We start from the raw sequence: 54,973 nt of genomic DNA, 5'->3' as shown, positions 1-54,973 counted from the left end.
TTTACTGGCAAAATCACTATTTAGTGCATCATGAAACACAGCTTGTTTAATCAACCCATGAATGCCTCTGTTAGCTACACAGAGTTGCTCAGAGTGCTTGTGTTACACTAGCTAATCTACTCAGTCACTTTAACAGAACTATTAACATTCACATCTCACAGAACTGATTTGATTGGAGCATTACAACACGTTTGCACAGAGCATAGGAGCGCACTGACTCTGCTTCACGAGCGCTCCACCTAACGAGCGGGCTCGCGGTGCGGTCGCGCGGGACACTCCTCTGGTTTTCTCCCGTGTTTACATATAAATAACTTTGGCGGACCGCCTTAACTCTCCCATTCACATTAACCTGGGTAACCATGGTGACAATAAACAACATTTTCGGTGCGAGCACCGTGTACCGACCTGTAAAAGCAGGTGAAGAGCAGAGTAAGGAAGACACGATGCGTCTCTGCTTTCCTCCAGAACGTGTCTGAGGAAGCAGCGGAAGGTGGGCTCCACTTACTGCTCCCCGAAACCCCGGAGCAAGCACCAAAGTTCCGCCCTCACTGCTTTCTAACATAAAATGAATCCCTGTTACATGGATTTTCTATCCTCTTAAAGAAACTGAAAATAAATACATATAGCAATGAAAAATGTCCCGTTACATGAGTGTTTTACACAAAATAATATTCATGTGGTCATTCCCTCACAGGGGTGCCACAACTACACTGCTGTTTTGACAGAGACACAGTGTGTTTATCTAACTTGGCTGAAGCCAAAGTTCTCCAGACAAATTCAGTCTGTTTCTGCCAAGTGTGAACTCACTGGATGAGCGCCAGATACACAGAATCAAAAAGGGATAAATTACTTTTCTTATGTCATGTTCCCGTCACAAACTGGCTCAAGGAGAGGGGAAGCAGGAGTCCACAGATGAAATGTTCCTATATGTAACAAGTGTCACCTGGCAGTTTGTTGCTCTCTGCCAGGTGATTGGCTGAAGAGCTGTGAAAAGGTAGTGGGTGTGTGGGGTGAAGTCAGCGCTCTTCTGTGGAAAAAACCAGAGGCAATTAATTCACTCAGGTGCGAGTGGGTATACTGTCGTGTGACCACGAATTTTAATAGAAGAATTGATCAAGCCCTAGATCGACTGCGCGCAGGGAAACTGATCAATATTCTGTGCTGTCTCTGCTGTCCTTTTTTTGTTCTTTTGATTGATTTGTAATTTTGTTTTGGTTAGTCCGTCCAGCCGTAGAGGCGGTTATTGATTGAGAGTAAGTTTTGTAAGGGCGGACTAACCTCTCTTTTGTTTTTTTTATTTTAATTGTTTGTGCCACTTCCCTTTATCTCTCAGATCACAGGCCATACATAGCACTGATGCCCAGCTGCGCTGAGACCCGAATTGTTTGCAGTGTGTGCCACGATTGCAGTGTCACTAAGCGGGGTGTGACGGGTTGTAGTGTTATTTCGCACAGTTTGTGTGGTAAGTCTCATGTGCAGCTGGGATATCAGCAGGATGTGTTGTAAGTCCTGTCTGGAAACGACTGGGAATTTGTATGTTTAACTTATGTAATAAATAAATGATCAATTATTTCTTTGCCCCGTTTACTCATCCCTTGTCCTCGGTTACATTTTGGCGTTGTCGACAGGGTTCAAGGGAGTGGCCATTTTGTTTTGTTATTTTGTAAGGACAGCAGGGACAGGTTTGTAAGATTGGAGAGAAGGAGCAGCCAGGTCTCGATCGCCATCATGGAGGGAAGCGAGCAACAAACAATGGCCCAACGTATACAGGAGTTGGAGAATGAACTTAGAGACTTGAAAACAGCATCTGTGGGTACAGAAAGGCCCTCTACATCAACAGGAGCTACAGGAAGTGAATCAGAGACTGTGAGACCCAATCCTGTGGTATACGTACAACAGGATAGAAAGTTGCCAACATTTTCAGGGAAGTTGGACAATATGGGCTCACTGACTCTAGATGAGTGGATTGAGCAAATGAGAGACTTTGTGCGCACGAGAGGCAGAACAGAAAAAGAGCAAGCTCAAATCATTTTTAACCATTTAGAGGGTACTGCACGCACTGAGATAAAGTTTTTGCCAAAGGAACAGAAAGAAAATGTTGAGAAAATTTTTGATACACTGAAAGAAATGTACAGTTGCTTAGATTCCCACATTTCTTTGCAACGCAGATTTTTCAATCGTAAACAATTAGAAGGCGAGTCCTTAATTGACTTTTCTCATTCCCTGATGGCCTTAATGGACCAGATTATTAAAACGGATGAGGAAGCCGCAAGAAAAGCTTCAAAAGATCTGCGTGATCAATTTTGTGATGGTGTTAGAGATCTGACATTGAGGATCAGGCTGAGAGATTTGATTAATGCCAACCCACAGTGGACGATTCGTGAGGCGAGAGCCGAAGCGACCAGGTGGATGGCACAGTATGAGAATCAGCCTTTTAGGTCTAGATATAATCAGTCTGTTTCAGTCTCTGCAGATATGCAAGCTTCTTGTGAAAGTGTCGATTCTAGAACATCAGAATATGCTGAGTTGGTGTCCCTTTTTAAAGCCCAACAGACACAATTAGAGTTGGTCATTAAGGCATTAAACCCACAGGAGGTGGCTGCTTCTAGCAATCACACTTCTCGACGTAGAAGGACGGTGAATGGTAAACCCATTTGTTTTAGGTGTGAGCAAATTGGACATATTGCCCGATTTTGCCCGACATTACCCAATTCTGATGGAAATCAGCATGAAAGAGCAGCTAGGGCTGATGGCCAAACTACTGGGGCGGCGGAAAACTAGTACCCACCAGTGCACAGAGCCACACACTGGTGGGAGGGTTGCAAGGCTCCAGTAATGTAGAACTCGGTCATCTAGTTGGTGAATGCTTGGAAGGGGAGGTTGATTTGGGTGGGGTTATTATTTCATGTTTGCTGGACACAGGGTCCATGGTCACAACAATCACAGAAAGCTCTTTTAAAAATAACTTTTCTCATCTCAGTGATAAAAAGCTTAAAGACTGTGGTTGGTTGGGACTTAAAGCAGCTAATGGCCTACAAATTCCTTATTCTGGGTATATTGAGTTGGATGTTACAATCCTGGGAATTCACCTACCTCGTCGAGGGGTGTTGATTGTGGGAGATCCAACAGATAGCCACATGGCACAGAAAAAGATATCTGTACCTGGTGTGTTAGGAATGAATGTATTGAACCCCCTTTACTCTGAATTGTGTAAACAATATGGTTCCGACCTCTGGGAAGCTCCAGTTTTGAAGACTGCGCCACGTGGTTGGAGAAGAGCGTTGAGATACTGCCAAATGATGGAGGCCATGGCAAATTCTCCTGAACCCCATCGTGTTAGAGTACAGGGTAAGAAGTCTTTCTGTGTTCCAGCTGGAACGCAAAGTTATGTTCCTGTTACCTGTCCAAAGATGCCTGTGAATACACCTATTGACCTCTTGATTGAACCCCTCGGGCCTGATGATGGTTTTCTCCCGGAAGGCCTATTGGTGTCTCCTTCATTGGTAAAGGGAGAAGGAGGGGAGGCTTTTGTTCCAGTGACTAATGTTGGTAAAACTGATGTCTATTTGACACCTCGTCGGGTGATTGCTACAGTTCAACTGGCCAGTGTGCTAGCAGAGGGTAACTCTGAAATACAGGTCTCTGTAAATTCACAGTGTTGTACAGCTTATATTTCCAGTCATACAATGGCAGACAATGCAGCGGAATTGGATCTGCCTGAATTTGAAAGTCTTGAGGAGAGTGAGAAACGGCAAGCAAAAGTTTTATTGCAGAAGTATAGCGGCGTGTTTGCCAAGAATGAGTTGGATGTTGGTTGTAGTAAATTGATCACTCATGAAATTCCTTTGATAGATGAAACACCAGTGCGACAACCATACAGGCGAATCCCTCCGTCTCAGTATGAACTGGCAAGGGATGATATCAAACAGCTGCTGCAAGCTCGCATCATCAGAGAAAGTAGTAGTCCGTACTCATCCCCAATAGTTCTTGTTCAAAAGAAGGATGGAAGTCTACGCATGTGTGTCGATTATAGACAGTTAAACGCCAAGACCAGAAAGGATGCATTTCCTCTGCCAAGGATTGAAGAATCCTTGGATGCTTTGACTGGTGCTCAGTGGTTTTCCACTTTGGACCTGGCTAGTGGTTATAATCAGGTGGAAATGGCTGAGAAGGATAAGATTAAAACTGCATTTTGTACCCCATTTGGTTTGTTTGAGTTCAACCGCATGCCGTTTGGTTTGTGTAATGCACCCAGTACATTTCAGCGCCTGATGGAGCGTTTGTTTGGAGATTGCAGACATCAGTCGGTGCTTTTGTATTTGGATGATGTGATTGTTTTTTCATCCTCCGTGCAACAGCATTTGGAGCGGTTGGAAGAAATCTTCTCTCGTCTGGATAAAGAGGGGCTTAAAGTGAAACTCTCCAAGTGCCAGTTTTTCCAGAGGCAAGTGAAATATTTGGGGCATGTGGTGTCTGCCGAAGGAGTTTCTACTGATCCAGATAAAATAGCTGCAGTGCGGGATTGGAAAACGCCCAGCAATCTAGCAGAACTGCGTTCCTTTTTAGGATTTGCTAGTTATTATAGGAGATTCATAGCTGGTTTTTCACGCATGGCTGCTCCCTTGCATAGATTGGTCTCTGCACTCCTCCCTCCAGGTAGAAAAGGTAGGACCCCCCCAAAACCGTTATTGGATTTTTGGGATTTGGAGTGTGAACAAAGTTTTCATCAGCTCAAGGCTGCTCTGGTTTCTGCACCAGTGCTTGCTTTTGCTGATTTTCAGAAGCCATTTACATTGGAAGTAGATGCAAGCTATGGGGGTCTAGGGGCAGTGCTTTCCCAGGAGTATGAGGGTAAATTGCGGCCAATAGCTTTTGCCAGTCGGAGCTTAAAGCCTACAGAGAGGAATATGAGAAATTATAGTTCCATGAAGCTTGAGCTTGTAGCTCTCAAGTGGGCCGTCACTGAAAAGTTTAGGGAGTATCTTTTGGGTCATCGTTGCACTGTATTTACAGATAATAACCCACTAAGCCATCTGTCCACGGCAAAGCTAGGTGCCACAGAACAGAGGTGGGCATCAGAGCTGGCCGCTTTTGATTTGACCATAAAATACCGGCCTGGGGCTCAGAATGCTAATGCAGACGCATTGTCCCGCCTACATGGAACTGTAATGGAATTGGATGGTCCATTATCTAATGATATTGGAGTGCAGTGTGAGATGATTCCCAGTGTTCAGGCAGAGATAAGTGTTTTACCTGGTTGTTCTTTCTCTGATCTCTGTACGTTACAGAAACAAGACCCTGTGATTGGTCCCTTCTTAAAGTATTGGGAGGTGGCCAGGTTGCCAGATTCAAAGGAAAGAGATGGTCTTGGTAAGGGTTCGAGGGAATTGGTCCGTCAATGGGGGCGGATGAAACAAAGGGAGTCTGTGTTGTATCGCTGCACTCATACTCCTGATGGAGTGAGGGAGGTTGACCAGCTGGTGCTGCCACAGTGTTTACAGGGCCGCGTCCTTCGTTTACTCCACGATGAGCATGGTCATCAAGGGGTTGAGCGTACACTGCAGTTGGTGCGCTCGCGATATTATTGGCCGCACATGTATGCAGATATTGAGAGATGGTGCAGAGATTGTGAAAGGTGTGTTCTTTCTAAGGCTGTTGTGCCAAAGATTAAAACCTTTATGGGTAGTATTTCTGCATCTCGGCCTCATGAAATTTTGGCAATTGATTTTACAGTACTTGAACCCTCAACTGATGGTAAAGAGAATATTTTGGTAATGACTGACATCTTTTCTAAATATACTCAGACTGTCCCTACAAAAGATCAGCGAGCCAGTACAGTGGCAGAGGCTTTAGTGAAGCATTGGTTTCATTTATTTGGGCCTCCAAGCCGTATACATTCTGATCAGGGGCGAAATTTTGAAAGCGTTTTGGTGCAACAGCTGTGTAAAATTTATAAGATAGAGAAGAGTCGGACGACACCCTATCATCCACAAGGTAATGGTCAATGTGAACGATTTAATCGTACACTTCATGACTTGCTGCGTGCCCTGCCTCCTGAACAAAAGCGCCGGTGGCCGCGGCATCTCTCCCAAGTCACATATGCGTATAACACCACAGTACATCAGTCAACTGGTATGACTCCATATTATTTGATGTTCGGGCGAGAGCCACGGTTGCCAGTGGATTTTTGGTTGGGTGCTGGCAGTGAAGTTGATGAGGACGTCACTCTTGAAGAGTGGGTACAGGAACACCAAAAGTCCTTGGCTGCTGCATATGATGTTGTGCAGCAACGGTTAGAAAGGAGAAGGGTTCAGAGAGATTTGAATTCCTCTAAATGTGCTAGTCCTGATTTGGAGCAGGGCGATTTGGTGTATATGAGAAACCACTCTGTAAGAGGTCGCAATAAGATTCAAGATTTTTGGGATCCCACGCCCTTTCAAGTAGTGCGACCTCCTCCTGGTCATGGCGTAGTATATTCAGTCGCTCCTGCTGGGCACACTGGTCCACTTCGACAAGTACATCGAACTGAGTTGAGAAACATTCCAATCAGGGAATTGGATGGAGACCAAGATAGTGGCCTACAAATGTCAAAACAGGATGATCTAACCGGAATGTTGGCCACAAATAACAGTATGGTTGATGAAGTGGAACAGATGTTTACAGAACAGGGAGATGGAGGCGATTCTGCAGTGTTGGAGGAAGGGACGTTGAGTCCCACACATGTGGGGGTGCCCCATTTGGATTGTTCTGGGGACCTAGAACCTGGGGAGGAAGATGTTGCCAGCTTGACGCAAGGGTCTCGTAGGTCAATGAGGAAGACTGCTGGACAGCACTCAAACCCATTTAAATTGCCACAATCCATTATAAAATGAGCAAAATTTTAAGTGTGCTCTCTTTTCAGCTCATCGTCGGGTCGCCGATGCCCTTTGAAGGGGAGGGTTGTAACAAGTGTCACCTGGCAGTTTGTTGCTCTCTGCCAGGTGATTGGCTGAAGAGCTGTGAAAAGGTAGTGGGTGTGTGGGGTGAAGTCAGCGCTCTTCTGTGGAAAAAACCAGAGGCAATTAATTCACTCAGGTGCGAGTGGGTATACTGTCGTGTGACCACGAATTTTAATAGAAGAATTGATCAAGCCCTAGATCGACTGCGCGCAGGGAAACTGATCAATATTCTGTGCTGTCTCTGCTGTCCTTTTTTTGTTCTTTTGATTGATTTGTAATTTTGTTTTGGTTAGTCCGTCCAGCCGTAGAGGCGGTTATTGATTGAGAGTAAGTTTTGTAAGGGCGGACTAACCTCTCTTTTGTTTTTTTTATTTTAATTGTTTGTGCCACTTCCCTTTATCTCTCAGATCACAGGCCATACATAGCACTGATGCCCAGCTGCGCTGAGACCCGAATTGTTTGCAGTGTGTGCCACGATTGCAGTGTCACTAAGCGGGGTGTGACGGGTTGTAGTGTTATTTCGCACAGTTTGTGTGGTAAGTCTCATGTGCAGCTGGGATATCAGCAGGATGTGTTGTAAGTCCTGTCTGGAAACGACTGGGAATTTGTATGTTTAACTTATGTAATAAATAAATGATCAATTATTTCTTTGCCCCGTTTACTCATCCCTTGTCCTCGGTTACATATAAATAAAGTGGAATTTATTCAAACTTTACCAAAACTTCAACACATCAAATACAAGCAGTTCAGCAGGGAGTGGATGTGTGTTGCATGTGCCAGGTGGATGCAGAGAGAGGCCAGGGCCACGTTCAAACCTGAACACGCTGCACAGTGTTTTCTTCCATTTGTTAGGGATGAATGAAATGCTTCCTTGAAAGGATGTGTGCAGTCACCAGTGGGCGTGGAAGCATGTGCGCCCTCATTTGGTGGGTGTGCAAGAAAAGTCATCCTGTCACACAGCAATGCCTACATAAATCACACCACTCTGCTTAAAATAATAATGTTTAGTGAAGCAGGTGAAGCAAAGGGCTGCTTTTAATAGGCTGGGAGACCCAGGTGTGCTGCTTTAGCTGCTGAGCCTCTTATGACAGAACAGCGGAGAGTGGTAAGAAGGGAGGAGGGGGTCTGGCTGTGTTTGTGAACGATAGATGGTGTAACTCTGGGCATTTCTCTATCAAAGAGACGCTATGCTGTAAGGACATTGAGCTGCTAGCGGTTAGCATGAGACCGTACTATCTACCACGAGAGTTTACACACGTGATTATGATAGCTGTGTATGTCCCGCCCTCTGCTAACGCTGCAGCAGCCTGTGAGGTCCTGCACACTGTAACCAGCAGACTCCAAACACAGCACCCTCAGGCCCTTTTCCTGATCTCTGGGGACTTTAAAGATGATGTAACCATTTAATTATGGTTACATAATTAATTATGTAATTAATTATGCAAAATGCAAAACGCTCAGCTGTGTCTCCAATCAAAGCTCTGTAACTTCAGAGGTGATGTTCATATGTTGACTAATGGTTTTCTTTCATTTTTGATGTACTGCAGAATATTTGTATAAAATCCAGGCCAGGAAAATCTCCTTCATGTGTTTCTGTGTTTTGTCTTCAGCTACGTTGACACAAAGGCCTCTGCTGTGACGCTCACACCTTTGATAAAGTCTGGAGAGTGTCAGCTTCCTGTTTATAGATACAAAAATATGTAATGTTGTGAACTCTGGCCGCAGCGGCGCAAGAAAAAGGAGAATTACGGGAAGCACTCACAACAGGTAAAATCAAAATAACAAAGTAAAGTACGATAAAATAAAAAACAACAAAAGAACAACACAATATACTTCCCCGTACTGTTACTGCTAACCTCTGTTAACCTAGTAACTCTTACCTTCTAACTGACAGCTGGTCAATAAACGAGCTCCATAAACGCTCCATATTCACCTTTACATGGAATATAAAGGGAAAAGAAGAAACACAGTGCTGTGTCAGCGTTAGACATATAGATATATCCTTGCTTTTAATACATTTGAAGGTGGGTGGGAGAGGTGCTTCTCCGCGTAGTCTATGGTCTCTTTGGGATCGGTAAAGCTTTTCCTCACATCACCATGGGTCACTAACAGCTTTGCAGGGTATAGCAGTCTGTACCTGACGCCGGTCATCCCACGTAGTCTTCCTCTCATATTTGCAAATGCGGCTCTGCGTTTCCAACAGAGGGAGGGAAATCTGGGAGGATGTTTATTTTAAAAACCCTTATACATCAGGTTCTTGTTCTCTGCAGCTTTCAGCAGAATTTCCTCACCAATGTGGTAGTAGTGCAATCTCAAGATGATGGGCCGAGGAAGATGACTTTGTTTGGGACGCTGGCGATTCACTCTATGTGCTCGATCGATGAGTGGCTTCTCCTCGAGAGATAGCGCCTCCGCCAACAGGTGTGAACCAACTCAGTCATCTTGGGTCCCTCTGTGCCTTCTGGTATTCCTGCAGTTCTTAAATGTTTCTGCCATTACATGGCCTGTATTTGTAGAGCGCTTTACTCGTCCCTAAGGACCCCAAAGTGCTTTTTTGCCCAAGGACACAACGACCGAGACTGTCCAAGCCGGGGCTCGAACCGGCAACCTTCCGATTACAAGACGAGCTGCCAACTCTTGAGCCACGATCGCCCCACATATTGTTGTCTTTTGTTGCAGACACCAAGTGTTGAGATCCTGTCTCAACCTCCTACATTCTTCCAGCAGGTTACACATTATTTTTTGTATTTGGAATCAAATATATGTGTCAGTTGGGCCTAGTGCAGGGGTCAGCAACCTTTAACACCCAAAGAGCCTTTTGGACCCGGTTTCCACGCAAAGGGTCAGGGTTTGGGAAAACACTGGGAGCCGCAAATACTTTGTGACATCTAAAATGAAGATAACACTGTGTATATTGTTTTTACCTTTATGCTTTGTGTGAACAACTACAGTGTGTTGCTTATGAAATCCATGAAGTGCTACAGAGAAAATTACATTTGATTTATGTAATGAACACATTTTGAGCTCTTAAAGAAATATAACAAAGGAAAGCTGAACTACAATGATCCATGTAGCAAACACAAACTGTTATATCGCCTTTGGGCTTTTGGAGCCTTGACCTGACTTTTAAAAAAAGCGCGTTCATGCAAACATCGTCGGGTCTGCCGTGATATGTTTACAACGGGACTTCTGCTCCTGAACCTCTGCGCACAGCGTCTGCAGGTAAGGTAACTTTATTTATACCCAAAGGCAAGGTAAATTTGCTTTACAGGAAAATGACAGCATTTGACATCCCTTTAAAAACACACATACCTAGTAAATATATAAAACTCACTGTGACACATACTTTAATATTTCGAATCAAAAACAGTTCTTATTTAATTCAGTGACAGCAAAGCTATTTTTATAACGCTTTGTCCTGCATCTCGGAAATAGAAACCTCCGTCCTGAGGGAAGAAGCTGAAATTCACCCCTTAGAGGATGGGAACCATTTTTAAGGATTGATAAAGCCATCCTCTGTACCTGCTCAGAGTACAGGGAGGCTAAACAAGACTGTGGCTCAGCTATCAGACGACTGGACCATCTCACTATCTGATTCAGAGAGTTTTTCTCTGTGACAGAGGTCTGACCGAACCATGCCACCAAACAAAAGGATAAAACAGACTCAATAAAAGAACGATAAAACAAAGTTAACATTTTTTGGTCAATGTGGAAATGAACAAGTTTCCTAAGGCAATAAAGGTGCTGGTGACCCTTTTTACAAACTGATTTGCAATTTTGATCAAAGTTCAGTTTTTCATTGATTATGGTCCCAAGATATTTATATGATTGTACTTGCTCTATTTTCTGACCTTTAATTAAAGTGACTCCGTGCCCATTTTGTTGTTTCCTAAAATCAACAACCATGTCTTTTGTTTTAGATATGTTCAGCTGGAGATAAGACTCCTCCCACCACTGAACAAAGTCATCAATGACTGGGCCGTGGTTAGTTTCACCCTCTTTCAGTAAGCTGACAGTAACAGAGTCATCTGCATATTTAATAATGACCCTGTTTTCATGTCTGCCCTGACACATGTTTGTATAGAGAGTGAATAATAAGGGCGATAGGACGCAGCCTTGAGGAGAACCTGTGGAGGAGAACACTGGGTCAGACAGAACCCCATTTATTCTCACTCTTTGTGACCTGTCAGTTAGAAAATCTAAAATCCAGCCCAGCAGGTTTTTCCTGATTTCAAACTGTTCTAAAAGTCTTTTAATTAAAATATGGGGCTGTGTTGTATTAAAAGCCGAAGAAAAATCAATGAAAAGAAGTCTTGCAAAAGTCCCTTTACTCTCTACATGTTTAAGAATCAGATTTAGTAAAGTCAAAAGTGCGTCCTCCACTCCTCTGTTGGGCCTGTATGCAAACTGCATTGGATCCAGCTGACCTTCAGTCTCTTCATAATCACATTTCTGATGATTTTTTCAAAGACTTTCATGACAACTGAAGTGAGGCAACAGGCCTGAAGTCGTTTAGATTTAGGGACAGGAACCACGACTGCTTCTTTGCAAAGAGAGGGCACATGTTGTGTTTGCAAGGATTTGTTAAAAATAACCTGAAATATAGGACTGAGTTCATCAGCACAAGATTTAATTAGGCGGCCACTAATATTATCAGGACCTGGCTCTTGTTCACATTGACTGTATGAAAGGCCTTTTTAACATCGCTGAGTTCAATGATAAAGTGCTGAGTATCTCTCAGTTTCTGTTTCAGTTCCCAAATATCCTCGCTGAAATCAGAAGAACTAAAACGAGCAGAAAACATGTTTAAAGCATTTGAAAATCTCTGTCTGAATTAAAACATCTAAAATGACCTGACTGCTGCTCTGGGGGTTTTGAAACCCTGCTATGGTTTTCATACAAGTCCAGGCAGACCCAAAAGTTTTTGCAGCAAATTTGCTTTCAAGAAGGTTTTTGTCTGTTTTGCTTTCAAGATCTCGATTTTCATTTCCTTGGTAGCTGTCTGAAAATCGGTAACAGCCCCTCTTTAAAGGCCCGTCTCTTTTTCCTTAAACAGGATTTGACACTTTTAGTGACCCATGGCTTATTGTTAGCGTAAATTTTAACGCGCTTACGGGGTATAATCATGTCTTTACAAAATACTGCACAGGAGCTAGTAACATCCACCAAAGCGTCGAGATCATCTCCACAAGACTGAAGACGGGGCTGTACGAAGTCACTTTATCTCTACAGGACTGTAAGCTGTCGTCTGTGAGGCGTGAGCGTGTTTGTTTGAACACAGTTCACGGTGGAGAACAGCTGCTGACATAATGTGGATCCCAAGATCCATAACTGGCCTACCTGGGGCTGAAAGTCTCCATAAATGCAGGCGTTTCGGCGGCTACACCGGCTTCCGCGAGTGTGACGCTTACTTTGAGAAAATAATAGAATATAAATGTATTTTTATATTTCAATATCACAATAATCTTCCAATGTAGAACTACAAGTTAAAAAAGAAGTAACATAAATCAAATCCACTTCAGCTAAATACTTCTCATTTATTTCCATCTTACATGCTGTGACTGCAGCCATTCCCACATCTCTGTGAATGGGACTCATGGACATGGATCAGTGGTTGTTGATCAATGGTCCTGAGAATCTACATAATTAAGATGAAGGAACGGAGCTCCCAGCCCATCGTTCCTGCAGCTGCTTTCAGTCTTTATGCAAATGTCCTGTTTGTAAGACTGAAACCTGCAGCTGAGACTGAAGACGTCACCTGATGATGACGACACGTTTCTCCCACAAAACGCTGCGTCCAGATGAACAGAAGCAACAGACTCACTTTCCTGGATGATTGAGATGCATCAAGACTTCATTGTGTGTTACTTCTCATTCAGCACAGACACATTATTCCTGTTAGGTCATGTCAGCTGTCACTCAGTACAAGCACAACTGTGAACAACACAAACTTCTCTTCAATGTGTCACAGAAACACTAAGTGTGAGAGCCTGTATGACACACAGGACAGACTGTAAGCTCTGCTGGCTGCACAGCACTTTGTAGCAGTTTTCCAACATGTCCTCCACCCGTGATGTCAGTGGTGGGACCCCAGTCACAGCACTCAGCACCACCTCCTTTAAATGGATTTTATAGCAGTTCCTCCCGTTACTCGGTGCAACGCTTCTTAAATGTGTTTTTGCAGGATAAAACACAGCAGGTGGTGTAGAGAGGACGTCAGCTGACGGAGCAGAGGGAGGCAGACTGTGGATAAATGACAGAGTGAGAGGAGAGCAACCATGACAGAAGCACAGGTGTGGCAGATAGAAGTGGCTTTATAGACACTTATTGTCAGTCCTCGTGCATGCTGTGGAAATAAGTGTCTGTGTCATGAGGTGACATGTGAGCTTATCTTTGGTCAATAAAGCTGAACGACCAGTTTTCACTTTGCTTGTTACGCTTGTTTAGTGACGTCTGGGTTTCTGTGGAGCCCGAATTTTGATGAGTTCTGGTGAAATCATCTGAGATCATCTGAGCATCGGTGAAGAGTCAGCAGAGAAAGTGTGGGACAGAAGTTTGCTTTGGACACATGGACTGAAATCAAAAAGTAACAAACAGGATTTCCAATGGACAGTATGGAGAAGTGAAAGTACACAAAGGCTGTGCTGGAACACGTGTGTTACACTTTTTGACAGCTGAGAACAAAACACAATATTTTGCATCATCTCTGCAGTGTCTCTTCTTTCCTCTGCTGTTGTGCTTTTAGCTCCAAACTGTTTCAAATGGTTTGTCAGCAAGCTGACCTCTGACCTCTGCAGTACTAACTCCTGACCCGTACAAAGAGCGGGCGTTTCTGACCTTTGACCTGCAGCTGTATGTCTCTCAGTCTCAGTTCTTCTCTCCGTCACTGATGGAGCAGGTGTAGTTGCTGCTGACAGTCAGTCGTTTGTTTTCTCAGAGTGAGGCTGAAGTCTGAACTGTTCAGAGCATCAGGTCTCATCAACGTGCGCTGCTGTAACGCCGCTTTGTCCTCTGAGATCACCAGGTATGAAACCTGAGTGCTGACAGAGCAGCATGTTCCCCCTCATTCACCTCCACCACCACAGCCAAGGCATGCTGGGAAACTGAGGACACACAGACGGAGAACTGAAGTGTCTGCTGTGTGTTCATCTCAGAGTCCTCACAGGTGACACATTAGCTCCAGAACACCAAGCCAGGTGTTTGAAGCCTGACAGGGATTCTTCCCATCCAGAGGGAGGATTTAGCTGCACAACAATGAACATTAGTGTGTAGTTTAGAAACACAGACTGTGCCTGCACTGCATCTAGTGAAGAAAAGTGTTACTGCCAGAGAACCAGGCTCCTTTAAAGCAGCTGATATTAAGGTTGAAAAATCAACAATAAGCTGATGTAATCAACGTTTCACAAAATGGTCAGCAGCTAAAATCTGGAGCCGTTCTTTGGTGGTAATTAACAGTTTGTTCTTGTTAGCTAATTATGTCATTAAAGGTAGCAGCAGAAGCCTTGTGTTGAAAGCCCATTCACTCACACATTCACACAGTATGTGTGTGTCTGTGTTACACTGTGGACATCCCTTCTGTTGGAGCGCCATCTTGTGGCAGGTTTAAGAAATGTTCTTCTTGTAAATCCAAACTGATGCACCTCCATAGCAGACTGTGGAGGCTTTCAGTGACATGAAGACTTGATTTATACTGTCATATTCTCCTGTTACACAAAGCACAGCACGCTGAACATGGATGAACTGAAACTCCCAGCATCTGACTGAGGAAAAGCACAAATCATTCTCACACTGACTCCTGCTTGATTTTAGATTTGCTTTCAAATCCTCACACTTTCATATGAAGCACTAAATGGGCTCCAGACTGTTTATCTCAGCTTCCTGTCAAACACACTGCTGCTCACACCGAGGCTCAGTTTACTCCTCCAGCCTGGCTTAACCTGCTGTCTGTTAAAAACAGTCCCACACTCCTCTGTTTAATCCTTCTGATCAGACTCTTTGATTTTGTATTGTTTTTACCTGAAGTTGTGTTTTTGACATGGTTCTGTCTGTGAAATAAAGCTCACACACACACTGCTACAGTCCTTCATACACTTAGAAACGAAGCTGCTCCTTTCCTCAGTGCTGACACATAAAGAAGAGTTGCTTTTATATCCAACACGTCTCTGTTCCAGAAAACAGCTTCAGCAGCCTCTGAGTCTGAACTTGGAGTTGGTTATAAGCCACAGGCCTGTGTGCACAGCAATGAGGAAATATAATGCAGTAAGTGAAACATGGATGTGTGGAACAGATTATCCCAAAGGTTGATTCTGTTCATCTGGACGTTCTCAGTGAAACATTTGGTCTCTCGGTCAGGTGACTCCTTTAGTCTCAGCTGACTGCAGCTTTCCAAACCTTTGTCACTGGATCACTCACTTCATCTCCAACGTGTCCCTGACACAGACAGCTGGAGCCGTTACAGCAAAATCATTGATCATCGTTTTTAGAACATTAGCTGGTGTTGGTGGGCAGGCTAGCAGTGCTAATTGTTAGCACTAGTTCTGCTGCTCTCCCTTTGTCTCTGTTATTGTTGGTCTTTAGTGAACAATAGAAAGTGTCTTCATGAGACTGTTGCCTAATGTTCAAATGTAGATAACACCACCTGCACCAACCTGTTACACAGCACAACCCTCTGGTGTAGCTTTGGCTGGAGCACATATTGGCAGCTCCAGTGACATCACCACTCCATGGTGACATCATCTCTACAGACTGTGGCTGTTACATATCCTCACCTGGTAATAATAAGACTGTCCTCAGCTGCACACAGCTCCAAGATGAACAAACTGAAGTAAATACAAATTAGAGTTACGATAGATTGAAATCTTGTAATCAGAGCTAATTCTTAGTGAAACTCTCACAACATCATATCATGATCCTGGGTTAGTGTCTCGGTCTCAGATCACAACATCAGCACAGGCTTGGCTTGGGTGAGGTATTGAGTGGTTCTTGTCCATGACAGCTGCAGGTACAGTGCCATCAGCCATGCTGCACCACATGTCTGCCCAGGAACATTAGTGTGGCTGAGTCTCATGTAAACATTGTGCTAAAGTGGTGGGAAAGTGGCTGCAAGCTGGCTGCACTGTGTCCAATACTCTCAGTATGATATCCACAAACCTCTGAGTGTCACAGAGTGGGCCTGTGCTCAGCTCACTGTGCCCCATTCAATTCTACTTGCATAGTTTTACAAGTAAAATTAAAAGTTGCTCAATGATAAGTTATTGTAGTAACAACTAAGTCCATGGTCATTATTTGTTAATAGTAGCTTAAAGCTTCTGCACCAATCATGGAGCACCAGGTTTAGAGCATGTGGATCTACAAAAGTAAGTCCCAGTAAGATGGGCTGAGCCTTACATACTAGAAGAAACATGTCATTCCCAGCAGATGAAGCGCCCTTTAAAGCAGGATCTCACTTTAAACCTAAAGAACTTGCTATGAGCATGCAGTGCATTCATGGTTATTATTCATACGATTGTGGGGAGCTAATAAAGTGCAACTATCACATTACATTTTATTATTAAATTGTTGTTAACAATCCCTTCACTTCTGCTTATCTAATTCATGGTTGCAGGATGGCTGACAGCTTCCATTAGGCAGGAGGTAATGTCCATTCTGGCCACAGTGCAACCCACAATGTGTAACTGACACTATTATATTGCATTATGTCACATTGTTACATCTTTTTAATAAATGATGACAGTCAGCTGAATTTGCTGCCCCCTTGGTGGAGGACATCAGGATCAGCTGCTCCATCACAAACACCACAGAAGAAGAACAACACTGGATCAGATTATCTGGACGTGTTTGACAGGGACAGTGTTCATGTTCATGGACATCAGGACAAAAACAGACGATGGAAACCTGCCAGATTTGAGCTAAACTGCTCGTTTCCATGTGTAGTCCCTGGGAGGTCACATGACCAACAAAGACACACAAGCTGTGTCCCAAAACGTCGGCTGCATCCTCCGGAGGCCGCATTTGAAGGCCGATGACGTCACAGCCAGGCGACGAAGGCTGTCCCGATTCCTCGACTCCTTCAAATGCGTCCTTCATTCCCCCGAGTTTGAAGGATGGGTCGGGTGTGTCCTTCGTGGCCCACCATATCCCAGAATTCATAGCGCGGCCCAGCCAAATTTCAGCTGCCAACAATGGCGGCCGCTACTAAGTTTTAAAATTTAACGAGGGAGCACTACTTACTTACAATGAATTCCTTACACTATATAATTTTCCCGTCAGTGTTGGGGAATTCTCAATGGTCCTTGGTGCCATACCCTCAGGGACTTTAATGTTATATAAAAACACTGACAGCTCAATATCTGCCTCAGTCACTCTCCCTGATCCAGCTGAGTCAGCAGTGGGAAAAATCTGCTTTTCACAGGAACTTGGTAACAGCAATAAGAGAATACGTAGTTTATTCCAAGAAGATATCATGTCTCTCCCATATATAGAATATCTTACTGGAACCGACATGTTCCAGATATCACCTGGAAGACAGTCTGGATGATCCCATAAATATCTAATTGTGAACAAGGTGAAGGAAATCTCATATAAAATTCTTCATAAATGTGACCCAGCCAGTCACTATATGGTAACATTTAAAAGAGACATAAATACTAATTGAACTTTCTGTGGGGATCATCCAGAAACTGTGGCACATCTCTTTTGGTTCCTCTACACAGAGATTCTGGAAGAATTTAGCAGTTTTGTTATTGTCCATATTTTAAGGGAGTTTTCTTTACGATGGAAAATGTTTTATTCTGTTTCTTTAAGTTCCCCAGGAAGAATGATAAATGTTTTTTTTATAAAATATTTGTTAATACTTTTAGCTATTTTATATCCATGAATGTAAGTTTATTAATAAAACACCATATTTCTGCCTTTTTATAAGGATATGAATTGTACATACAATCAATTTCAGACTCAACCAACAAAAAGCCTCTCAGAACAATATTTATATGTTGATTTTTTTCGCCTACTCATATCATCATTTTTTTACTCCTGGTTCTGTATGTTCATGTTCTGTTCTTTTGTAAACTTCATCTGTTTGTATGTTGTATACTCATTGTGTTTCAATAAAGTTCGATTTAAAAAAAGGTACGTTCTAAACGAAGCTTCAGACGTCACTGATCACGTGACTCTGGCCAAACGAATCAAGCCTCGACACGGTGCTTCTGAAGCAGCGCGTTGATCTTTCTGACACACGCACCGGAGCGTCAGCTTCAAGCGGACCATCACTACGTCTCACATCTAAAGGTGTCAAGGTAACTTTGAACTGAGTTCAGTCAATCTGGAGTTTTTCCAAGTTTTCTGTTGCTCTCTGTGAGAGAAGAGCGTTAAAGGCGGGGCTCTCCAGAGTCCAGCAAAACAGGAAACCACAGCTGGGTGTGTGTAAGTGTGCAAACCAATAGAATGCATCGTGGTGGGGGGGGGGGGGCATCACGGGCAAGAAAAAAATAAAATAATCGGTCGTACCCATGCTTCCCCGACGTCATGCCAGCGCATATTGGGAAATTCGTAGGCACCGATCGGTTTTCTATCAGCCATTTGCTGGGAGTAAGGGCGCCCTCCGTTTGCGAGGTGCGCCTGCTGCTGGCGGCACAGGGAGGAGAGGGCGGGGCGGCGGGGAGTCTCTGGCTGGCTGGAGCGGCATCTAATAACCAACTCGCAAAACAAAATAAAAACAACAAACAGATATTATGGTACAGACTTATAATCTGCACCCATGTTTTTTCTACATTCTATAAAGTGAGCGCGAGAGCCCTCGGTGCGCCTGCGCGCTGCTGAAGTCAAAGTAAACTTTATTGTCATCTCCGCTACAGACAGTCCAGCATATAGAGAGACGAGACGACGAGGCTGCAGTTACAGCGGTGCAAGTAAACAAACAATAAATATAAGAAGAGTAAGAAAATAAATCTACACTTTAGGACTCGGGGTAAAGGATCAATAACAATTTAATTTATAATTTACAGTTTGATGATTTAAAGTCTCACACAACCCGTCAAAAGGGGCGGGGCCGGCTGCTTCCAAGTAGAGCACATTTCATTTATAATGATGTAAATCCAAGCCCATCATGGATTCACGATCTGAATCCTGGGTTGTGTGAAATCCCAGAAATCAACCTTAGACAAAGTGAATCTGTGAACTAAGGTGTAGGTCTGTTAGGCAGGGCTGTGCAGAGAGGTTTAAAGGGGCGGGTGCTCAAAGTTAGAAAGGGGCACATTGAACCAGGCTGAATAACAACAACACACTTTCATCAAGAATCTAATATGGGCAACAAGGCAAAGCAAACGTAGCCGATGCTTTACCTGATGGGTACAATGTTGCTGTTGAGGGGTTGCTGTGGATAGTGCTGGAGGGCAGGCAGGGCTGGACTGGGACAAAAAATCGGCCCGGGCATTTTGACTGGAGACCGGCCCACCAAAAATGTGACGTCATTCATGGATAAAACCGCAAAGGATTCTGGGAACTTTTGGCAAGAGGTACTAGCGCATGCAGGCTTTCAATTGAACTCAGTTACACAGCGATAAAAAGAAACACAAAAAATGGCAAGAAGCTGCTGTATTATTAACTGCAATAGCCGGTGTTGTGCCAAAAAGTGATTGTCTGCCAAAAACTGATTTCCGGTATTTGCAAAGAAACTGATTGCTCGTATTTAAATTGCTATAAATAACTTGTTGGGCTATAATATGTGAAACATATGTCAAATGCATCCCTCATGGATGACATAAAGTCATACTGAGCTACAAACAACATTAGTGTAACAAGGTAGAAGCCGCAATCAGTCTGTGGCATTGACTTTTATATAACCTTTATTTATGCCGTAAAAAAAATCTAATTAACATTAAAAATGTATTTTTTAAGAAGTAGTTGGACAGCAGAAATGGCTCAAATATTACAATTATTTTTCAACTACTAATTAATTACCGTTGAGCTCAAAGGTTATATTAATACACGGTTAACGAATGTGTATTTATGACGACGATTTGTGAGACGAACAAAGGTAAACTTACGTTTGTTCGTACGATGGTCTTTCGGTGCATTTCAAGGTCCTGCACCCATCCGTCGGTAAACTGTACCTGGGCTTGTTGCAGTGACCTGAAGTTACTAAACTTCATGAGTGTATGCACTCACTCCAAGAACCGTATAATTATAAATCTGAGCGTGGTGAAAGTTGGGCAGCACGCTAACGTCTTTTGTCCCTCTGTGTGCTCGTAAGGGTCTGACCCTTTCACTCCTTTGATTTTTCCTCGTATCTTTTCTTTGTCTTTTCGTCGAGTCTGTCTTTGTACGGACCGGCATTGTTCTCCGTCGTTTTGTACATACCTTTTTTGTGCGGCAAAGAAAAATCAAGAAGGTATTGGAACCGGAGAATGAACGTTTTGTAGTGCTGCAATTGCAAATGCTTGTATTTGATGTGGTACTTGGATTGTTTTGCCAGGAGTTCCCGGCATGCAATGCGCAAAGTCACGTGGTCTGTCAATCGCTATAGGAAAAACCATAAAGCCTTTGCATGAAAACAACTGCTTTGATGTACACTGCCTTGTTGGTATATATGTATCAATCTAATAAAGTTAAACCTACACCATTCTCCCTATTCGGGATTTTAAACAGTACATAGCGGAAACAAAAAGACTGCTTGGTAGAGTTAACCTCCTGAACTATCTACAACACATGGTAGAAACCTGAAATTAAGACCAAGAACACTAGAGGTGAGACATGATCATTAATTAATATTAAAATTAATAAATGACCGATTTAGGGATATTTTCATAAAGTATTTATTTACCAAAACAATAGAAAACAGCATGGTAGCACAATATATTTTGCTAACACAGCAACCTTTAAATATGAAAGGAGACAGAGAAAGAAAGGTGAGAAAGAAGAATAAGAATAACACTTAATTGAGTTTTTGATGGCATTTTACACACAGTACTAATACAGTATCTAGAAAATATGGGAAAATACTGGCATCATATACAGTACTTACTTCTGAAGAAATTATATGGGACCCTGAAAAACAGGACACAAGTGAAAGGACAAAGAACTGTGAATGGCAATTGATGGACTTGCTCAGATGATCACAGTACTGGCATCTTTATTCCAGAAAGGAATTAGAGAAATCATATACACTAGTACTTACGTTGATGAACTTAAAAAGTTGAATGGTCTCGAACCTCTTAAACAAACAATGTATGATCAGACCCTGACAAACAGGACAGAAAGGAATAAAGATTAGATGAATATTAAAATCTATAAAGGACAGATTATGATTGAATTGTATCACCAAAGACTATTCACTCATCAATAAAAGGTCACCTACAACACTTCCACAGCAGCAACACTGAACATATCTTAAGACATGGAAACCTTTATGAAGTGAAAGGACAGACAGTGAAGGTTGAGAAAGAATTGTACTTAATAGATTTTTTCAGACAATGACAGTACTGGTATGCTTACTCTAGAAAAATGGTTGAATCATATTCCATATAGTACTTACTTAAAATGAACACACTTCAGTCCTCCTAAAATGACTGACAGCATCTGAAATGAAACAATGACAGATTAAGACTGTAAGAATATATGTTTATAAATGCCTAATACTCCAATCTCATATTTATTCTATCTATTAAGATGGACAAATTCTAAGCATTTACCAATCACTTGACTTGTTTGAAGTGAAGGTAGATACTAAACGTATTCATTTAGGCAATAACAATAAAGCTGAATTTAATATTAACAATAGATAATTAGGAATGTTTTGCTCATTTTTATTTCACCTCACCAGGTTACAAAAGGAGCTTTCTCAGCAGGTCACTCTTCTCAGCTACCCTGTCAATGACCATGTCAGAGTCCAATGACATGAGAATGTCCTTTTCAGTGGCCATCAGCATAAACATCTCCAGCTTGTTTGCAGACAGGCTGCTTCGGAGTCTGCTTTTAATGAACTTGAGTGTAGAGAACGTTCTTTCACAGGCAACCTGAGTGAGGGAGAGGGTCAGCAGGTACTTGTATGCCAGCCCAAGGAGACGATAGGCATCAGACAGCATGTTGAACCGCCTGAGTATTTGATAGCAGCACAGTGGGCAATTTTTGCAAGAACCACAGCTTTCGGTCACAATTTCACTTTCTTCGTCCCATTCTTCAGATCTGTCCTTTGCTGTTCTGGTCGTGTACTCATCTACATGTGATGTCTTAAGCCTTTCCCACTGTTCAGCAAAACGTTTCAGTTCTGACTGAAGGTTATTAACTGTAGCCCTGCTGTCAAATTTAAGTAGACAGGCGCTGAGGTTCTGAAATGCATTACTTGGAAGAGAAACTGTTCTGACCTGGCTAAACTTCCTGGGGTCCAACCTTGCCAAATCGGCAAGAAGAGGGCCATGTATGACAAATCGTCTGTGGATTGCTTCAATAACTGTGTCCAGGATGATGTTGTGCACTTTCACCTCATATGATTTCTCAGCATTGATTTGCAACTCATCTTCAGGCATCTCTCCGGCCATGCCTTTTCTCCTTTTGGCTCTCTTTTTAGGTAGTTCAGCCTCCACTTCCATGTCTGTGTTGTTCTCCCTCTCCTCTAGTTTTTGATTTGTCTGTTTCACAAATGTGTCTGCAGCTGTCTTCACAGTTGGAAAGTCCCTGGCAATACTTTTGAGGCCATCTTGTGTGGCAGTCACCATATGATGGGCAGAGAGAATGTCCATCCCCTTTGACTGGAGGTACTTTGACAGAGGAGTTGTTGCTCAAACACTCTAAGAAATATCTGTGCTGTTAACACAGTTTCATGCTTCAAGAGACACTCTTTAAAGCCTCGTGCTTTGACACAAACAGCTGGCTTTTCTTTTTCCCTCTTTTCAATGGCTTCCATCGTCAGCACTACATCAACGAAGAGGCCATCATCTGGTTTTCCAAAATGTCCAAAGATTTTCTGGAGGGCATCATGCTTGGCCCACCACCGTGTCTCACCTATTGGACTGAGGCGTCTGTGTCTTGTGTTTTCGGTTTGTTTCTCCCACAGATTAACCCTGTGATGGGACTCCTTGATGAACACAGCTATGTCATTAAGTAAATTAAAGAGTGATCCACTTTCAATGACACTTTGTGTTGTGTCAGCAATCACAAGATTAAGTATGTGTGCATAGCACCACACATGCACATGAGTTGGAGACTGGGCAGTCATAAGTGCTGAAAAGCCTTTGTACTGGCCCTGCATATTTGAAGCACCATCTGTTGCATTCCCAATGCACATGGCCTTGTCTAGATTCAGATGCTCTAAAACTCCGGAAAGCAAGTTTACAAAGTACTGCCCCGTGGATGCTTCGCACCTCACTATGGAGACAAGCCTCTCCTGCACAGACTCAGTAACATACCTGATGATTACTGAACACTGATCATAACCTGTGATGTCTTGGGTTGTGTCTAGCTGAACAGAAAACATCCCAGCTTTCTGGACATCACTGGCGATGGTCTCTTGAAGGAGATGGCCAAGTGCATCAATCACTGAGTTGACAGTTGTTTTGGAGAGTAGGGTGATGAGAGATCCTCTACCTCTTGATCCACTGGTCTGATGCAACTTCTTGCTTTTTTCAATGCAGTCATTCAAATGTTCTCCAAGGCACATATCATACTTGCCTAATAACACAATCAGTTCCAGAAAGTTACCATGATCGATGGTGTTATCACCTAAAGTGTATGCAGCCTCATTCTCCACATGCCTATAGCTGAGTCCCCTCTTCCCAAGTACTTTGATCACATCCACTATACGCTCTAAAACTTGCCGTCTCTTTTTCACTTGTGCTCTGTGAGCTGACAACTGACTGCCAGCAAACAAGCTCCTGATGTTGCCTTTTGAGCACCTTAAGAAAAAAGCTTCAGCACAGGTCTGGTGTGTAGTGCTCTTTTCATGCTCCTCTGTGCGCAGACGTATATGTCGCCAGTCACTCATGCCTGTTATAAATGTGCTGGTGTCAGTCAGCCTTGCAAATGCCAGACACACAAAGCAGAACAATAAATGGCGTTCTTTGCAATAAGTAAGCCACTTCCTGTTGGTGCCATCTTTACAGCTGAACACCCTCATCACAACTGCACTGCTACTGTTCTGCTGTGGGTGGTAATCTAAGAAGGCCTGTAATATGGCAGGTTCAGGGCGAGCAAAGTCATCGATGCCCTGGCTCTCACTCTCCTGCTCTTCCATCTCTCTCTCTTGCTCTTCCATCTCTCTCTTGCTCCATCTCTCTCTCTTGCTCCATCTCTCTCTCTTGCTCTTCCATCTCTCTCTCTTGCTCTTCCATCTCTCTCTCTTGCTCTTCTCTCTCTCCTGCTCTTCCATCTCTCTCTCCTGCTCTTCCATCTCTCTCTCCTGCTCTTCCATCTCTCTCTCTTGCTCTTCTCTCTCTCCTGCTCTTCCATCTCTCTCTCCTGCTCTTCCATCTCTCTCTCCTGCTCTTCCATCTCTCTCTCTTGCTCTTCCATCTCTCTCTCCTGCTCTTCCATCTCTCTCTCCTGCTCTTCCATCTCTCTCTCTTGCTCTTCCATCTCTCTCTCTTGCTCTTCCATCTCTCTCTCTTGCTCTTCCATCTCTCTCTCCTGCTCTTCCATCTCTCTCTCTCCTGCTCTTCCATCTCTCTCTCTCTCTCTTGCTCTTCCATCTCTCTCTCCTGCTCTTCCATCTCTCTCTCTCTCTTGCTCTTCCATCTCTCTCTCTCTTGCTCCATCTCTCTCTCTTGCTCTTCTCTCTCTCCTGCTCTTCCATCTCTCTCTCCTGCTCTTCCATCTCTCTCTCTTGCTCTTCTCTCTCTCCTGCTCTTCCATCTCTCTCTCCTGCTCTTCCATCTCTCTCTCCTGCTCTTCCATCTCTCTCTCCTGCTCTTCCATCTCTCTCTCTCCTGCTCTTCCATCTCTCTCTCTCTCTTGCTCTTCCATCTCTCTCTCTCCTGCTCTTCCATCTCTCTCTCTCTCTTGCTCTTCCATCTCTCTCTCTCTTGCTCCATCTCTCTCTCTTGCTCCATCTCTCTCTCTTGCTCTTCCATCTCTCTCTCTTGCTCTTCCATCTCTCTCTCTCCTGCTCTTCCATCTCTCTCTCTCTCTTGCTCTTCCATCTCTCTCTCTCTTGCTCTTCCATCTCTCTCTCTCTTGCTCTTCCATCTCTCTCTCTTGCTCCATCTCTCTCTCTCTTGCTCCATCTCTCTCTCTTGCTCTTCCATCTCTCTCTCCTGCTCTTCCATCTCTCTCTCTTGCCCTTCCATCTCTCTCTCTTGCCCTTCCATCTCTCTCTCTTGCCCTTCCATCTCTCTCTCTTGCTCTTCCATCTCTCTCTCCTGCTCTTCCATCTCTCTCTCTCTCTTGCTCTTCCATCTCTCTCTCTCTTGCTCTTCCATCTCTCTCTCTCTTGCTCTTCCATCTCTCTCTCTTGCTCCATCTCTCTCTCTCTTGCTCCATCTCTCTCTCTTGCTCTTCCATCTCTCTCTCCTGCTCTTCCATCTCTCTCTCTTGCCCTTCCATCTCTCTCTCTTGCCCTTCCATCTCTCTCTCTTGCTCTTCCATCTCTCTCTCTTGCTCTTCCATCTCTCTCTCTCTCTTGCTCTTCCATCTCTCTCTCTTGCTCTTCCATCTCTCTCTCTTGCTCCATCTCTCTCTCTTGCCCTTCCATCTCTCTCTCTTGCCCTTCCATCTCTCTCTCTTGCCCTTCCATCTCTCTCTCTTGCCCTTCCATCTCTCTCTCTTGCTCTTCCATCTCTCTCTCTCTCTTGCTCTTCCATCTCTCTCTCTTGCTCTTCCATCTCTCTCTCTCCTGCTCTTCCATCTCTCTCTCTCCTGCTCTTCCATCTCTCTCTCCTGCTCTTCCATCTCTCTCTCTTGCCCTTCCATCTCTCTCTCTCTCTTGCTCTTCCATCTCTCTCTCTCTCTTGCTCTTCCATCTCTCTCTCTTGCTCTTCCATCTCTCTCTCTTGCTCCATCTCTCTCTGCTGCTCTTCTGTCTCCTCTGTCACAGACTTCTCCACTTTTGATGATAAATCAGCCTGGTGCAACATGTAAGGATTGGCACAATTTGTTAAGACTTTGAGAAGTTTGAGAAACTAACCTTAAGCATAAAATAAAATTTACTATCAGTAACTTCATAGCACCCGCCCAGCAGTATATAAACTCCGTCATGCTAGTTACGCTGTACGAGTTATTCTAAGCGACTGTATAAAGTCACCACAACGAAAACAAACTACAACTAAAATTAGTTTATATCTGACACAGATAGACAGCAGGTCATAACTTCTTACCTGAAGTTCAGTTCCTCTGCCACTATGACTGGCGGCCGCCTCGGGTCTCTCCTCCTCCTGCCTCCCCTTTCCTTCATCCACCTGCTGGCCTCCACCACTTGCTGATCTTGCTAAATCTATGGAAGCTATGCCATAGCTACCACCAAACAATTCAGTAATTTTCACACATTTGGCAGCGTCTGCCTGAAGGGCTTGTTTCTTTTTGGCCCTAATTTTTTCGGCACCTCCTTTCCTTTTTTTGTTCTCCATTTTCTTTAGTTCGTCTATAAGATTGCTAAACATGGGGGAGGGTGCATCCGACCTCCTCGGCTGTAATTGGTCCAGCCCAGAGTCGATCATGACCAATTGGCCAATCCAACACCTTTCATTGTTTATACCCTTCCCAAAAAAAAAAACAAAACAAAAAAAAAAAACGGTCGGCCCATAAAAACAAAAAATCGCCAGCGGCCCACCGGGCAAGTGCCCGGTATGCCCGATGGCCAGTCCAGCTATGAGGGCAGGGCTGTGTTGGTCTGAGACTGTAGACATTAAAAAGTCCACAGGAGAGATGGTAGCTGATTAAACAAGTGTCATGAGATAATAACAAAATGCAAAGATTGGTGACAGCGCTTGGAACCATAAGGCAACAAAAAACTGTGAGAAATAATTTAGGCTCTGCCTGTGAATCACTCTTTGCTTCTCTTCTTCCATCCCATCATTTCATATATCACTCTGCACTTGCTGTCTATGTGAGAACAAGGCACAACTTGCTATTGCAATAAACTATAATCTAATTATCCACACCTAACAACTCTTACACTTAATCTATAATAAAATGATGACAGAAAAATGTTATAGCCCTGCCTTTAGTAGCCTCACACAGCTCCTGCTGTTTCCTCCTCATGTCCTTACCAGCCATGTCTGCACAATGTTATATCATGAGTAATATTTTTTTTAAAAATCCATCTAAATAAAACACACACATGCACGCACACACAGTGACATTTTAGACCTTCTTCAGAATACTGTATATACTATGGGCATCATGGTGCTGATCCAGAATCCTTACATTATTATTTATTACTAGAGCTACAATAATAAAGCAATGAGGAGGGGGAAGTAATAAATATGAAATAATGTCATTATGATGATTCCATTTGTTTCACTATCCACTCTGTGCAGGGCAAAGCTTATTACATGTTTAAACAGATACAATCATTTTACTGCTGTAACATCCAACTTTTGTCTTATTTAAAATATAAATCTAATATAATCTGCTTCTTAATGTATGTTCTTTAAAATACAGCGTGTGTTTTTAATATATTATAATTATAATAATGCATTATTATGTGGATATGCATATTAGATCGTTTTTTAGTGAAATATAATCCCCCCAGAAAGGCAGGAAAAGCCCGGAAACTTACTTTAAAACTAAATATGTTCCCTAAAACGGTGACAGAGCTACAGACCCATGACAGCCTTACACAGGTAGCCAGCAGCTGTGACCAGCACTACCTGTGCAGTTAATAAAAGCACAGGTAATGTTTGTCGCGCTGTTGCACACACAGCACGCTCGTTTGTTTCAGTTCGTCAGTAGCAACAAGACAGCTTACCAACGTGTACGTAATAAGCTAATACTCCTGGGTGCTACACACTACAGTGTGCGCTGTACACCTACTTACTGGTTTTGTCGCATCAGTCTGTGTCTCTGAGTTAACTTGTGTTTCTCCTACAGCTCCGGACCGCAACAAATGCGCGTGCTCTTTGTGAGCTCGTTCCCGGCTCGTAACCAGCGCGTTCTGCCGTCAAGGGCGATCATTGGTTAAATGTGATCATGTGACTGATGCAAGCCAGATCCTTTTATTTAGCAAAACTGTGATTAATAGTTAAATATTATTATTTTAGGGGCACAGACAGGACTCCGCACACACACACACACACACACACACACACACACACACACACACACACACACACACACACACACACACACACATTAAAAAATAATAATAATAATTAAAAAAAAAAAAGTTGCCTCAACAAAAGGGCACCTTGGGCACCATCAGGAAAGGGGCGGGTGCTCAAGCCCCTGTAGCCCCCCCCCCCCCTCTGTACGTTCCTGCTGTTAGGTTAATTGTGCTGATCCTCGGGTTGGGGGATTTGCGTTTGTACTGGAGCGCAAAATTCAAACCAATGGAAGATGGACAACAAAAGTTCAAAGCCATCAGGTGCTCAGGTTAGAAAAAAGAGAAAAGATGCAGGTAAGCAGACGTGTGATTGGATAATGGCAGCTCATCCTGAACCAATCAGACTAAACTCCAAACAATACATTATGTTACAGATTTTAATATTAATTAGTCATTGTTACTTGTTGATTTGTCCTTTTCTCATTGTGTGACGAATTATGACGACTGTTTGGTAGCTGTTATTGTCTCTCTCTCTCTCTTCATGTGTGTTTCTCTGGTGAAACAATAGTTTTGTGTTAATGTTAGGGCTGCACGATTTTGCATAAAATGAGAATCACGATTTTTTGGCTTAGAATTGAGATCATGATTCTCTCATAACAACAAATAAACATAAAAACAACAAATGTCTCACGTTTTGTTGTTGCAGCAAAATGTTGTCTTGCTTGAAATTCCGTCTCCACCGTTGCTCGACGCTGCGTGTACAGAGCAGGTAGTGCAACAATAGAAAAATAGTTGCGGGACGGCACTGTGTAGCGTTTGTCTAGGGTGTTGATCGTTTTCCTAAATCCCTCGTTTTGCACAGTGTTGATGGGAGCCATATTGTCAATCCTCAAGGATTGACGTACGCACGATGTAGTTATAAAACAGGGTTTATTCTGGTCTTGGCAACCCGTGAGAACTGCTCACGGACAAAACAATAAAACAAAAACATCACATCAAAATGCGCTCTTGTACGTAGTGTCAATCAATCAAAAAAATCCTTAATTACAGAAAATAAACCATTTAAAATACACAAACCTCGTGAGCTGACATCCAGGAGGTGCTAAATAGAGCTTTATGGCCTTATTGCCTTATCTTCCATCTTCTTCGTCAATTATTTTCACTCTTTAAACAATATTTTCTCCATGTGTGGAGCTAACTGTGAGTTGCAGCATGCAGACACCATGTGTGCTAGCAAAAGAAAAGTGGCTGGGTGGAGACCCAAACAGCAAAACTGTACCCTACACAGTTCACCACCAGAGGGTGCAAAGGAACAAAATCCAGACATACAGCTTAACAAATATCAAATGCAACAAACATCAAATGCAAAAGACCGTTACACTCCCACCAATCACTTGTGATTAAAAAGAATAAAGTATTGCCTATGAACTAATGAACGGCTTTTGAATGAACTATCGTGAATTATCCTTTAAGCAGAGTGCGGTGGAGAATCGTCTTCCGCTTCCATCAGAATGACTGTCTTCTGAATGGGTCTTTCCAGGTGCACAGGTTTGGAGTTACGTTTTCCTGCTCTATCCAGGGTTGGATCACTCAGCAGCAATTTCACCTTCCTCACTTTTCCATCCTTTCCAGGATACACTTCAATGATCCTTGCCAACTTCCACTGGTTGCGTGGAGTTATCTCATCCTTCAGGAGGACAACATCATTGATCTTAGCATTTCTGTGCTCTTTGGTCCACTTCTGTCTTCCTTGAAGATTTAACAAATACTCCTTTTTCCACCTTGTCCAGAAAGTGTTGGCAAGTAGTTGAACACGACGCCACCTCTTACGGAGATAAAGATCTTCTTTCGCAAACCTTCCTGGAGGTGGAGAGATGATTGTGGACTTCATGGTTAGTATGTGATTCGGTGTTAAAGGTTCTGGGTTTGATGGATCACATAGTTGGTCAGTAGTCAATGGTCTGCTATTAATCACTGCCATGACTTCATACAGGAATGTCCTCAGAGAGGAGCTGTCGAGTTGTTTGGCTGATTGTTCCAGAATGGACATGAGAACACTTCTTATGGTGCGAATTTGTCTTTCCCAGACACAACCCATATGACTAGATGCTGGGGTGTACATGAGAAACTCACAGTCCAGTTTCCCTAGCTTGGCTTGATCCATTTCCTTAAATGCTCCAATAAACTCATTTCTAGTGCCGACAAAATTCGTGCCTTGATCACATCTTATCTGACGAACTGTACCTCTGATGGCCATGAATGCACGTAATGAGTTGATGAGGGAATCTGTAGAGAGATCGTCAAGCATTTCAAGATGCACTGCTCTGGAGCACATGCAAGTGATTAGCAAGCCATAACGCTTTAGCTCCTTGCGGCCTTCTTTGACATAAAAAGGACCAAAGCAGTCCATCCCACAGTAGGTGAATGGCGGTGTGGTCTCCATCCGATCCTCTGGGAGGTCTGCCATCTTCTGCTGCTCTGTGCGCCTTCTGAACCTTCTGCATTTTACACATTTATAGATGTAAGATGACACGATCTTGCTGCATCCAAGAATCCAGAATCTGTTAGCTCGAAGTTTGAGCAAAGGCTGTTTCTTGAACCATCTTTATGATTGTTAACTCTGCTTCCTTTCTCTCTTGTTACACTACTGATGTCGTGTGATCTACTCTTGTGATCCTTTGCTTCTTTCACATAGCGCTTGAGTCTAGCAACTGCCTTAATCATCCTCGACCAGTCGGAAAACTTGTGTAAGCGATCTAACAGTGACCTTTGTTCCTCCCCTTGTATCTTGTGGACTTGAACCTTCTTAACCTCCGGGTCACTGGTTGATAACTCTCCCACCTTAATTTCCCCACTGGGTATGATCTTCTGCCAAAGGAGGTCTGGGCCTTTGAACCAGTTTGATGCTACAAGTTGTTCTGCTGTGAGACCTCTTGAGGCGTGGTCTGCCGGATTATCTTCGGAAGTTACATACCTCCATTGGGTTGAATCTGTGCTTTGTTTGATGCGTTCCACTCGGTTTGCAACAAACACATGAAATCTTCTGGCTTCATTGCTGACATATCCGAGTACCACCTTCGAGTCAGTCCAATACCTTTCTTCTGAAATTTCCATTTCCAATTCCTTTTTCAGCATGTCACCAGTGCGCACAGCAACAACGGCCGCCGACAACTCAAGCCGAGGTATAGTTGTGACTTTGGTTGGTGGAACTCTTGATCTTCCCATCACCAATGAGCAGTGGACTTCACCAGTTGTGCTTACTGCTCTGAGGTAAGTGCACATTCCATATCCAGATGCACTTGCATCAGAAAAATGATGAAGTTCGTAGTGCTGTGCCTTGAAGGTCGAAGGAATGTAGCATCTGTGAACCTTTACGTCTGCAAGGTTTCCCAGGTCACGCAACCAATACTCCCACTGAGGTCGAAGTCTGTCAGGTAAGTTATCATCCTGGCTGAGTTTATCTCGACACATTTGTTGCAAAATCTGCTTTCCCAGCAGAATGAAAGGTGACACAAACCCAAGTGGATTGAACACAGAGGCGACTGTGGCCAATACTCCTCTTCTGGTGAGTGGTTTGTCCTTAACAACTACTCTGAACTGAAATTGATCTGATGCCACACACCATTGTACGCCAAGTGCTCTTTCCATGTGTACTTCACCGAGTGCCATATCTAGCTCTTTGGGAGCTGCAGCGCATTCTTCTTTCGGAAGCGAAGCTAGAACTTTGGTGCTGTTTGAGATGAACTTGTGCAACCGAAGTTTGCCCATGCTGCAGAGTTTGCGTGCTTCATTAACCAGCTGTATTGCCTGATCTTCAGTGTCAACACTTGCTAGTCCGTCATCAACATAGAAGTTGGTTTTGATGAACTTGATGGTTTCTTCATTAAAACTTCCTTCCCCTTCAGCTGCAAGATGCTTGAGGCCATAGTTGGCACAACCTGGAGAAGATGCTGCTCCAAATAGGTGTACCTTCATCCTGTAGACAGTGAATGGAGTTTCAAGGTCACCGTTCTCCCACCACAAGAACCGTAGGTAATCTTGGTCACAAGCATGCACATGGAATTGGTGGAACATGCGTTCGATGTCACACATGAAAGCCACTGGGCCTCTTCGGAAGCGACACAAGACTCCGAGCAAGGTGTTTGTTAGCTCTGGACCAGTGAGGAGATGGTCATTTAAGGAAGCGCCTTGGAACTTGGCAGAGGCATCAAAGACGACACGAATCTTTCCGGGTTTTTGTGGATGATACACACCATGATGTGGGATGTACCATACTGGTGTCTTGTCAATGTCTTGCTCTGTGACCTTTTCAGCATCTCCATGGGCTAAGATGTCATTCATGAATTTCTTATAGTCCATGTAGTACTGCTTGTTACTCTTGAGCCTTTTTTCTAAACATTTGAGGTGATGAATAGCACATACCTTGTTGTTTGGCAGGTTCGGCCTTTCACTCTTTTTTTTTTTTTTTTTTTTCTAAATGACATCAGAAACAGCAGTATGCGACATTACGTGATGGCAGAGCTTCAGTTCATCCTTTGTCATTTTTTTTTTTTTTTTTTTTTTTTTTTTCTCGGCCTTTCACTCTTAAATGGGAGTGGCATTTCAAAATGACCATCCTCCTTGTGCCTAATGCCGGCCTTCATCTTTGTTAAAAATTTGAGATCTTCTTGAGAGACCTTTGTGTCTTCTGGTACTTTCTCAACAAAGTCAGACTTCAACATCTTTAGGACCTCTGTGGGAGAGATCATTTCCTTTATTTGAGTTCTGTAGACATAGTGAACCTTGTTGGTGAGATTTAAAGAGGGATTAATGTCAGGCACCACTTCCTTCACAATGACTTGGTGACTTATTCCGAAGGCGTCTCCATAATCGAGACATGGATTGCCATAACCCACAATACTCCATCCCAGATCAGTTCTTTGCACAAACGGCTGATTTTCCTTTCCAGACACAACCTCACAAGGAACAAGTGCTTGGGGGCAGTTGTACCCAATCAGCAGACCAACATCACAGCTTTGTAGTGGAGCGATCTCACTTGCAATGCAGTCAAGATGAGACCATGCCTTAGCTGTTGCAGGCGATGGAATGTGATCTCGGTTTGCGGGAATAAAGTCTCTGGCATACGTCACTGGTAGGGAAATGGTCTTATTTGAGTAGAACCCTCTGACTTGTAGACCTGAGAACTTGCGACAGGACACAACTGTGTTTCTTGAAGACATAGTAGTGAGCTTTAGCTGAGTCGATTCACCTTTGATATGCAGAGCTTGTGCCGTTTCTTCAAGAATAAAGGTCGTATCGCTCTGTGTATCAAGGAGCGCGTACACAAGAATTTCATGCGCTGGCTCACCTTTGGTTGACACCCATACTGGAATAATGGAAGATGTGTGAGTGTCGTCAACATTCTGTGTGACTCTGTTAGAAGTCGCTTCACTTGTTGTTGGTGTGACACTGTTGTCTTGTGAGACATCTGCGTTCGTTTGTCTTGTCCTGTCACTGTTCTTGTGTGGATTTCTCCTTGTTCTGTCTTCCTTCGTGCGATTGTCATGAAGACATGTTGGATGTCTTTTATTACATGTGTCACAGGTTTCTCTCCCTTCGCAATCCTTGGAGCGATGACCAGAGTTCAGACAGCCAAAACATAACTTCTTGTCTTGAACAAACTTTGGTCTCTCAACAATGCTCTCATTTATGAACCTTCTACACTTAAGTAGGCTGTGACTCAACCTTTCACAGTACACACAACTAGCACTAACAGTCCTATCATTTGAGTTAGTTGCTAGCACCTTTGCTCCATTGCCTCTGTTCCTTGTTGTTTTTGCCCCTTCAGTTTCACTTGGCTTCAGAGCAAAGAGAGATGTTATGGGATTACAGGCAATTTTGGCTTCCCGTGAGATGAAATCTACGAATTGGCTGAAGCTTGGAAAGGTGTGAGTCTCTTCTTGCACTTCTGTAACCTTTCTGTTCCACCTTGAAGTAAGCCAATCTGGAAGTTTTGCGAGCATTTTTTGGTTTTCATTGCAGTCATTGAGCACTTCAAGCCCCTTCATTTGCGACATGGCTGTCTTACAGCAGCAAAGGAAGTCAGCAAATGCTTGAAGTTCCATACTGCCTTTAGAGCTTATCTTAGGCCATGCGTCAAGTTTGTCTCTGAAGGCCTTTGCTACGAGGAAGGGATTTCCATACCTCTCTACGAGAACTGTCCATGCTGCATAGTATGCAGACTCTGTGCCAAGCGGGAAGTAGCCTTCTATTGCCTTCCTTGCAGGTCCACTTACATATTTCCTCAGATAATAAGTCTTCTCTTCAGTTGGTATATTTTTCCTGTCAATCAGAGTCTGAAAGGAAATTTTCCAATCATTATATCTGATAGGGTCGCCACTGAATATTGTTGGCTCTGGTACCGGAAGACGACTTGCATTAAGAGACACTGCAAATGCTTTGACCAGATCTTCTGTGTTCACCTCTTGGTGCGGTGTCACATTTCGTGGCGAGGAACACCGTTTCATATGCTGGTCATTGTTTTCAGACTTGACTTCATTTTTATCAGATCTGTGGTGAAGTAGGTTGTATATTTCTTCATCTGAACATTCACTTTGTTCATACACTCGCTGTCGAGCCTTTGCTGCATTCAGCTTTTTTACAGTCTCAAGTCGCTCTACTTCTCTGCGCTTAGCTTCTAGAGCCTTTTGTCTTTGTGCTATTTCTGCTTCTTGCCTTTCAATTTCCTTCATATGGATTTCTTGTTCAAGCAGAACTTGGAGAGCAGCCTCATTTGCTGCAACTTCAGCAGCTGCATCTTGTCTTTTAGCCGAGAGCCGGCTGGAGTGTCTAGAGGAAACCCTCGAATGAGAAGAGAGCTTAGTGTGGTGTGACTTAACACTCATCCTGTCTGAGGCTTCTAACTTAGGCATAGACTCAGTCTCCTTCCATTTTTCATCCCTTTGACTTTTCACATCTGAGGCTACGTATTTAGATGAAGACTCAGTGTCCTTCCAAAGTTCTTCATCTCTTTGAACCTCCGCATTACTTGGGCTTGGACACTTTCTTACAGATTCGATAATTGTCTTTGTTATGGCTTCACACGTATCCATCCTTCGTCTTGTGTCACTATCTGGAGATTCAATACGTCTCAAGTCATCATAGGCTGCATTCACATCCTTAGAAGCACTCAAAACCTTGGAAACATGTTCTTGTAGCAGATCCTTTGAGCATTGACCATCTATAGCTCCTTTGGCATTCTTAATGACAACCTTCCACTTCTCATAGCGCACACTGAAACGATGTGCAGCCTTCTTTATGTGCTCACCGTACAGTTCTTTGCCCTTTTCCGTCAATGTACGGACTCGTTGGCTCTGTCGTGCTCTTTGTGAGGTAGTAGAAACATCATCAGCTGTGCCTTCAACTGCTTGTAGTTGCTCATCTGCAGAAAGTTGTTCCACATCACCCTTTTCGCTGACTTCTGGATTAGCCTCAAACTCTGCCATTGTTGGAGGGGTTTGGGTTTTTTGTGTATCTTACTTAGCCTTAATGTAAAGGTGCAGCAGCTTAAATTTGATTTGTTAGTTGAGGAGCAAATGAATATTAATCTTCATTTACTGTTACAACTTTAAAGCACAGTAATTACTATTACTCCTTAAACATCACTTAACATGTATACTTAACTCACATTACATCTCTTCTCCAAGCCAGTAATACTGTTTCTTACAGCAACTGCTGAAGCCCACCATATGCACGATGCACAGGTTACTCATCACAACATTAACTTAACACTGTATGAATATCAGTCACTTGAACAGCAGAAATGTAAACAATGAGAAGGAAAGAAAAAAGAAGAAATATTTCAGTCCTTTGTTTATTTATAAAAGGAAACTTATCTTAATTAATTTTACAGTCCTTTTCCTTTTTATTTCTCTTTCTTGTGGTTAATTATATTGAGTCCTTTAACTGAGGCAACACTTATTTTCGGGGCACCTGAATTTCCTGCGGGGCTGCGTCCTTCATCTACCCGTGCAGAGCGGAGTTCTCACTGTAGCACCCTCAAGGATTGACGTACGCACGATGTAGTTATAAAACAGGGTTTATTCTGGTCTTGGCAACCCGTGAGAACTGCTCACGGACAAAACAATAAAACAAAAACATCACATCAAAATGCGCTCTTGTACATAGTGTCAATCAATCAAAAAAATCCTTAATTACAGAAAATAAACCATTTAAAATACACAAACCTCGTGAGCTGACATCCAGGAAGTGCTAAATAGAGCTTTATGGCCTTATTGCCTTATCTTCCATCTTCTTCGTCAATTATTTTCACTCTTTAAACAATATTTTCTCCATGTGTGGAGCTAACTGTGAGTTGCAGCATGCAGACACCATGTGCGCTAGCAAAAGAAAAGTTGCTGGGTGGAGACCCAAACAGCAAAGCTGTACCCTGCACAGTTCACCACCAGAGGGCGCAAAGGAACAAAATCCAGACATACAGCTTAACAAATATCAAATGCAACAAACATCAAATGCAAAAGACCGTTACACATATCTTTGGTCAGGTGATAAGTGATAGCCTCCGTGATGTCTTTGTGCCTGCGGGAGTTTGACGTGTATAGGGAAGCGCTGTATAAGGTTCCCGTTATTGATGTTTGGGTGGTTGACCCGGACGGATTTTCTCCTGTCACTTTCTCGTCATCCCTGACGTGCTCTCCGTTGTTTTTTCCCTGCTAATTTTAGCATCACACGGCACAGCTTCTGTATCACGTGGTATAAGGCTCCGCCCTTGTCATTTGTTGAGTAGGAAGAGTGAGCGCTTGTTTTCATGCAGAGTACGTCCCGGATCAAAATGTGAAGTTTTACAAATCACCACTTCTTTAGTGAATATCATTTCAGTCTCAGACAATCTCGTTTCTCTTACAGAGGTTGAGTGCACCTTCTGCGGATGGCGGTACCACACAGTGTGCGTGGACTTCCCCTGCACAGAAGGCAACTACAAATGCTGTGAATGCTAAATAAACAGAAACAAATGATCCCTGTTGTCTTTGCTTGATGATTGGTTTGAGTCTTGACAATCCACATTGCTGGCGTTGCATCTTTCAATGCCAGCAATGGCAGGTATCAGTGCTCAAACCTTTTGTGTTTGTTTCCAACAAGTTGCCCACCTCGGGAAACAAAAATGTGTTCTTTTACTTGTCAGATGAACATATGAGACACTTTGACTCTTCAGTGCAGTGTGGAGCCTAACAAAGATCTGTTTTGTGTCCCAGCTGATCAGCAGGAGGAGGAGAGTCTGACGGAGCAGCAGAGGAACATTTTCAGCTACTTGGACTCAGCTCAGCCACTACAGAGGAAACAATGAGCTCAACACAGAAGGTGACAGACAGAGCAGGACCATATGACCAAAGATATTTATCACCATATACATTTGAACATTTGCCATAACGATGTAGCTGACGATAGAATTGACACCAGACAAAATACTTTACAGCTGCACAACTTTATTAAAAACCCATCAATGTATTTTCACTGAAACAAGCAGCTGTTGTTTATGTGCATTAAAGTTATATAAAAATGTAACAGTGCAAATGCAAATTCCTCGCTGACAGTTTAACCAAAAGGCGTTTCCAGTGGAAACTGGCCGACACATCCTGAGCATAACCATGTATAATATCCACTAAACTTCAGAAGAGGTTATACAGTCGTGGCCAAAAGGTTTGAGAATTGCATAAATATTGGAACCTGGAGAAGTTGCTGCTTAAGTTTTTATAATAGCATTTTGCCTGCACTCCAGAATGTTATGAGGAGTGATCAGATGAACTGCATCGTCCTTCTTTGCCATGAAAACGAACTTAATCCCCAAAAAGCCTTACCGCTGCATTTCATTGCTGTCATCAAAGGACCTGCTGAGACCATTTCAGTGATCGTCTTCTTAACTCAGGTGAGAATGTTGGCGAGCACGAGGCTGGAGATCATCATGGCTGTATCCCGATTCAGGTTCTGCAGCTTTAAAGTCCTCAAGGGCCGCGTACTCAAAGACCGCTAAGGCCGAAGTGCGAGGCTCGTAGGCTCGTGAAATGGGACGTCTAGCCTCCGTCGCGCTGCCCAGGTTGCCTAGCAACCATGATACTAACAGCTGGAAACGTTTCATACAGCTTTGTTTGACAGAAATGAAGGAGAACATATTTAGTTCATTTGTTTCTACATGAGCTCTGTGTGATTTGATGAGTATCTGAGGCTGAGACCACAGGACTGTGAAACATGATTGTTGGGCTTCATTTCTGTGCTGAACAGTCGTTTAAGATTAGCTGTAAATAACAATTAGCTGATGTTGTTCATGAGACTAAAGTCATCTCACTGTGGTAATGTAAATATAATATGGCCAATATTATAGTTATCATATTAATCACTTCACTCACAGACAAGTATCTGTGACAGTGTGTATACAGATGTATCATATATAAGAGACAAATATTGTTCATTTAATATGTTGGTACTAAATGTGGCTGAATGCTTACATATATGTGTAAAAAGCAAATGTACGAGCTGTGATAACTGTGTCTGATAGAATGAAGAGTAGACTGATATATGAAATATTCCTTTATTGGGTGAGAAAATCAGACCATGTCATAACTGCTTTAAGTCACACAGAATAGATATCAGAGCCTTAAACAGGCTGACGTCTGCTAAATGGGTCAAACTGGGCAGAAAGTCTACAAACACATAACATCCTTATAGAATATGATGTAACACTATAGATCAACTTAGCTCAGAATATATAAAGCATATAAACAGTTACAGCAATATGATGCAACAAACACAGCAGCTACTGATCCAAAATACTCAAAGCTTCATAGAACTGAAACCAACATTTATTTTTAGCTCCATTCTGCTGCTGATACAGACTTTAGGTTTCTGAACATTAAACTTGTTGCTGCCTTTCATAGTGTGTAACTTGAAGGCCCTGAGTACTCTGAGTACTTTCTCCCACACTGGAAACACTGGGATGATAACATTATTTGAACATTATCTAATAAGACTGATTCAGCACAGACAGTTATGTTAAACTTTCCTAGCAGTCCTTCACAAACAGGGAACAGTCTGTCTATTCTCTCCATCTGTCAGCTGCTGCTGGCTCTTCCTCCTCCTCTTCCTCACACACTGCTGAGTTTGTCCTGGTGGATCATCAGGGCTGCAAAGCCTCACAGATGATGTGCAGCAGTGGCTCCCTCAGTCTGTCCTCACTCTGGACACTTGCAGTCGTCACACATGGAAATCAAATGTGTGATAAGCTGCAGGATTCAAACACAAGTGTAACTTATAAACACATGTTCATACTTTTATTCCACAATCAGAGAGAAAGAAACAGAGAGAGAGTGCAGGACAGACAGACAGGTGACAGTCTCAGGTGTACACACTGCTACACAACAGCACCAGAGAAGCAGGATTTAGTGTTTGTGTTATTACGAGTGTAAACAAGAAGAGTTCCAGATGGTGCAGTGGACACATGTGTGACTGCTGTGATTAAAGCATCTTTCTTTCAGCTTAACGAGTGAACCGTCAGCTCGTTCAAACACACGTTAAAGTGCGTTTGGCTCGACACCACCGAACAGAGGCAGCAATATAACACAGCTAACATTAACAGTGCAGTGAATCCTGCTTGTGCCGTGATGTTCAGGACTGCAAACCGAGCAGCATCACTGACTTTCAGCTTGTTGTGTTTGTGGATATATGACTGACTTTAATTATCCACAAAATCATCACATTCTCTGTCAGATTAAGGTCGACTATTGAACGGCGTATATTTTAAAGGCTTTAAAACCAAGTTAACGCTGAAAGTACAAACATCACTAATGTCACATAACTCTGCCGACAAGGCATAGCTATGGCTATGAAATGCTCTTTGTGTATCACTTCTTCATTATGAAAGATGTCATTAATGCACTAGTAATGTCTCATCTGGAGTATTGTTCAATCATTTGGTCAGCAGCTAATAAGACAGATCTTAACAGACTTCAGTTAGTCCAGAATAAGGCGTCCAGATTAGTGTGAAGATGTTCATACTATACTAATATTGATAAAATGCATAATAACCTTTCTTGGCTTCCTGTACAGGCTAAAATATTCTATGGCTTACTTGTAGTTCTAAAGAAAGCAATTCTGTTAAACACACCACATTTATTCTGCTCAGCTGCAGTATCCAGATGAAATACATCATCATATTACACAGTTTTCAACAAGCTGCAATTTAGTAAATGCTCGAGTTAAAAGTAACGTTTTGTAAAACTGTTACATTTAGAGCAACTTTTAAGTGGAATAAGTTGCCTTAAAAAATTAGAGAATTATTCAAAACTTCAATGAACACTTAAAAGCCGATTTACAGAGCTTTTAGTTGTTGTAAATATTGTAAGACATGATTTGTTTTTGAAATTTGTGTAATGTGCCTCAATGTTATTGATATTATTATTATTATTATTGATTGCTTATATTTGAACAATTGTGAAACCTCACTGTGGATGTAAGAGTGAAATTATGTGGATATCTTGAATCCACTTTATTGTGTAATATTTTATGTGAGTATTTGACGGAAGACGAGCAACATCTGTTGTGGAAGCTAACGGGGTTCCTTTAGAATAAACAAACATAGGATTTATTATCACTGAATAATTCTGTATAAATCTATACAAATTATAGAAATATGTAATAGGAAACAACAAAATAATCTAAATTATAAAATAATGTGTGTGTGTGTGTGTGTGTGTGTGTGTGTGTGTGTGTGTGTGTGTGTGTGTGTGTGTGTGTGTGTGTGTGCATGATTTTAGTGTTTGAACAGTCATGAATTATCTTTAACAGGAGGTTGGATGTAATGTGTTAGAACTACCAGCAGGTGGGGATAAGAGACCTTTAAGGTGTTTGGTGCCACGCTCCACCTTCAGGTTTAAAACTAGTGTTAATGGAGTTTGAAGGTTGAGTTTGTTCCACGACTGCATTTCACTCACTGCCTCTGTTTGTATCTCTGTCACTGCAGGACCAACATGGAGCCAGAAGTCAGCGCTCTCAGGAGGCCGACAAACCTCACAGAAGAAAGGGAGAGAAAAAACACACCTGTGACGAGTGTGGGAAGGGTTTTACTCTGAGGGCTAAACTAAAACAGCATCAGGTCATCCACACTGGAGAGAGACCGTTCAGCTGTGAACAGTGTGGAAAGTCTTTTTCCAGGAAGGGTTACCTAAAAACACACCAACTCATCCACAGTGGAGTTAAAGCGTACAGCTGTGATCAGTGTGGCAGAGCTTTTACTCACAGTAGCCACTTACAGAGGCATCTAGTTACCCACTCTGGAATTAAGGCATACAGCTGTGACGAGTGTGGAAAGTCTTTTTCCTTGAAGGGTCACCTAAAAGAACACCAACTCATCCACAGTGGAGTTAAAGCGTACAGCTGTGATCAGTGTGGCAGAGCTTTTACTCGCAGTAGAAGCTTACAGAGTCATCTAGTTACCCACTCTGAAATTAAGCCATACAGCTGTGACGAGTGTGGGAAGGGTTTTACTGTGAGGGCTAAACTAAAACGGCATCAGGTCATCCACACTGGAGAGAGACCGTTCAGCTGTGACGAGTGTGGAAAGTCTTTTTCCTTGAAGGGTCACCTAAAAGAACACCAACTCGTCCACAGTGGAGTTAAAGCGTACAGCTGTGATCAGTGTGGCAGAGCTTTTACTCGCAGTAGCCACTTACAGAAGCATCTAGTTACCCACTCTGGAATTAAGCCATACAGCTGTGACGACTGTGGGAAGGGTTTTACTGTGACGGCTTCACTAAAACAGCATCAGGTCATCCACACTGGAGAGAGACCGTTCAGCTGTGACTTGTGTGGAAAGTCTTTTTCCTTCAAGCGTTCCCTAAAAGAACACCAACTCATCCACAGTGGAGTTAAAGCGTACAGCTGTGATCAGTGTGGCAGAGCTTTTACTCAAAGTAGCCACTTACAGAGTCATCTAGTTACCCACTCTGGAATTAAGGCATACAGCTGTGACATCTGTGGAAAAACCTTCAGCCAGAGAGGGTACCGAAATACACACCTACGCATTCACACCAGACATGATGTGTACTGCTGTGAACAGTGTGGCAAATACTTTACAACAGACGCACACTTACAACGACACATGTTTACCCACACTGAGGAGAGACCTTATCAATGTGACCTGTGTGAGAAGACTTTTAAAACTCCACATCACCTGAGACGACACCAACAGATCCACACCAGAAAGAGACTCTACAAGTGCAGCTACTGTGAGGTATGTATTTATATTGTTATCTTGTCATTTTAGCCTGACTGTTTGGAACTACTCTGCTCATTAAACTGTGTTAGCATGTTAGCAATTCTACTGCATGGAAAAGCAGCTCTGAGTGATTATTCAGATTTTCCTTTCAGTTATGATTTTAGTATTACTGTAGTATTATGGTGGTAGTATTGTAGTTATTGCAGCCCAGTAAACTGAGTGTGTTAACTGAAACAGTCAAATGTAGTTGGACGTCTGCAGAGATGCTCTTTATTTCAGGCGACGTTCAGGATACAAATGTTGAAGGACTGACTTACACTGTCTTTGTGTCTTTGTTTAGAAGCAGAGCGACACAGATGGATCCAGTTCTCAACCCTGTCATCACTGTGGTGGTGGGAAAGACTTTCATTGTGACCTCTGTGGAAAAACTTTCAGTCAGCAAAAGACCCTAAAAGTACATCAACGTAGACACACTGGAGACAAACTGAAATACTGCAAAGAATGTGGGAGAAGCTTCACCACATCAAGTGATTTAAAACAACATGAACTGATTCACAGTGGGGTTAAAAAGCACCTCTGTGATCAGTGTGGGTCATCCTTCACCACTGCAGGTCAGCTTAAATCACACAAACGAGTCCACACAGGAGAGAAACCACACAAGTGCAGACACTGTGAGAGAAGCTTCTCACGGTCAGGTAGTCGTAACATTCATGAACGTGCACACATGGAAGGAAACTACAGCTGTGAGCAGTGTGACAAGAGCTTCAGGAATCTCAGTTCATACTCTGCACACAAACGATCCCACGTTACTAATAAACTGTTTCACTGTTACCAATGTGCCCAAACATTCACCTCATTGTCTGCTCTGTGCAAACATCAGCGCGATCACTCAGGGCTGAAATCACTCCCATCACTGGATCACAGTGAATCTGAAGACACAGAAAGATCCTCTGGTTTCTGTGTCAGACTCAAAAAGCTTGAGATCAGGCTCCACAGAGTTCAGATAGAATCTCCTGTAAAAATCTGATGAGGCAGCTGTGAATCAAACTCTTCCCCTAGTTCCATTTTAAGCTTTCAAAACTGTCCTACTGTAGTGTTCATGTCAAGTGGTTAGCTTTCTTTTCATCAGTTGGTTGAAAACTCTGTTTCCTATTATAAAGTTTTTGTTTTAATGTATTTTGATCCACATAAATGTTTTCTTGTTCAGGTTCTTTATGTTATTGAATCTTGCAAATGTTAAATAAAAAATTCAAATGTAAAATATCTTCACTGATGGTACAAATAAACTGTCCTTTCAGCTTTAGCTCCTAATTTATTCATTATTTATGGATGTAGCACAGCAGCCGTCTCTTGATTAACACATGGAGGGCTCGGGATCTGATGGTGTCGTCTCCCTAATTTGCCCACTCAGTAAATCTCACTCATGGCCAAGAAATTGAAATAAACCTTGTTTCCCTGCTGGATAGTGATCCACTGTAACTCTGCTCCTCCTTCCTGTTTAGGATTTCTGTGGCTGAAGTAAAATTCCCTCCATCCATCACTTATCCCAGCTAACCCAAAGTGAAATAAAGTTTTGCTGGTCTTAAAAAAGCATTACAATAATGGGCATTACCAATGCAAACTAAATGATACAGAAGATGAAAGAAGAGACTTTGATCAGTTAATAAAGCTCATGATCTGGATTCATTGTGGCTGCTACACAGATACTTCTGGGTCACTTCTCTCAGTTAGGAACCTTCCTCACCAAACTGACTGTTGGACCACACCCCTGGTTTCATGAGAAATAGTTTCAGCCATGATTTCTCTTCCTGTATTTCAGAGTAAAGACTGAAGTGACAAATGGAAGCATGTTTAAAAACACAATGTGAGAGAGACGTTGAGGTCCTTAGAAGTTACCCTGGGTTTTTCTGTCACCCTGCTAGATGTTACACACCTTGTTATTGTACTGATTTCTACTGCTGGACTACTCCTGCGGAGAGTAACAATACTCTTACTAATTAGCTCCCTTTCACACCTTTGGGGATATTTATTTCTGTGTTTGCAGCGCTGTGAGCCAGAACAGCGAGAGAAAAATCTGCAACAGCGACGAGCCGAATGCTTACGTGAATCGCAGCAGCTGCACATGTGCTACGCTGAATTAGAGGATATCTTTGCTCTGGATTTCTATTTCTACTTTTTCATTTCTATATGATTCTTCTTGCATCTAAACAAAGATGATTCAATTTGCTAAATGTTGATGGCTCTTCGTGCTCAGGTGTAAATGAGACGTAATATTTGCTCTTGGTTTGGTTCTCCTGTACAGAACCTTGCAGTACAACAGAAACCTAAAAACATTATTTGTAGTTGTTATTCTTAGTTGTTCTGCTGCCTAAATACCACAGGGTCTGATTATGAAGTTATTGAGCTGCACATACTTTACGACCTGCTTAAGTTCGAGGTCACAGCGTCTGTAGAGCAGCTGGAACATAATGAAGTCTACAAGGTTAAAGTTTTCTCTTCAGTTATTGTTCTTTCTGCTGCTTGGTTTGATGGATCTGAGAGCTTTTGTTTTTATTATTGTTATTATAATTATCATTAATATTTTACTCTCTAGAAGCTTTAAAATAGTGTTTGTGTTTGAAAAAATTGATTTAAGAATTGAACAGAAACATCTGTCCTTCTGAAAATCGCCCAAAGGCACGGAGACAAAGTCAAAGGATGCAACCTGTAACTTTCTCTTCCTTCATGTCAGGACCATCATCCATGATTTATATAAAATGCATATAGCAACAGTAGCACTTTAGTTTGGACTTTATGATTTCTGTAACTGGAAAATATTATTTTGTTTAAAGACAGAAGTGACCGCATAGTTGCAACATCAAAGGGAAATATTAATTAATTAGCATCAAGTATATTTGTTGCTTAAGCGTTTGCACTATAACTTAAGTAGGATTATAACTTTTAAGGAAGGAAAGATTTCAGATATTTAGTTCACTGTTTCAGTTATTTTATATGAAATTAAAACATTTACGTTGGTCAAACATGATGCTCTAAATCAAGTAAAAGTTTGAAAATAAATGATGTATTTTTAAATGCTGCAACAAATGTTCACAAAAAGTAACTATAATTAAAACCAGTTAAACAAAATCAAATGTTTGAATCATGCTTAACCAAATGCCAGGCTGGAGAGCTGAACCTAAAGTATACGTAGAAAGATTTCAACATGTGAGCAGTTTTTAATGTTTTTATCACATATAAATGTCACAGCAGTGGGTCCTGGCCCAATGCTTTGTGTTTTTGGTTTTCTTTGACTCTTGTTTTTCTTGGTTTTTGTTCTTCTTATTTATCAGGCTCTCAGTAATCTTAGTTCTCCCTCCCTCAGTGTTCATTTCAGCCTGTGTTTAGTTTCTGTTCCCGTGTCCCACGTTTCATCGTTTCATGTCGAGTCAGCCCTGTCTCTCTGTTTCCTGTGTCTCCCCAGTCAGCCCCGCCTCCCTCGGGCACTCATGTGTGATACAGAGTAATAAACCTGACTACATTTGCTACACTCTCTTTATTACCTGTTACTTTAAAATTCATACACTAATTATGTCTGCCCATCTCTCTAATGTGAAGGTCAAAGGTCAACATCCCAGTGGCATAAGAATAATCCCAAAGGGGCAAAGGGAGTGGTTAATTTAGCATATTTAGCATTAAGGGTACAGCAAGGATATACTTTTACTTATTGTGGCAGGGGTGTGGTCTCTGGCCTGCTGCAGTGGAGGCTGGTGGCGGGACGTTGGACGGCACAGGTGAGGGTGATGGAGCTCATGACTCTCCCCTTTATAGTGACGGAGGAGACTGGCGTGGGGGAAGCGTGTAGTGGAGGAAGCCGAGGAGAGAGCTGGTTTCTGGCTACAAAGACGGCGTCAAACCAGAAAATATTGCTTGTGGTCAAATAATGTGTAATAATAATGAAATAAATAGGCCATTGGGAAAAACGGGATTTTGAAATAAAGACTGACTTTGAAAAAAAGGACATTTGGATTAAAAATGGCTGGGAATAAATAAAATGCCTCAGGAATAATCTCTGTTATTGTGAAAAATAATGATCATGAAATAATATTTCACAATAATAAGTAAATTTATATAGCAGAATGCAATATATTTCACAATAATGAGCTTTTTTTCAAAATGTGTTCAATTATTTCACAATATCATTCTCACATTACATATCTGTGTCTTTTTTATTCACATAGTTATTTATTTCATCATGACTTATTTATTTATTTAATTTTGAACACTTTGGAGTTCCATATGGTTGTAGTGGGCTTGTAATGTAAATGTGTCTGATTAAATGTGACATTAATGCTGACGCTGCATAAACCTGATAAAACAGTTCTATTAGTGGGTCTGTGTGATCAGCATCAGTGGGTTAAGCTGAGGCCTTGACTAGTAGAACGTCATGTTGGTGTTTAACAACACATGAGCCAACATCAGACTCCGAGCGCTACGATGCTAAAGATCAGAAGATCCAGTGTGACATCATCGTTACCTGGCAACAGCAGCCCTCATCTGACTTTATTGGAGGATATTTACACCAGCAACACGGTTTAGTTTGATATGACGGATTAACAACATGCGCTGTGATATCCAGTTCATCTGTAATAGATACTGGATCTAATCAGTGAGCAGATATTTGATCAGCTTATTTATAATTATACTAGAAACAAATACAACTGTGTTGGTGATTCATGTAAACTTGCATATCAGCCTTTGAAGGTTTTGTAGTATTGAGAACAAAGAGGTTGTGTTAGGGCTGAAAAGCCCGACTTGTTCTCCTCTGCAGGTCATCAAATGCACCACAGAAGTTTGTATTTGCACAGCCTGTATATGTTTGATGGCTTTATTATTCTCTGTTCAAAGACAGTAAATATGGAAAATGTCTCATGTAGTATCAGCTTCATGTAAAATGACTGCAAACATTTAGAGAACATGTGCTGCTGTTTGTCCTACATTTCAACACTGAATGAACCCTGAAAACATGGCAGCTGGCAGGTTGGAGTTCACATGAAATATCGGCTGTATGAAGACTGGAAATATAGATGATAAAAACATGCAGCCAAACATTTGTGGACATGAATAAACTATCTGATCCAAAAAGCAGGAAGTGACACAGCTAGAAAGTGTGTAACAGCTGAAGTCAAATGTAATGCAGAGTTGAATCTGCACTTGGATCCATCTGTGAAAGGTCCACATGTAGGGATCACATGAGTCCTGATGTTTGTCAGTCAGCTTGATAACTCCATCTACTGTGGCTACATATACTGGGCTGGTAGCTCCACAGTGTTGGAAAGAAACTATTAAATGTGCAAAGTTTAAAATCAGAGGCTCTTCTAACACAGGAGCCATGTTGAGTTTAGATCACAGCCGACCACCGGAAATGGCTGAAATGGAATGAAGCCCATTGACAGCCAGCAGGTCTAAACAGGAACGCACCCATTTGTATGTGTGGCAATGATGTGGCTGCGGCTGACACAGGATTGGTTCAAACTAAACATCAGACACATTTCACAGAGTTCACAAATAAACTCACGTTTTTATTTTTGAAGATCATCATAAAGTAGAATTTATGGTCCAGTAGAAACAGCAGGAGGTTTGAGCCCTACTGATGGCAAGGCAAGGCAAGTTTATTTGTATAGCACAATTCAACAACAAGGTGATTCAAAGTGCTTTACAGAGACATTACAAACAAAAACAAATAAAAAGCATGATTTAAAATTGATTAAAACAAGCAAACAAACTAATTAACAAACAAACAAACAAACAAAACAGTATATAAAATCAAAACAGATCAGAACAGTAGATAAAATCAGTAGTTAAATGTAAGTTTTGAAATTTAAGCTTAAAAGTGTGGATTTGGTGCTTTATTCAAATGCAGCTGAGAACAGGTGAGTCTTCAACCTGGATTTAAATAAACTGAGTGTTTCAGCTGATCTGAGGCTTTCTGGGAGTTTGTTCCAGATATAAGGAGCATAAAAGCTGAATGCAGCTTCTCCGTGTCTGGTTCTGACTCTGGGAACTGATAAAAGACCGGATCCAGATGACCTGAGGGATCTGGAAGGTTCATACTGGGTCAGGAGGTCACTGATGTATTTTGATCCACATTTGCATCCATTCACGGTACATTTGACATCTGAACACATTTGTACACATGATGAAAGGACAGATGGTGTTTGTGTCCTTCTTAAACTCAGTGTGGATGTTTCATCATGTAGAACTACTTAGAACAAAGTCTTTGGGAACATTTGGAGAACACGTTTAGGAAAGTACCATCCTGGTAGAACATTTTCTTAAAGCAAAGCAGAGCTGCAACATGACTGTGAGGATTCAGAAGAATAAAGTCAGAATACTTTATTATTATGAAGACTAAAGTGCACCTTGATGCTGCCGATGAACACACATGTTCTTTGTGAAAGCATGTGTGAGCACAGCTGACGTGCACCACACTGACCCCACTCGCTCCATTTCTTCATCCACTTCTTGCTCTTGTGCTTGAAATGAGACGCAGCAAAAGTCAGAGGCTCTAAAATCCACAAAAAGGGGGCTCGTTAGATCAGGATACTGGATGTGATCCATAGAAAACATGGATAATACACCACTTTATTTGAAGCATCTGTAGCACTGCCTCAGTTCTGGATGTTTCCACAGACTCCTCTGTGCACCTAAAGAAAGGTCAAAGGTCAGCAGCACATGTAGTTGGGACAATTCTTCAGTCGCACAAACTACATAATCATTTTCCTCCAATGACGACTTTTCACTTGCAGAAATGGTCCTGTGTGATTTCCAGGCTGTGATATAAAAACTAGTTCCTAATGGCAGCGACTCACTCAGTAAACATGTGTTTCCTTCACCAACCTCACACACAGATCCAATAAGATCAGGAAGTGGGCAGTATAGTACAATATGTGTTATTCTGTGCTGCACTGCCCAAACTAAAGATCTGCTGAAGTGTTGGAAATGATCCAGATGTTTATTTTGGACGATACAGCAGAAGATCAGACATGAAAGTGGAGATAACACAGAAGACCTGCAGCAAAGGTCAGAGGTCAGACTGGGCCCTGGATTCAACAATGAGCCAATGATCATCAAGCAGTGACTAAAGCAGAGCCCTGACGTTCTGACATTCATCACACAGTCAGAACAAATGTCTGCTGATGACTTCATCTCATGAAACGACTGATAGATGTCAGTTCATTGATCAGCTGAGCTGCTGATCTTCATCGTCACAGAAACATTCAGCTTGTTTCAATCAGTAAATAACTCCCACTACTCCCAGTTTGAACTGTTCCCACTCAAAATGCTGTGAGAACAATGATCATTGTAGAACTTCACAAACATCACGTGTTGTTTTCCACATGTAAGATCAGCAAACACACAGAAACTTCCTGTTGCCACACACGGCCTCTAAAATCTCTTCCACGCTTTCTGTCTGAAGTCCACTCTCTGTGTCGGATCCACAGGAAACAACAAGATCTTATTAACATGGTTTTCAATGTGTCTCCTTCCAAAAAGTCCAACCAATGAACAAATGTGTGTATTTGTGGAGGTCGAACAAAAGCATGACACATTTCTCTGTTTCTATAAACTGGAGTCAAACACAAACATGAAGAGTTTCACTGACAGACTCCAAAATGCCCCCACAGTGGATCAAAGGGAAATCCTACAGTGTGGCCAGAGACTCTTAATGGCTCCAACATCAACACATCCACAATGTTGGATCCAGTTCTGCCTCACAGAGTTACTAAGACACACCCTCTGCCAGCATCACAACAGCTCCACCTGCTTCACCTGCCTCCTCAGCATCTGTACACCTGAAGAGAAAAGAAAGGCTCCAACAGCTCAAATCTACAAAGGATTCATGAAGTTTCATCCAACAATAACATGTTTGCCTTCCACAGTGTGCTGTTAGACACCACTGTACCTCTGCCATTTCAAAAAGAGCAGCTTGGGAACATTTTGGCTCCAAACACTTTGTGTTTAAGTTCTTTGTTTTCTTTGTGAAGCCGACAACATCTGGAGCTTTGTGACTCATAGAAACATCATTTTGTTCTTTAGATGACAGCAGATTGGGACTGAATAATCAATCACTATCAAACCAATAAAGACAAACATGCTGATTTTACAGGAACTTTGTTGGAGAAGCTGCAAAGACATGAAACTGGTGGAGATCCCAAACCAGTTGATAGTGCTGGTTATTCCAAATAAAGCTGTTTCCCTTTGAGATGAAATGACTTTGTGTCCTGATATATAATAAAGATGTTGTTGTTTTTGAGCCCCTGTATTAAAAGTAGCTTAAAGTCAGCTTGAGTTTGATGTCTTTATGTCAAAGCTGCTCATGATGTTGAGCTGCTGATGGAATAAAAACAATATAAAAGCATGTAGTCCAGACTTAAATGTAGCCTGTTGTTAGCTGAGGTCCACACACAGTGTTTGACAGTGTAAAGTGTGTGAAAGGGCTGCTGGTGGAGCTCACTAGGATGAGCAGGTGACCACGAGGTGGAGAGCAGCTGGCCTGGCTTTGACCCGGGCCACGCCCCCTTTCTCTCTGCTTTGCTGTCACTTATCTTCACTGCTCTGTCCAATAAAGCTGAAAAAGGCCCCGAATCAAAGAAATCTGCTGCAGCCTCTGAAACGTCTTCTGTTTCCTTCCCGACGGCTTTTTCACCGTCAGCCCATCAGACAGTCCAGCAGCATTTATGATGATGTCATGATGTTGAAGAGGCTGCTACGGTGGCCTCCCATGACCCCCAGCCTCATCACAGCTGAGATGCAGACATTTGAAAACATTCAGCAGACAACTGAATAACAGTCCAACACAACAGTCTGTGTGCAGACACACACTGACCTTTCATATAGTCAAACACAGCTGGTTGAGTCATTTCTCTGTGAGTCTAAAGTGAATCTAGTATTTGAAAGTCCACTTCCTGTATTTGTTGTTGAAGACTTCTTCAGCTTCTTCTCAAGGACATCAGCTGCTTGTTTGGCAGCAGAGGCAGTTAAGAAGCTTCCTGAAAAACACTGAACAGTGAGTTCACTGTGGCATATGACAGATTCAGCTTTCTGTGTGCAAATGTGTCTGTGTCGACCTTTCAAATGCTGCTGAATCCAAAACATCAGCGGCTCCTCGGCTGCTCACTTCATGCACTTCTGTCTGTGTGACAGTCCAATGACATCACAGCTGTTTCCAGCCCCAGTGTCTCAGGACTGGACACCTTTAAACATGTCGAGGATCAAACAGCGTCCAGCTAAACACACATGAAACTATCAGAGCTGACAATCATTCCAATAACATCTAATGGTTCATGTATGTAGACACAGGACTACAAGGAAATGGCTCTCAGCATCTGGCTGTGGGAACACATGAGTCCCTGTTTGTGTTCAGATTGTGTGCATGTTTTAGACGTGTGTCACATGTAGAAACACAACAATCCCACAATGACACACAGATGTGTTTGACACAGCTGTGCAGCTGTAAGTTGTTTCTAATGATTCATTGAAGCTCTTCTAACATTCTGGAGACGATCAGTACATGAATCTGTTCAACACGACAACAATTTGACTTCAGTGTGAACGTTTGCATTAAATAACCTTCTTCATCCAGCTGACAGCATCTTCATCCTATGATGTGAACAGTTCCTCCTGTTGATGACAAACCTCTGACAGGATCTGCTTGAGGAGCTTTTTCATGTGCAGCTCTCTGAGCTCAGGGCTGAGCTGCTGTTTCATCTTTAAGAGCTGCTGCCTCCTCGCCGGACTTGTTCTCCTCTTCTTCTCCTAATGACACCATTTCTGCTTCATATAAAATTCAATAAAGATGCTGACATGTATCTGTAGCAACAACATCATTGAATCTAGAACAACTGGAGCCAAACCAGTGGCTCTGCTGGGATCACTGGTGAGCCAACACTTCCTTGTTGATGCAGATTTCAGGGCTTCCTTTTGCTCCTCCGTTATAACTGTTCTCTCTTCTCAACACATGATGACACAAAGGAATCAGCAGTGACAAAGATGATGCTGAAGAGAAGCACACACTTCACACATATAACAGAGCAGTGCAGTTACACACACCTCTGCTCGACATCAGGCCTCAAACAAAGACACAAAACACTAACTTGACTCTAAACAGAAGAAACGAGCAGCTGTTTCTGTTCTGTGCTTATTTATATTTGACACACATGCTTCTCTTTGTGCAAACACACATCGCACTATAAGGGTAACCTCGCACACAATGATTGGACAGCACAGTGATGATGCTGGGAGATCCTATACGCAGCAACACAGAAACACTGAGAACTTTAAAGAATGATGGAAAGTGTTATAAATGACTTGTTGGCCTCTGATCTGTCACAAACAGCTGAAACGTGTCTCTCATGAGTCACATGAAGGTTTTTGACAGAAAGGACAAAAAGTAGCTGCAGTCAGTTTGTGTCATTTTTATATTTATTCATCTGGGAGAAAAATCTGAGGGACATTAAAATGTGTTTTCAACAGAGACAAGAACATGAATATAACAGAACAGGTAAATGAACATGTTTCAAGTAAACAGCTGGACTGATCAGGTCCAAACACAGAGTGATAAACTTGTCAAACAGCTGTCATATCTTTATATAGAAGCTCTTTATAAATGCTGCTCACTGCAGTCTGTTTACTAATAATGTCAAAGTGTTAGAAACACAGAAACATCAGAATGGTCTTTGTTCACAGAAACCTGTCTGGGATCCTTTGTTGTTCTTTTGATGCAGAGTTACATTATAAATATAAAGAGTTATTTCAGAGTCTCATCAGTTTTCCTGCATGTCTTTATTTAACACATCAGCAGGGCTGAAGCTCTCATGTTAAACACACACTGATCTATGGACACGTTCATGTGTTTCTAACAGAACCAGGCTGTTATCAGCCTGCACTAACATTATGTCACACACACTGAATGTAACAGTGACAGTTTACATCATCACACAATCAGCTGTGATTGTTTCACTGTCATCAAACGAGTCAACAGGAAGTAGAATCAATAGAAACCAATCATTTACTGACAGCATGTCTGATGGAAATAAGTGCAGATTATGTATGAAGTCTAACTGCACACAGTAACTGTGTTACAATAAGGACTTAACAGCGCCCTCTGCTGGAGTGTTTCAGTACTGCGTTAACTAGAATACACCACCTCCTCCTCACACCACCTGCTACAGCTCTACTCTTCTATGACTACAGTCATCCACAGCACTGATGTGAGGTCACATGGTTCATATGTAAGGAGCACAGCTGACCTCAGGTCAGTTTAATGACTGTGAGCAGCAGCTGTGTTATTGTCACTGTGACAGGGAGACACTCTCAGACACAGCGCTCATGTCAGCTTGTTCTCATGCAGGAGGATCAGGAGCTCCATGTTTGTCTTTCTGTTTGAATCATGATGTGTTTGTGCCATCAGAGTCTGTCATGAGTACTCAGGGTTTCACAGCAGCTCTTCTGGATGCTGACGAGGACTCCAACCTCATGTTTCACCTCTCTGAGCTTCTGATGTCTGTGAACACTCGTGTTTCTTCTCTGGGCTCATCTGGACAAAAACACCTTTCTGTGTTTGGCTGCAGCCTCATTCTGACTGACAGGAAGTGTGTTATCCATGAGCTGCACTTCTGTGAGGAAGTTTCCTGCTGTGTTTCCTGTCTGTGGACAAACACCAGTGTTCCAGCTGAGGACTTGCTTCCTTCCACCTGTCCATACAGGACATCACGCTGTCTGCAGCTCTGTAAATGCAGCTCCAGGTCCTTCCACGTGCTGCTCTGTATTTGTGCAGTTTGTAGTGTGTCCTGGGAAACGTAGCACACATGGTGTTCTTCTGCTGTTTCCTCCTTTCACTGAGTGTGAAACACTGACGCTGTGCTGTTGTTCACAGAGGGGAGCTGATTCTAGCTGCAGCTGGACTCTGTCATCTAACTGAATGTGTTGGTGCTGATCACGGGGCTCTGAGGGGGGAGCAGCAGGAGGACTCTGGATGCTGACGTCAGTGTATCTGTGGAAGCTCCCACAGCGTGTCTGTCATTCAATATTGTGCTGTATATTGTATCTATGCAAAGATGAACAGACTGTGTGTTCACTGGTCTCTGTGCTGCAGCTCTGATGTCATCATCACTCCCTCCTCCACCCTCAGCAGTCCCAGCATGCTGCTGTGGTGCACCCCACCCTCACTCTACACCTGAGCCACAGACCACACCCTCCACCTCAATATACACCACAGTTTTCTCTGCTGTGGAAATGAGATCAGGAGGAAATCATCATTATTATTATTTAATAAACGCTCACATTAATGTGGGCTTATTTGTTTCATATTAGAAACATTAGTTGAGTGTTTTTAGTATAAAATGGTCAAAGTCCCTCTTTTTGCTCCTCCCCTCACCTGTGGATGGACGCTGCTGTTACCGTGGTGACGGCTTGGATGTGTTTCAGTCCTGCCTGGTTATCACTGCAGGAATCTTTCACATTTATTACAGGTAATAACTCTGATTTTTCTGTGTATTATGAACCAAATGTATCCTGATACACACAGAGATGGATGAGCAGAGGGTT

The 54,973-nt window shown here is 42.6% G+C and overlaps 2 long non-coding RNA genes across 2 annotated transcripts in view; one reads left to right on the top strand and one right to left on the bottom strand.

Annotated features, from left to right (window-relative positions):
* Window positions 1–460, bottom strand: part of LOC143420750 (uncharacterized) — a 16,989-nt gene extending 16,529 nt beyond the window's left edge. Inside the window, exon 1 of the long non-coding RNA XR_013100464.1 lies at window positions 1–460. This exon is cut by the window's left edge and continues 364 nt beyond it. This is a non-coding gene — a long non-coding RNA (uncharacterized LOC143420750).
* A 40,672-nt stretch (window positions 461–41,132) lies between these two features.
* On the top strand, window positions 41,133–43,691 carry LOC143420748 (uncharacterized). The gene is made up of 2 exons (XR_013100461.1): window positions 41,133–42,403; window positions 42,729–43,691. It is a non-coding gene; the product is annotated as an uncharacterized LOC143420748 (long non-coding RNA).
* Window positions 43,692–54,973: the final 11,282 nt, after the last annotated feature.

Source organism: Maylandia zebra, linkage group LG2 (genome assembly GCF_041146795.1).
Source record: "Maylandia zebra isolate NMK-2024a linkage group LG2, Mzebra_GT3a, whole genome shotgun sequence".
Taxonomy (NCBI): domain Eukaryota; kingdom Metazoa; phylum Chordata; class Actinopteri; order Cichliformes; family Cichlidae; genus Maylandia; species Maylandia zebra.
Note: the sequence above shows the minus strand (reverse complement) of the source record. Positions and strands in the feature narration are given on the sequence as shown.